Below are 72,089 nucleotides of genomic sequence, written 5' to 3'. Positions count from 1 at the left end.
TGGCTGAAGCAGCTCTGTTGGCCCCCCAGTGCTCCTGCAGACAGCCATCTGCTTCTCCAGCTATTTGGTTCTGCCTTCTCCTTTCACTTCCCTGGTACTAATATCCCACTTGCCAGGTCTCTCCATGTGCCCAGACAGTGCTGAGCCCTCACACGTGTTCATGTTAATCTCCACAGTCACCTCAGGAAATAGGAGTATTATCGTCATCTCCATTTTTACAGATATGGAAACTGAGGCACAGAAAACATAAACGCTTTGCCCATCATCACCCAGCATACCTGTGGTGAAGCCAGGATGAGACCAGGCCTATCCAATTCCAAAGCCTTCCACCTTTGTCCTGCCGAACACCTCTGCACCCAGGTCTCCCAAGACCGACCCCCAGGGCAGGTCAGGCTGTGGGAACAAACCCTCAGCACTTCCTTCCCAAGAAGCACACCTTCTAGCTTCTCTCCCTCTCCCTCCCGCCGCAAGGGCTTCTTGAGAAGTCGAGGCTCCCTGAGTTAGAAGCTCTTGACTGCCCAGGAAAGCACCGATGCATAGGTCCTAACTTAGACACTTCAAGCTCCCTGGCTACAGTGTGGCAGCGTCAGGCTCCCCAAATGTTGTTTACTAATAAATCCCTGAGAATTTATAATAAAGTTGATGGGGCCTAACTGATGGGCCCAGGACAAAAGGGAGCCAATTACCCAACACTCTCTGCTACGATCTTAAAACAGATGTTCGAGTGTGTAAAATTATGGCTTGTGGTTAGAAACTGCAGATACATTTCCAACCTTCCCTTTTATTGCCACTCATAAATGTTAAATGCGGCAAGCTCTACATCTGAAATTCAGTTGTTGCCATTTTGTCCCACGTTTCTGAAGCCAAGGCTACATTTTAGAGTTGATGTCCTCGTAATTTACTCAACTCCTGTGAACATGCAGAAAAGAACCTTGCACAACACACAGCAGAGGACAGACACGCAGCAGAGGCCAGGCCACCCGCAGCTCAGCCCTGACCACCCCAGTACCGGGAGGAGAGGTAGATGGGGTCGCCAGCCCCTGTCTTTCAGAATTTACAGGTCAAGCGATGCAAACCTGGACCAGCAGGCCAGGCCCCTCCCACCCCTCCAGAACCCAGGTCAGCCTAATTCTTGGCACGTATATACAGGCCAGGTAGGAAGGTGGGTTCATGAACATTTGGATGTGATTTGCATACAGGTTCTCTGGAACTTTCCCAGGACTCCCATAGTGGAGACTCCAGGAAGGCAGTCATGCAACCAGCTCTGCTCCCAAGCCTCCTCACACAACTGCCCATCAAGGAACTGGGGGGACACGGAGGTAGGGAGAACAGTGAAGAGTCTGGGAAGGTGGAGCTGGCCCCAACAATTCTCAACAGTTCCTTGGCATCCTTCCTCAAGCCCAGAGCCCTTCCTCTCAGGCCACCTGTTAGGTCTGCTCCAAGGGTGACCCTGGAAACCCTCAGTCAACACGGCCCTGCCTGAGCATGTGTGCCCTGGAAGTCCCCAAGAAATCCACAGGCAAAGGGGTCTGTAATGGTTTGTGTCCCCTTAAAAAATATATGTTGAAGTCCTAACCTCCAGCACCTCAGAATATCCCCTTATTTGGAAATAAGGTCTTTAGAGTTAATGAGGTCATTAGGGTGGGCCCTAATCTAGTCTGGTGTCCTTATAAAAAGGGGAAATTTGGACACAGGGACCTGCAGAGAAGGAAGACTATGTGAAGAGACACGGGGAGATGGCTCTCCATGAGCCGAGAAATGCCTGGGACTACCAGAAGCCAGGGGGGAGGTATGAAGACGATTCTCTCACAGCCCTGAGAAGGAACCAGCCCTGCTGGCCTCTTGATCTTAGACTTCCAGCCTTCAGAAATGTGAGAGAACAGACTTTTGCTGTTTAAGCCGCCCAGGCTTGAGTACTTTTTTACGACAGCCCTGGGAAACCAGTACACTCACTATCACTGGGCCATCTGGCACTGACCACACAGCTTTGCACTTGGCCCACTGCAGATTCAGGGCAGAGGCGCATCCACCCTAACATGAGGCTGCACCTCCAGGGCCCAGGAGGGGCCCTAACAAAGTGTCCACATGATTCCATGGTTTTGGTGAAGTGTAAACTGGGCCATTTTAACACAAATAGGACTGAAGAAAAGCGAAGTTTACTCACCGTCAGGTCTGTCTATGAAAGAAAAAGAAGGCCCAAGAAAACAGTATGAAGGGGACATCCCCACGGCCTCTACAGAAACCCTTTAACACACTGCCCAGCTTCTCCCCCAAAGGCACAGTGTGAAAGGGAGGTAGGATGTCAATCCACATTTTCACCAGGAGGAGAAAATGACCAATAATAGCACATGTAGGTCCACTAGAAACAAAGCGGGCGCTAAGTAGAAGACACACAGGGACTGACCTGAAAGAGCAGCATTCGTGTGTCCTTCCTTTTTTTTTTTTTTTTCCTGAGATGGAGTCTCGCTCTGCTGCCCAGGCTGGAGTGCAGTGGCATGACCCTGACTAACTATAACCTCCACCTCCCAGATTCAAGCAATTCTCATGTCCTAGCCTGCGAGCAGATGGGATACAGGTGCGCACCACAACTCCCAGCTAATTTTTGCATTTTTAGTAGAGATGGGGTTTCACCATATTGGCCAGGCTGTTCTCAAACTCCTGACCTCAAGTGATCCAACCACCACGGCCTCCCAAAGTACTGGGATTACAGGTGTGAGCCACCGCCCCCGGCCCCGTGTGTCCTTCCTAAGAACAGTAGCCCTACTATCAGGCCCTGACCCTGCTGGACTGTATCCTCTGCCATCAGGGATGGACCTATTCTTCTTTCCTATTTGCTTCAGAGAAAAGGTGAGGTCACGCATTGTCTGGGAGCTGCCTTGATCGCTGCTATTATAAATGGGGGCCAACCCTTCCAGGAACAGGTCAGCCCCAGAGCTATTTTACAATAGAATGTGAGACACGAGAGAGGCTGGTTGAACAAGGATAACAGCCAGCATGTCTTACAGTGAGCATCTGAGCCCCCTAGTCCTGCCCTCATCCCAAACCACCTGCATCCTCACAAAAGCCTCTCTTCCTGCAAACCCACCCAGTCCTTCCCCTTCACCCTCAACTCCCTGTCCCTTGAGGGCCAGGCATTGGAGGAGGAGGGCTGTGTCCTAGCTTTAAAACTCACCATGGCTGTCCAGGCATGGTGGCTCATGCCTGTAGTCCCAATTACTCAGAATGCTGAAGCAGGAAGATCACTTAGAGCCCAGGAGTTTGAGGCTGCATTGAGCTATGATCATGCCACTGTCCTCCAGCCTGGGCATAAGAGTGAGACCCTGCCTCCAAAACCAAACAAAAACTCACCATGGTTTACCAATACCCTAAGGAAAAAATCAAGGCCCTTTGTCTAGGTACAAATGAAGCCTTCATTTGTCTCAGTATGAAAGATACAAGTGTTCTGAGCTCCAGGAATTCCTTCCCCCAAATATTTCAGGCCTCCTTGAGATGTTGCTTACATGAATGACTTGGCTGCTGTGTCTGACAAGGGGTGCCAGGCATCAGCAGGTTCCACAGCCAGGCCCCAGAGCCGCAAGCAGCCCGCAAGCTGCGCTACACCTGCTCAACTCCCTGACCCATTCTCCTGACTATTCAAGCGTGCCACACTCAGGCAGCAGTGCCCCCCAGCAAGGGTGCCTGGGCCTAAGGCATTGTGACTTGGGGGCCAGCTCTCTCCATGCCCACACCCAGATGCCTTCAAGCTGCGGGAGTAGGGGTAAGGATGCCCTCCTCCCTCCTGTATCATGAGGCCAGATTCCTCCCTGCCAGGCACCCCTTGCCCTTTCCTAGAATCTGACTTTGCTTGTCATCACCCCATCTCTGATGGTGTCTATCATCTTGAATTTCACAAGGCCCCCTTTTCAAGAGCAGCATCCTCCCAACTCCCATATCAAGTAGTGACTGCAAAAAGGTGGGGGAACCTTTTATGTGACTTCACCCACTGACAGCATCTGTGCTGCAGGCCCTGGCTAGCATCTTGTCAGCCTTCTCTGTCTCCATTCTCTGCCCTGAGCTTTCCACTCCGACTCCTGGTCGCTCCTTGCACGTCTGTGGTCCAGCTGTCCCCTCTGCCTCCAGCTCCCTCACCAAACCCTCTCTCTACTCACTTATGCAGCTGACACACATTCATCCTTGACCGCCGCGCCGCTCCTGGCTACCTCCTCAGGCTGCTCCTTAGCTCCTTGTACTTCTCTTACTACTACCTTGCACACTGATTGTTAATTATTTACTTGCAGGCCCTGCTAGATTAAGAGCTGGCCACTCAGAGAATGGTGACGAAAGGGACCAAATAAGCCAAGAAACGAAGTCCAGGCTCCCCATTTGTCGTAACCGCTGGGTCCCCTTCAGTTGCCACAGCACTTGAGGCCAGAAAGTCCTCAGCTCCCAGGTGAAGTCCTCCACCAGCAGCCCATTCCTGGGGGTGGGTGCCATGACAGCCATGCCAGATTGTCAGGCGCCACTTATTCTGTAAACTCAAATTAACAGGAAGCAATTTCATTAACAGATAGTGCTGCTTGAGGAGTTAGCTCCAATTGAAGGCTTATTTTTAGTGCCCTTAAAAGCTGTGTGGAGCAAGCTGAAGCGCTGGATCTGATTTAATGGAAACTGACTGACATGCATGTTTCACCTGTGGACATGGGAGACCCCGAGGCCTTTCCCTTGGGCTGTGAGGGCCCCTCCAAGTTACAGAGCCATTCTCCACTTTGAGGACAGGGGTGGAGAGGGGCAGACAGAGGTGCAGCTTGGCTTGTGGGTGCCATTAGAGAAGGGACCTCAACCTGGCAAATGCCTCCTCCACCCTGGGGAAGCTTTCCACCTGGCCAGGAAAAAGACACATGTGAATAAAGAAGTCACAGACTTGCCAGCTACCCGGCGAGACCAGGGAGCCAGGAGCACCATGAAGATAAGCCAGTCGCCCGGAGAAGAACCACTCCGCATACTAGCACTGGCCACAACCAAGCTAGAGCCAAGTCACATAGCCCACAAGACACAATGTCCTGTGGTCAGAAACAGTTCCAGAGAAATACCAAACTTTCCTTGGCATTTCTTCAGAAACACTGTGCCTCTCCCTCTCCTCACCATTGTACTCAGCCTCGCTCTTTCCACTTCCTGCCCACAATCTCCATCACCTGCAGCTGTTTGTGATGTTAATCAGCAGTCCCAGTTATTTCTCCTTTAACCCGTCACTCAGACTCTCTATCCACAGAACAAAAGCAGCATACTCACCTGGGAGCTTGTTAGAAATGAAACTCCAGGACCCCACTGAAGACCTGTGGAATCTGAAACTTGGAGGGCGGGCCCAGTCGTCTGTGTAACAAGGTCCCCAGGGGATTCAGATGCACACTCAGCCGCTGCTTTACCTCAGAGGAGAGCCCGGGAGCTGGTCCACAGTGAGAGTCCTCCCACCCTTTCTCCTCCGCCTCTCCTGTGTTGTCTCTTCTGCCCATTTTCCGGATTGGGCATTATAGAAATCTGGAAAACAAGATGACCAAGACAGAACTTGTAGACGGTAATGAATGCCAAGAGGCAATCCTCTTCAAAGGAAGGGGGAACCCTCATACACCAAGAAATCTTGTCCTTTTTTTTTTTTTTTTTTTGAGACAGTCTTGCTTTGTCACCCAGGCTGGAGTACAGTGGTGCAATCACGGCTCACTGCAACCTCTGCTTCCCAGGTTCAAGCAATTCTCATGCCTCAGCCTCCCAAGTAGCTGGGATTACAGGCACCCGCCACCACACCAGGCTAATTTTTGTATTTTTAGTAGAGACGGGGTTTCACCATGTTGGCCAGGCTGATGTTGAACCCCTGACCTCAGGCAATCTGCCTGCCTCAGCCTCCCAAAGTGCTGGGATTACAGCATGAGCCACCACACCAGGCCTTGTCTCTTTTATGCCATGCATATTTGGCCTCTCCACCACAAGTTAGGCAAGGAAACAAAACTGGGCCTGAGGAGCCTCACACGGAACCCAGGTATTCTGAAGCTCTTCCTCACTTCTCTGCAACAGATGTCCAGGATTCAGAGGCAAATCGCTGCTTTCTCGGAGTCTCTATCCACAGCTACAGAACTCCACCTTGAACAGGGTTAGTGTGTTGTTCCTGCTCCTTGTTGAGGCTACTAATGGGATCACACGAGTCTGAGTCCATTGGAGTGGCTCAAGTCAAAAGGAACAGAGGGACCTCCGTTCCTCCATCCAGGTGGATTCATGTGTCACCCCAGGGACAGGAAGCAGCACTCCCTCCCCACCCAGGGACTATGACCAGGTCACACGGGAGGGCGGTACCTCTTTAGTTCTTAGGTTGACTTTCTACCTTGTTCCTCTGGAGCCTGGGCTCCTGGTGGGATAAGGACAAGAAAGGCCGGGAGGCTGCGGTAACTCGGACTGCTGATGTCTGGGTCAGCTACTCTGCACTTTAAAGGGCAAGTTACACACCTGTTGTGAGCAATACCTTTATTCTTCCTGTCTTCAGTGCCTTCCGCATCCATCATCTCACATGCCGGACAGGCCTGTTGTTACCCCCGTTTTACAGACGAAGGAACTGAGGCTCCTATAGGTTGTCTTTCTCAAAGCACAGTCCATGATAGGCATCTCCTGGGAACTTGTTAGAAACGGACTCTTCGCCAGGTGCGGTGGCTCACGCCTATAATCCCAGCACTGTGGGAGGCCAAGGCAGGTGGATCACGAGGTCAGGAATTCAAGACTAGCCGGGCCAAGATGATGAAACCCCATCTCTACTAAAACTACAAAAATTAGTCAGGTATGGTGGCAGGTGCCTGTAATCCCAGCTACTTGGTAGGCTGAGGCAGAAGAATTGCTTCAACCTGGGCAGCAGAGGTTGCAGTGAACACAGCTTGCGCCACTGCACTCCAGCCTGGGTGACAGAGTGAGACTCCATCTCAAAAAAAGAAAAAGGAAAAAAAAATGGACTCTTCAGCCCCACTCTGACCTGCTGAATCAGAATCTGCATTTTAACAAGATCCCTAGGTATACTGAGAAGCACCGGGCTGGGATCTACCCGAGGTCTGGGATCAGTCCAAGATTTTTTTTTTTTTTTGAGGCGGAGTCTCCCTCTGTCACCCAGGCTGGAGTGCAGTGGCCGGATCTCAGCTCACTGCAAGCTCCGCCTCCCAGGTTTACGCCATTCTCCTGCCTCAGCCTCCCGAGTAGCTGGGACTACAGGCGCCCGCCACCTCGCCCGGCTAGATTTTTGTATTTTTTAGTAGAGACGGGGTTTCACCGTGTTAGCCAGGATGGTCTCGATCTCCTGACCTTGTGATCCGCCCATCTCGGCCTCCCAAAGTGCTGGGATTACAGGCTTGAGCCACCGCGCCCGGCCAAGATTCTTCTTTTTAACAGTGATGCCATACTTTGGGTGGTAAGGACCTAAGAAGTCAGTAGCAAAAGGCCTACTTTCTTGCTTGAGCCCCTGCTTGCTAGCTTGAGGACTCTGTTAAACCATACTTATTTTGCTTGTAGCTACCTAGAGGAAGAGGTGGCTGGCTGTGTTCTCCAAACTTGTGGGACTCCTCAAGGAGTGAAGTCTGATCTACGCACGGAACCAGCCACCACGGCAAAAGAAGAGCGATGGCGCCCCCATGTGGCAACACAAGCACCGCAATTTCACACAAGACCAAATCAGAATTGGCCGGAGGGGAACATCAGATTCTTAGGGAGTGTGACTCCAACTAATGCTATACTCAGGGCGACTTTTTGGAAGGCAAAAGCCCCACAGTCTAGCCATACAACTTTCCAGAAGTGTAACACTCTTCAAAACAGTTGGCATCAAAATTCTTGGCTCTGCCATCCACCCATTCTGAGAGACTCTTTCCTCATCCCCAAAAATGGAAGTTCGGATAAGAGGACTTCAAGAGGAGTTTTACCATTTTTCCCCTCATTGAAAATAATAGAAAACAATAAAATACTGCATTTCCGCCTTCAAGTATTCACTGAGCGCCTTCTCCATTCCCTGTTTCATGCCAGGCTGCAGGTAGGCAGCCGTAACCCAGGCAGAGTCCCTCCTTCAGTTGTGGGATGTAGAAGACAAGGACAGGACCAGTCACAGAGGAAAGACCTTCACTCATGCTGGAGCCTCCTTTACCACCGCATGGGCCCTTTCAACTTTCCTAACCCACACAGCTCACTGGCTCCTCATGGTAACCTCACGGCAACCTCACATGGGTCCTACGAAGCCCCCCGCCAGCACTCCTGAAAGGTGCCCTATAATTGGAACCATCCTTTTGTGGAGTATATACTGACCCAGTTCATCCTCAGAAATGCTTTGCTGGGATTTACATCCTGGAAGCTGGGCCACTGACTGGTCTTCCAACACCATCTGTTTCCAGCTTTCTCTTCTGCAAGCATTAGCTGAGTCTAATTTAAATAATAGATATTTTAAAATACGTTTTAAAGTTCATGTAGAAAAAAAAAATGTGAGACCTCCAGTATGTGGTGAGTAAGGGTCTGCTTACTTGTGATAAGAAAAGCACTTGAAGTGCTTTCTGTCCCTCCACTGATCCAGAACTCCAAATCTAATAGTCCACCTGGCCCTTGAAGGATGTTAACCTAGACACACTAGTGAACAGGCCCGATAAAAACACAGCTTTCTGAATTCTTTTCTGTGTTGTTTGAAGCTGGCGAATGCCACTTAGGAAGTGAGAGTAAAGAGTCTCTCTACTCTCCCTGTTCTAATGACGTGTGCTGAAACTGGACGAATAAGGTCAGGATTAGCCTGGCACTTGTTCATGGATATTGAGCAAATCTGGAAAGCATTCTGTATTTTTTTCACATCCTCTGAGGTCTTTCCCTCCCTGATCCTCCAAAAATTTACACCCTCCTTTATCTTCCCAAATGTGCTGCTTATACCTCAACTTGGCCATGTTCCCCATTTGCCTCGTAGACTGATGCTTAAGACGTCACCTCTTTAGCTTCTACACTTCTTGCAGCATCTGCTCAAAATAGTTCACAAAAACAGTGGCATTCCAGGTTAGAGGGTCATGGCCCAGGGCTGCCCCAGCCAAAGCCAAGTACATCCAAGGAATGTATTGGCAATTCCAAGACTCCCAATAGTCTCAACTAAGTGGTGGGAACCATCCCCATTTACACACAGGACTGTGGGCACAGAACACTGCCCAACCTCCTTTCTCACAGACTGATGCCTCCTTTCAGAGAGGCCAAGCTTCTTGACCCTCACCTCAAGCCCCTTCAACCCACCCGGCTCCCACCCTCCTGAAGAATCTAACCCTGCTGGCCACTGCCACATCTCACATCTCTAGCTCCCTTCCTCCCAACATGCTTTATGCATCATAACTCCTCTCTGGCAGTTCCTTCTTTCAAAGCTTCTACTTCCTCTTCTTAACACATCCAAACACAAGTCTTCATCCCGTCAACCAGGAACACAACTCCAGCCCCAAAAGCTTCCATCCACACCCACCTGGAGCATCAATGTCTCAACCCCACCCAGGAAAACTTCTCAATCTAAACTCCCACCACACCTCCAATGACTCCTCAAGACTAGAAGCTCCACATGTACAATCATATCCTGTATTCTAGGTTTGAAACCTTGGAGCCATTCTTCTTAAAACACACTTCTAGTTTTCTTAACATTATAAAATTCCTAAATGCTTTTATTAGTGACAGGAGGTGGTGGGGGGTGGGGGCGTGTCTCCCCATGTTGCCCAGGCTGGTCTTGAACTCCTGGACTCAAGAAATCCTCCCAACTTGGCTGGGATTACAGGCATGAGCCACCATGCCTGGCCCTAAATGCTTATTGTAGAAATCTTTCAGGCCAGGCACGGTGGCTCACGCCTGTAATCCCAGCACTTTGGGAGGCTGAGGCGGGTGGATCACGAGGTCAGGAGATTGAGACCATCCTGGTTAACATGGTAAAACCCTGTCTCTACCAAAAATACAAAAAAATTAGCCAGGTGTGGTGGCGGGCGCCTATAGTCCCAGCTACTCAGGAGGCTGAGGCAGGAGAATGGCATGAACCTAGGAAGCGGAGCTTGCAGTGAGCCGAGATAGCGCCACTGCACTCCAGCCTGGGCGACAGAGCAAGACTCTGTCTCAAAAAAAAAAAAAAAGAAATCTACAATCACCCACAATCCCATCCTAAAAACCACTTCATCTGGGAAAATCATTCTGGCTTTTTTATTGCAAACCCATTTAATGTTATTTCCAAACATGAGAAGCTATGTAGTTTTATAACCTACATTCTTGTGTAAAAATGTAGGCCAGGCATGGTGGCTCACACCTGTAATCCCGGCACTTTGGGAGGTCAAGGCGGGCGGATCACAAGGTCAGGAGTTCAAGACCAGCCTGGCCAATACAATGAAACCCCGTCCCTACTAAAAATACAAAAATTAGCCATGCGCGGTGGCGCATGCCTGTAGTCCGTTACTCAGGAGGCTGAGGCAGAAGAATCACTTGAACCTGGGAGGCAGAGGCTGCAGTAAGCCAAGATCCCGCCACTGCACTCCAGCCTGGGCGACAAAGTGAGACTCCATCTAAAATAATAATAATAATATACACCTTTCTGTTAAAGCCACTTGAAATTATTGAAATAGATCAAGTGTACATATAAGTACACTATCAAAAGTCAGATCAAGAAAGAAGGATCACCAAGTCTCACATCATCTTGTCACTACTCCACAAAGAGTAACTACTATCCCAACTTCTAAAGCATGGTTTTGAGCTGGAACCATGCTTACATCTTCCCTCTTCCTGCAGGTACCAAAACCAGCCATTTTCCCCTTCATCTGGCTGTCCCCTCAAAGATGCACCAAGTCCCACTACCTCCAACATCCCCCAGACCCCCTGTGCCCCCGCAAAACAGCTCCCACTGCCCCACAACAGAACCCTGATCTCTCAGCCCCCCACCTTTTATGGAGACAGGGTATCACTTTATCACCCCAGCTGGAGTTGCAAGGGCGCAATCTTGGTTCACTGCAGCTTTGACCACCTGGGCTCAGGTGATCCTCCTACCTCAGCCCCCCAAGTAGCTGGAATCACAGGTGCACACCACCACACCCAGCTATCTCAGCTCTTTCTACCACATCTAACAATTCCCCTACACAAACCACTTAAATGTTCAAACCTACTAGAGACACATTTCTTAAGACACGTGGCTACAATAGGCCCTGTTGGTAGGCCCTGGCAGGTAAGCCGCTCCTACAGCCAGAGGACTAGGACTGTGTAAGGGGCATGACCCAGGGAACAAGACCCCGACCCCTCCTCATCTAGACCCATGCCTTCTCCAATTAAGGTCTTTTTCACTGGCTTCATGCCCTTTAAACACCCATCACCACCATATATATACACCAACACACATTCCACACAGCCACACCACATATCCAGTGGCCGCAACTGTTCTAGGACTCTGGGCCGTGCTGTTCTTTGGCCAGGTATCAGTCCTAGCACTTACCTTTATGCCATAACCCCCACCTTCTGCTAACAAAACCCTCAAAGTAAGGCCCAGTCACAGGAGCAAGACAAGGACTCCTAACACCAAAGGAACTGGGCCAAGACTCAACTGGAGTACAGAAAAATCAGCAACATTTTCTTACAAAGTAGGCAGTGCTTCAGCTGTCACTCTTCAGGCTGGAGGTCTTCAACAGATGCTAAGTGAAATTTAGCTCAGGGGGTTCCTACTCCTAGAGAACATTATTATTGAAAACACACACCTCGCCACGCCCACACACACACACCCACACACCCACACCCACACACACCCAGCAGCCTTCATTATGGAATTAAGGAAACCATTCAAGTGTAAGACAGGTTTACTTTATTAGTTTTTCCTAAACTTGTCTCATGTTTACTGAATGATTTTCTTAGTGTAAGAATGTGACCTGGAGCTTTAACAAATCAGTTTGGATAACGCAACCTGGATAAATGCTTGTCTCTACACAAGCCATCAATTACCACTCTCTGTCCTGGCCTCCATGAAAATCCAACTGGTCTTAACGTCTGTCTAAGCAGAGAGCAAGTAGACCACATCATCTTGTTTCAACTTCAAATTCACCCCATCCCAACACCCACACCCTTCCCCCACCACACACACACACACCAAAAAAAAAACAAAAACAATTTTTTTTTTTTTTTAAAGAAGAAATGGCCATTAAGGACTTGGCCAGTTGTACAAGGGTTGGTTTAATCCTGCAGCCAGCACTTTTAAAATAGCTATTGGCTTCACAGCAGGCCAGCTGGAACTCTTGAAGCATGACAGGTAGAGAACAGAGATGTGCTAAGAACAGGGCCTTGTTGCGGTGCCGCGAGGCTTCCATGCGTGCTTACACACCAGTGTAAGTATACTTTCCCCTTCCTCCTCCTAAGCAATTTTTCTCTGCAGCACTTGAGAGCCTGTAACACTCAAACTTTTCGATGTATCTAGAGATGGACAAACGCTTAATTCTAACTACGCAACATATCATCTTATTTCTAACAACATAGGCCAAAAGTAACAGAGAGGCACTCTGTTATACAGAATATCAATTTTTACAAAGATCCAAAACATTACCAACAAGTCTTTTAACAGTTTCTTAAAGCAGGTACCAATTCTGGCCTCAAACACAGGCTTCCCTTGGAGTTTCCAAAATGCCTCACTCCTGTCAACACTGCCCCAAAAAGCAGTCAGAGGAATGCTTTGGTATACCTGACACTGGCCACACAGTTAAGAATGAGGTGTTGTTATAACATCAGGCACCACACTTCTTTAACACTAATTTCAGACTCATCCAGTACAATCCAGTGTATCTTAGTTTTTTTCTATCATCTGTCAGCTGCTTAACATGTACAAATTGGCAGGTTCATGATAGATATTAACACAACACACAAGTGATTGTGAATGAGCTAAAAAGAACTTTTAACTCTTGTCCTAGGAGTTCAAGCTATACCTCAAAATTATACAGAACATCTCCCACCTGAATAAACAGGCCAGGATACAAATCTTTACACCAAAATTAACAAGGATTTAATTCCTCAGTTAAATTTACCATGGCTATCTCCAACAGTATATCTACCCAATTCTAATCTTCTGAAAATTATTTAGACCCTGATGACTGGGGTATTCGTGAACAAACTTTCAGAAAGAGCCTCCAGGTTTAAAGCCCTCAGTTAACAACTTACTCTAGGCAAGGGGGTCTATTTTCCCAAGAGAAGTACATAGCATTTATAATGGGAGCCCTTTTATTGGGAGATAGGGAACAGAACACAGGTGAGGGTGAAGGTGAAATATGAAGACGTTCAGAGCACACCTTTGTTCCTCTCCCGTGTTAATCCATGCTGTGCCATGCTCCAACCCTCACAAAGAGGGAGACCCCATCCCCACACCAGGCAGGGAGCCTTTAGAGCTATCTCCACAACAGATTTTTAAAGCATAATTAGAGCTCCTGCCATGTAAGTCATAATGAAAAGTCTGCTGGATAGCTAGAGCTGTAGCTATAGCTCAACTTTCCAAAACAAACTTATTCTTGTAGACACATGGTTAAACATAAAGGAGTGAAGCATTAGCTCAGTAAGACTAACTGGGCTTCTAAATAGTACCATTATGAAAAAGATACAATGCACTTAATTTCTGTATCTAACTATTTAGAAGTCAAAATGCTCCATACATTACCTATTTCCCCTCCCCGAAAATCCCCTAAAAACTGACTAAGAAATCTTCAGTATTCACTTGCTCTAGTTGATATTTAGAACAAAGTTGACAACTTAAAGCTTTATAATAGTCTGTTTTAATAGAAACAAGTGTTGGAATCAATCAATGTCCATCTCAGGAAGCTTCTTGTCTGACTCCGAAGGCACAGCTGTGTCTGTACCCTGCTCAGCAGCCTGGGGACCTGGGTTGTCTCCTTGTCCATCCACTGGTCCATTCTGCTCTGCATTTTTTTGTTCCTCTTTTGGAGGTTCCACTTTGGGTTTAGGCTTTGAAATTATAGGGCTACAAATACTTGTCAGCTCCTGGAATGGGTAAGAAAGAAAACCGTGGTTTCTTATAAAATTAACAAATTTTACAAGACATGCTAAACCCAAATCCACCCTCTCCCACCACCCAATCCTCAACCTAGAAGCTAAGACACTATAATAAAGTTCCCTCCTAAATGTCACTTGAGGACTATTAATAATAAGGCTGTCAAGAAAAGACTATTTAAAAAAGTCTTAAATTACCTTAATTTTAGCTTCAATCTCTTTTGACTTGACAACTGGATCCATGGTCAAACTCTGCTTGTTCTGCAGATTTAGCTTGTTATTCATCCACTCCATTGCCTCATTTGTGCTTTTTTCTACCTTCGTCATGTCAGCAGCATCCAAATGATCATACTGGTCCTCCTGCAACCAGGAGATAGTCAGACAAGTGCTAAAAGGGTGATACCCTCCCTCCCAGCAAATATTGTCTAGTTTCTGCCATTTTTCAAAAACTTATAATCTTTCAAAAAATAAAGCATATTTAGCCTCACAATCTGAACAGACATTATTCAAAAGAAACCTAATCCCAATTTTTTAATACACTCAGGATAGATTTAAATTTTAAAGGCCAAGAAAATTCATAAGGTATCAATTCAAAGGCTTCAACAAGATAAACAGCAGTACCTGATTTATACAAAATCTTATGAAGATAATTTCACAATGCAAAAAAATTACATTAGATATGACAGCTGAAGTTTCAGCATGCTAGTTTGGAACCAAAACTATAATTAATACTGTTTTTAAAAGAAGGCCTTTCATGTGAACCTGGGAGGTAGAGCTTGCAGTGAGCCAAGATCACGCCACTGCACTCTAGCTTGGGCAACAGAGCGAGACTCCGTCCCAGAAAAAAAAAAAGAAGGCCTTTCAGGCTGGGTGTGGTGGCTCACGCTTGTCATCTTAGCACTTTGGGAGGCTGAGGCAGGAGGATCACTTAAGCCCATAACTTCAAGACCTGGGCAACACGATGAGCCCGTCTCTACAAAAAATACAAAAATTAGCCAGGCATGAGGGCCACATGCCTGTAGTCCCAGCTACTCAGGAGGCTGAGGCAGGAAGGTCACTTGAGCTCAGGAGGCTGAGGATGCAGTGAGCTACGATCACACCACTGCACTTGAGCATGGGCAACAGACTGAGACCCTGTTTCATAAAAAAGAAGAAGAAAAAAAAAAAAAAAAGGGCAGGGCCTGATGGCTAATGCCTGTAATCGTAGCACTTTGGGAGGTTGAAGTGGGTGGATCATTTGAGCTCAGGAGTTCAAGACCAGCTTGGGTAACATGGTGAAATGACATCTCAAAAAAAAAAAAAAAAAAGACAACCCCAGTTGGGTGTGGTGGTACATGCCTACAGTCCCAACTACTGAGAAAGTAGCTGAGGCAAGAGAACTGCTTGAGCCAGAGAGGTTGAGGCTGCAGTGAGCCGAGATTTCACCACTGCACCCCAGCCTGGGTGACAAAGTGAGAACTTGTAAAAAAAAAAAAAAAAAAAAACCACAAAAGCTCAATTTATCACTCAAAGTTTCTTACACTAACAATATGTCAAGAACCTGGGGTATAATGGAGGGACTTTATACTCCAAAGTCTGAACTTTGGAGTCAGACTTCTGGCTAAATGACAGTTCTCCCAATTTAGTGACCCTGAATGTTGCTTAAGGAAAATGAGGCTTAAATAAGTTGGAATTTATCTATATATGTTGATACCACCCCCTACCTTATAAAGGTACTGTGTGCATAATTACTGGGCCTCAGGTGTTCTTAGAAAGACCAGGATAGAGCATGTTAAGTCAAACACTAATGAAAAGGAAACTGAACAACACTGTTCAATTCCAGATTCCACCTATTAAAGAGATATAGCAAATCCTATGGTTCTTATTAAGATGTTATAAAACATTCCACATTACGTTAATATACAAAATAAAAAGTGCTATTAAACAAGTTAATGAGAACAAGAGAAAAAAATGCTATGTAAATGCCTCAGAAGTTAACTTTAAAGGCCAGGAGCAGTGGCTCACGCCTATAATACCAGTCAGCACTTTGGGAGGCCAAGGCAGGTGGATCACTTGAGGTCAGGATTTCAAGACCAGCCTGGCCAACATGGCAAAACCCCATCTCTACTAAAAATACAAAAATGCGCTGGGCGTCATGACGCATGCCTGTAATCCCAGCTACTTGGGAAGCTGAGGCAGGAGAATCCGCTTAAACCCAGGAGATGGAGGTTGCAGTGAGCCGAGATTGTGCCACTGCAGTCCAGCCTGGGCAACAGAGCAAGACTCCGTCTCAAAAAAAAAGAAGTTAACTTCACTAAAATAAGAGTAGGAAAAAGAAAAAAAGTTACCTTGTTTTTGAAAGAGCTGATTATTTTCATATACTGTTGGATCTGTTTCCCTAGTTCTTCAAATAATTTTGGTCGTTCTTCAGATTCCTGGAACCGTATCTTAATAGGTTGACCTAGATTCTTAACAAAAGAATACACAAAGTCTTCATACGGCAGTTCGACGATCCAGAGTACTGATTCCACTAAGATTGGTGATAAAGTACATTTAATCTCCGTGTGCTACATATAAGAAGTTAAATATATTTCTCCAGGCCTTTGGAAGTATGAAGCTACTTCAGGAGGGGAATGAGACTATACCTCAGTACTGTTCTATGTGGAATCGCTTCAATTTGTCACCTGAGCCCTTATTCTCAAAACACAGCAGGGAGACCACCAAAAATTAGGTGCCGCCTAATATAGATACACAGTACTAAATATAAAGTATACTTGCCAAAAATAAAAAATGCTTTAATTTAAAATTTTAAACACCTGAATCTGATGGAGCCTCTAAATGTAACCATCAACTTGACAAATAATATTAAATACCACCATGGAGGTGAAAATCAGCAAAATCCAACTACAGGAAGATCCTACAGGACCAATGATCCAATTTCCTCATAAAATAAATAAGGAAAGGGTGGGGCAACACGGGGAAATGATGGAAGAAGAACTATAGACACAGTTATAAGCAACATCAATAAAATCTATGAGCCTTATATGGATACTAATTCAAACACAAAAATCATTTATGAAATAACTGGAACTTGAAAACTTAATACAACAGCGATATTAAGAAATGCTTGGTCAGGTTCCATGGCTCATGCCTGTAATCCCAGAACTTTGGGAGACCAAGGCAGGAGAATTGCTTGAGTCCAGGAGTTCCCATGCCAATCGGGGCAACACAGGGAGACCCTTTCACTACAAAAAAATTAAAACAGCCAGGCGTGATAGCACACAGCTGTAATCCTAGCTACTTGGGAGACTGAGGCAGAAGGACCGCTTGAGCATGAGGTCGAGGCTGCAGTGAGCCATGACCACACCACTGAACTCCAGCCTGAGTGACAGAGTGAGACTCAAAATGGCCCAGTTCCACAAGAAAGTAATCCAGAGCTAAAATTAAAGAGAAATGTGAAAAGTTCATTCTTGTGCATCTGCAACCTTTTCCAAACAAACGGCCTCAATTTTATGTAATTCTTTGCATTTTTAATCCTAATGTTAAAAGATGAGATGCTTTAAATACAAAACCAGATGCTGTGGCCAGGCGTGGTAGCTTCACACCTATAATTTCAGCACTTTGGGAGGCCAAGGCAAGCAGATCACTTGAAGTTAGGGGTTCGAGACAGCCTGGCCAACATGGTGAAACCCTGTCTCTACTAAAAATACAAAAATTAGCTTGGCATGGTGGCACATGCCTGTAATCCCAGCTACTCTGGAGGCTGAAGCCTAAGAATCCCTTGAATCCAGGAGATAGAGGCTGCAGTGAGCTGAGACTGCGCCACTGCACTCCAGCCTGGGTGACAGAGGAAGACTCTGTCTTATAAAAAAAAGAAAACCCACCAGATGCTTTGCTTTTACTGAGAATCCAAACTACATAAACAGAAACAGCTCTGCCCCAACTGCATTCCCTGTGCCTTTAGGGCAGGTACTAAGTCTTGCTAGTCTTTGTATCTCTTGACACCAAGAATGCACTCGACATCCAATTCAGTGAAGTATTATAAACCTAAACTCAATTTTCAGAAAAATCATTTTGTTATTACAAGGTTCTAAAAGTGAGAATGACAATGAGCCTAAGTCATAAAGGGTTTAGTTAATCAAACATCATTTTCAGTCTGTCTTCTTTACTTGAGAATTCCTCCCAAATCTAAGGTCCTCAGAGGAAGCTTCAACAAGGGTTCTGGATACCCCTACTCTCAAGAGTCACTTACTTTTAATTCAGCCAACTTATCGACATAAACTTGCTTTGGCTGGTCTTCTCCATCCTCATACAACCAATTTTCAGTATCTTCTAGTTTCAAAGTAAAACTGTTACGATCCTAATGATAAAGAAAATATTATAATTAGGTCATTCAAAAATTACATCCCAAATACAGTCAGAGGCATAGAATATAATGATGTATCTGGGATTTGCTTTAAAATACGGACGGCAGCCAGGTGCGGTGGCTCACACTTGTAATCCCAGCACTTTGGGAGGCTAAGGCACGTGGATCACCTGAGGTCAGGAGTTCGAGAACAGCCTGGCCAACATGGTGAAACCCTGTCTCCATTAAAAATACAAAAAAATTTACCTGGGGCATGATGGCGGACACCTGTAATTCCAACTACTAGAACGGCTGAAGCAGGGGAACGGCTTGAACTCAGGGGGCGGAGGTTGCAGTGACCAAGATGGGGCCACTTGCACTCCAGCCTGGGCGACAGAGCAATACTCCATTTCAAAAAAAATAAAATAAGATAAAATACAGGGGGAGGAAGGAGATGGGAGACATAGAAAACAAGGCTGGCAAATGTTGGTCCACTTGATAGGTATGGGGGGTTTTATTATATTATTCTCCCTGCCGTGGAGGACTTTGGATAAGTTAAAACATTTCAGAATTAAAAACTGCATTTAAAAGCAAGTGTGGCCGGGAACAGTGACTCATGCCTGTAATCCCAGCACTTTGGGAGACTGAGGCAGATAGATCATCTGAGGTAAGGACTAGCCTGGCCAACATGGTGAAACCCCGTCTCTACTAAAAATACAAAAATCAGCCAAGCATGGTGGAGCACGCCTGTAGTCCCAGCTACTAGGGAGGCTGAGGCAGGAGAATCACTTGAACCAGGGAGGCGGAAGTTACAGTGAGTCAACATCATGCCATTGTACTCCAGCCTGGGCAACAAGACCGAAACTCCATCTCAAAAAAATTAAAAAATAATAACAACTGAGTTAAGTACCCGTCAACCAATGAGTAAATAAAGCAAAAGTAGTAGGCTGGGCGCAATGGCTCATGCCGGTAATCCCAGCACTCTGGGAGGCCGAGGCAGGCAGATCACGAGGTGAGGAGATCAAGACCACCCTGGCTAACATGGTGAAACCCCATCTCTACTAAAAAAACACACAAAAAAAATTAGCCGGGCTCAGTGGTGGACGCTTTAGTCCCAGCTACTCGGGAGGCTGAGGCAGAAGAATGATGTGAACCCAAGAGGCAGAGCTTGCAGTGAGCCAAGATCGTGTCACCGCACTCCAGCCTAGGCAACAGAGCAAGACTCTGTCTCAAAAAAAAAAAAAAAAAAGAAAACATGGTATACACACCACGGAATACTACTGAGTCATAAAAAGGAGCAAAGTAATGTCTTTTGCAGCAAATGGATGGAGCTAGAGGCCATTATTCTAAGTGAAGTAACTTGGGAATGGAAAACCAAATACTGTTATGTTTTCACTTATAAGTAGGAGCTAAGCTATGGGTACCCAGGAGCATACACAGTAATATAATGGACTTTGGAGACTCAAAAGCGGGAGGACAGAAGTGGGGTGTGGGATAAAAAAACTACATCTTGGGTACAACGTACAGGACATGGATGACAGGTGCACCAAAATCTCAGAATTCACCACTATATAATTCATCCATGTAACCAAAAACGACCTGAACCCAAGAGCTATTGAAAAAAATTTTTTTTTAACAATAAACAGGAAAAAGTGAGCTTTAACAATTTAAAGAAAAATACAGGCCGGGCGCAGTGGCTCACGCCTGTAATCCCAACACTTTGGGAGGCCAAGGCAGGCGGATCACCTGAGGTCAGGAGTTAAGAGACCAGCCTGACCAACATGGAGAAACCCCATCTCTACTAAAAATACAAAATTAGCCAGGTGTGGTGGCGCATGCCTGTAATCCCAGCTACTCAGGAGGCTGAGGCAGGAGAATTGCTTGAAGCTGGGAGGCGGAGGCTGCGGTGAGCCAAGATCGTGCCATTGCACTCCAGTCTGGGCAACAAAAGCAAAACTCTGTCTCAAAAAAAAAAGAAAGAAAGAAAGAAAAGAAAAATAGCAGATAAATAATATTCGAATGTGTCAAAAGTGATTTGTGAACACGATGCACAAAGACCAAACTTTGCAAAACACTGTGCTAATAGACAAATATATAAAATTTTGCGCCCCCCCAAAAAAACTTTTTAATAATTCTATTATACACATATAGCTGCAGATTTCCCTTCTAACCCATTTAAAGATGTTCACAGAAGACACACAGTAGTTAGGCATATTGCGGCAGACTTACATCTTCACTCACAAACTTCTCATATTCACCACTAAGCTTGTCTCTCATTTCATATACATATTCCTCCACTGCATTCTTAGCATCATTCCGCTCCTTCTCCAGTTTATCCTGCATGATCATCTTACCCTGAGAATAAATATTATGTATAAATTAATTAGACATTAGGACAACCGAAATCATTTCCTCTTAAATACCAATATAATTATAAAAGTAGAGCCGGATGCGGTGGCTCACGCCTGTAATCCCAGCACTTTGGAGGCCAAGGCAGGCGGATCACGAGGTCAAGAGATCAAGACCATCCTGGCTAACATGGTGAAACCCCGTCTCTACTAAAAATACAAAAAATTAACCGGGCGTGGTGGTGGGCACCTGTAGTCCCAGCTACGCAGGAGGCTGAGGCAGGAGAATGGCGTGAACCCAGGAGGCGGAGCTTGCAGTGAGCAGAGATCACGCCACTGCACTCCAGCCTGCGCCACAGAGCCAGACTCCATCTCAAAAAAAAAAAAAAAAAAGTAGAGGCTTTCTTCCCCAAATCCTTTTAGTTCTGCAAGTCACATAACAAACGCAAGTGGGAAGACTAATCCTTGACAGACTTTGAATATCAAAAAGAGTTTTGTGGGTGGGATTAAAAAAAAGAACAATAGAAACATCAAGGTATAGACACCCAAAAGCAAAATTAAAGAATTTAAGACAAAGAGAACTTTAAAAACCTCTTGTTTTTAAAACATCTATTAAATGAAAAAACCTATTGTTTTCAATGTCACTAAGTGATATCCTCTGCTGTATTATTTATTATGAGACAACAAAAATCAAATTCATTCATGCAATATAAATGCTGAAGTTTCTATAAGACAAAACTATTCTAAGAGCCAGTGGAAACCTGGAAAGAAACCTCATAGACAAAAATTAATTCAATAAATGTGCTCACAAATCCCAAACCTTGCATCTCTCAATAAGAGTTACTATATTTACATACTGACTGGCAACAGAAAGGAATAAGCAAAATACTGCCACCATCAATGCTATATGATTTCTCCTACTGATCAACTTCCATGACTGCCAACCTCAAATATCCCAATCTCTAGTGAACAAATATACCCATGTATTCAAAAATGAACAATACCTCCCCTACACCAAAGACATTATATGTCAAAATTTTCACAACAGAGCTTCTAGCAATACAGACATATTAGTACCACCATAGAAGAACTGAAATAACATGGGATCTATTGCTTCAACTTGCCCTTAAAATACCATGCAAAAGTCTAAATTATTTTCTCGAGGTCCAAACAATCAAAAATGCATTAAGTCACTCAACGCAGAGTCTGAATACTATAGTAACATTAATTTGTTAGTAGTTCATTGTTCCAATAGACTTTAAATAACCACCTCATTTTCAATGTACAAGTTGAGCATCTCTCTGTCGATCTGCCATAATAGCTGATTCTCAATTGGCAGGTCCACAGTACTGGTCTTCACTTTTGCCTTCTTGGCTTGGGGTGGTTGGTCCATCTTTTTATCCTTTGATCCAGCTTGAGAGGTCTAAAACAATAGAAATCATTAAGAACAAACACACATACAGACTACCTTAAACTTCAAAATGGGTCATGTTTGAAAAGCTGTTTTTGCTTTTTTTACTTCGTTCTCTTTTGATGATGATCTAAGTAACTTAGGACTACCATAACATCTAGAAAATAAAAACTAAGTCAATACGATGAGGTATCTAGAGCAGTCAAATTCATAAAAATGGAATCAGAATAGTGGCTGTCAGGGGATGGGGAGGGGAATAATGGAAAGTTATTTAATGGGTATAGAGTTTCGGTTTTTCAAGATGAAGTTCTGAAGACTGGTTACACCACAATGTCTATATACTTAACACTACTGAACTGTACATTTAAAAGCAATTAAGATGGTAAATTTTACAAAATACCTCTCTCCTATAATCCCATATCAATATATAATCACTATTAAAAATTTTTCTCCTACTTTTAAACATATAGACATGCAAACGAAGTTCGTGGGGAGGAGGGTATGAAATTTTTACGGATCAGTAACATATTGGTAATTTGATTTCTATACTGTCTATAACTATTTACATTCTCACAAAGAGAAAACTCATTTCACTGCACCCTATCCACAAATGAGAATTCATCTCACTGTTATTATGACTTTCTTTTAACCTTTTTCAGACACTTCCAAGCCATACTTAATTATTTCCTCAAACTGCCTAGTAATATTTTATCCACTGTTCTTTTAGGATTGCAGTGTTTTTTTTCCCCACAAACAACTGACTCTTCTGGTTTGTTTGTTTGTTTGAGATGGAGTCTCGCTCTGTAGTCCAGGCTGGAGTGCAACAGCACGATCTCGGCTCACTGCAACCTCTGCCTCCCGGGTTCGAGAGATTCTCCTGCCTCAGCCTCCTGAATAGCTGAGATTACAGGCGCCCACCACTACGCCCAGCTAATTTTTGTATTTTTAGTAGAGATGGGGTTTCGCCATGTTGGCTAGGCTGGTCTCGAACTCCTGACCTTAAGTGATCCACCTGCCTCAGCCTCCCGAAGTGCTGGATTACAGGCGTAAGCTACAGCGACTCTTCTAAGTTTTTTCTAACTGTATTATTTGTCTATATGTAAGTTTTGACTGTCAAATATATCCATATCTTTTCCTTTGAGATTACTTATGTTGCTTTCATACTCTGAAAGCCCTTCCTCATCCACAGATTAGAAAAATATTCACTTCAAGCTTTTTCCTTTTCAACTTTGAACCTTAGAATTCATCTGGAATTCAATTTGTTCTATGATAAAGCAAAATTTTAATGTCATTTCCCACCTCCTATCAAACTAACTTCAGTCGGCTGCTGAAATTTATCTATCATTTCTATTTCATTTGCCTTTAGAAGCAATACTATGCAAAAGGCACTTTAGTTTCTGAGCCATCCCAAGAAAGCCTAGATAACTAATACCTCTAGAACCCCCCACAGCTCAAGGGCATTGGGGAAGGGGCTGTCATTTCTCCCTTCTCTTCACCCACCTTCCACAAACACATAGGAGAACAAGTCTCTGTCTCTGCCACTGCTGCCCCCATCCCACCCAACAACATAAAGGGTCTTCCATCTTGAAAAAGGCCTGACCCAACTAAAGAATCTGTAAGCACCATTTCCTTTCCATTTTCTTTTTTAATATTACTTGCACAGCTAAAGGAAAGCAATCAAATTTTGTTAATTGACATGAAAATATATAACAGACTTAAGCCACTTTAAGGTTCTGTCCAACTTTTTTAAATGCCACAATTAGAAATTTTTTAAAATCAGAACTTTTTAAAATTAGAAACTCCTAAGATGGCAAGATTATACACTGTAATTTTATAAATAACTTAAAAGATATTTTCAATGATAAAATTTAAACATGACAACTAAAAACTAAATAATACGTTGTAAAGGATTCATTCAAAAATGTTACTACTCTTTTTGAAATAAATACATTATTTACATTATTCACAAAATACATTTAATTATTCCATGATTTAAAATAACTTAAGATGCAGTCTTGGTCTGTCGCCCAGACTGGAGTACAGTGGCACAATCTCAGCTCACATAACCTCCATCTTCCAGGTTCAAGCAATTCTTATGCCTCAGCCTCCTGGATGGCTGGGGCTACAGGCATTTACCACCCCACCCGGATAAATTTTGTATTATTAGTAGAGATGGGGTTTCACCGTGTTGGCCATGCTGGTCTCAAACTCCTGACCCCAAGTGATCCACCCACCTCGGCCTCTCAAAGTGCTGGGATTACAAGCGTGAGCCACTTAACCAGGCCCCATGCCTTTTTATTAAAAGATGTTATTTTGGCTGGGCACAGTGGCTCGTGCCTGTAATCCCAGGGTGCCGAAGCGGGAGGATCACTTGAGGTCAGGAGTTCGAGACCAGCCTGGCCAACATGGAGAAACGCTGTCCCTACTAAAAATACAAAAATTATCCAGGCGTGATGGTGAGCCCTGTAGTCCCAGCTACCCGGGAGGCTGAGACGTAAGAATCATTTGAACATGGGAGGCAGGGGCTGTAGTGAGCCGAGATTACGCCACCGTACTCTAGCCTGGGCAACACAGCTAGAGTACATCTCAAAAAAATAAAAAAATTAAAAATTAAAAGGCATGGATTATTGATAATTTTGAAAAAATTTTCAGTTTCATTATTGTTTATCGGTAATGAATTAAATTATGGGTAGAATGACTTAGTATAAGCCATTCAGAAACCAGCATAAATAAATCACTAGCCTAGTAAAACTAGGCTTCCTGAGTGCTTTCTTCCCATGTATAAACCAGGAGAGAGTTTAAAGGCCATCTTGCAAATAGCACACTACAAATATCACTACAAAATCTTGCTAAAAAAATTGTTCAAATAAATTGAGTTTCTAAGTATAACTATCTTTCAAGACACTGCCCCTCAGTCAAAACCATGTACTTTAAAAAGCCTGCAGTGCATACTCTAAAACACAACTCAGCCGGGCGTGGTGGCTCACACCTGTAATACCAGCACTTTGAGAGGACAAGGCAGGTGGATCACCTGAGGTCAGGAGTTCAAGACCTGCCTAGCCAACACAGTAAAACCCTATCTCTACTAAAAAATACAAAAAAAAATTAGCTGCCATGGTGGTGTGCGTCTGTAATCCCAGCTACTCAGTAGGCTGAGGTAGGAGAATTACTTGAACCCGGGAGGTGGAGGTTGCAGCGAGCCGAGATCATGTCATTGCACTCCAGCCTGGGCAACAGAGTAAAAGTCTGCCTTTAAAAAAAAAAAAAACAAAAACCAAAAACATACAATTCATACCTCCATTTCTTCAGACTCTGCCTTATTTTCTGCTGGTGTCTGTTGCTGTTGTTCTTCAACATGTGGTTCCTCCTGGTCCACTTGCATCTTCTGAAAAACAGGTCAAATTAAATCTTGCAATTAGGAAGACTAAACAACCTTCATTACACATTGACAAAGTCACATGGTTATGAAATTTCTGCTGAATTACCAGCAATCAGAAGGCCTATGCTTAAATTCCAGGTAGGCCACATTACCTATAACACAGAAATTTTCCGCTCTGGATCTTAGTTAATACATCTGTACAATGAGGATAACACTTGCCCTGCCTTACCCTTACATAAAGAAGAATGACTGTGGAACTGCTTTGTACATCATTAAGTACTCACAGTTCACCATGTGGCATCATTTAATACAATCTACAAAATATAACCTGAAGAGAGCATAAGCTTCTCTAGGCTTCCTCAAAGGCATTTTCTCTCAAAAGTTCCAACTTTTTCAAATAGTTCCTAAGTCAGCCTCTCTTCATCCTCAAAAGTATGACCACTGCATGCGCTCGGGGAGGTGAACACGTTAAAATTACAAAGCCTAAGAACAATGATGAAAGAAGAGGTTTGTGGAGAGCCTGAACCAGTGGCTTCTCAATGCCTGCAACATATTAGAATGACCTGAGAGGCTTTTAAAACTACTGCTACCTGGGTCTCAGCCCAGACCAACTCCAGTAAAATCTGTGGGAATGAAACCCCAGCATTTGTAGTTTTGTTTTCCCAGAGGCAGGGTCACACTCTGTCACCCAGGCTGGAGTGCAGTGGTATAAACAGGACTCACTGCAGCCTCGACCTCCTAGGCTCACACAATCCTCCTGCCTCAGCCTCCCATGTAGGTGGGACCACAGGTGTGTGCCAGCACACCTGGTTAAATTTTACTTTTAGTAGAGATAAGAGTCTCACTTTGTTGCCCAGGCTGGCCTCAAACTTCTGGGCTCAAGCAGTCTTCCTGCCTCAGGCTCCCGAAGTGCTAGAATCATAGGGAATTTGTAGTTTTATAAAGCTTTGATTCTGATGCACAATAAAGACAACACCCAGTGCATAATTCCAACAAATGAGTGTACAATCTATTCTACTTTTGAAAATAATTAACTGAGACTCAGAGCATTCAATAACCAGAATCAAGAATAACTCAAGTTGAGAAGTATAAGATCTGAAAGGAGAAATCAACTGTGTTCCATTTCTATACAAATTCTGCATAAAAATCTACTGCTGGTCCACTTATATTGGGGAAAGGGCAAACATATAAATCCACTCTCACTCAGCAGCTCTGTCACAACGCTCCTCCCTTGCTACCAAGTCTACTTGCTATAATTTCTAGCCAAGTCACCTCTGGGCCATCACAAATGGTATACAATGTCTAGATTACCTCTTCCTCCTTTGCATTCTGATCTGTTTCCATTGGCTCCTCATTTTCCTCAGATTTGTGAACCTCCACTAAGGATGCACTGGACACACTGAAAATGCCATGGACATTTACTCGAACTTTGACTTTCACTTTTGAACTGGAGCCATCAGACTGAGGAGTGACTTTCTGAACTGAAAACTGAGCTAGGGACATATGAGAGACAAAAGAACACATAACCTAAGAGGATGAATTCAAGCATGAATATATGCCTACACTGTTACATTATGTCTGCTTTTCAATGATAGCTCAGTAACATGATGCTTAAAATAAGCAAAATGGGTCCCCTTAGAATCTTATTAAATCATCAGATTTCTTTCTTCTTTCAGTCTCTTATTATCCTGCCCCAATTAAGAACTCAAATATCTCCCAATTCTTTCCTTTCTTCCAATTTCTTTCTATTTATCTTTAAATGGTACTTTCAGATTAATTCCTAAAACATATTTGTCACATTCTCTACTGAAAAAACAAAACAGAAAAAAAAATGATTCCACACTGCTTGTCATTTCTCAGTAAATTGCCATTTCTAGATCCAGTTACTGTACAAGCGTTTTATTTACATTTTCTTCATTCCCAGACCTCTGAAAAGTATGAATTATCACTGTTATTCCTGGTTTTACAGATTTACAGATGGGGAAAACAGAATAGGTTAACTTTCCACAGCTTCTAAATGCCAGATACTCCTAATTCTTTACCCATATATTCTAGGTCTTTATAGTATAACTAATTTCTCTCTCTCTTCTCAACTAGTATTATTTCCAGAGTTTCTCAGAGTCTATAAATACTCTAGATAACACGGTTCTGAAACCTAGGATGCTTTGATATTGTATCACCATCTCCTAATGATTTTCTGTATACATCTTTTTTTTTTTTTTTTTGAGACGGAGTCTCGCTCTGTCGCCCAGGGTGGTGTGCAGTGGCATGATCTCGGCTCACTGCAAGCTCTGCCTCCCGGGTTCACACCATTCTCCTGCCTCAGACTCCCAAGTAGCTGGGACTACAGGCACCCACCGGCATGCCTGGCTAATTTTTTTTTGTATTTTTTTAGTAGACACCGGGTTTCACCGTGTTAGCCAGGATGCTCTCGATCTTCTGACCTTGTCATCTGCCAACCTAGGCCTCCCAAAGCACTGGGATTATAGGCATGAGCCACCACGCCTGGCGATTTTCTGTATACATCTTATAACTGTATGTTAGGGTCCAAATTGAATTTCGTTAATTCCTTACAGTATACAGCCCCACCTTATACACAAGTTGTAACCACAATGTGCGTTAACCAAGAAAAACTGCCAATACGATGGGAGATCCAATTAAATAATAGCCATTTGGCTGGTTCTAAACCTGTTAACAAGACTGGAAGAGGTTTTCTTTTGTAATCTAAAGCCTCTAAATTTCAGAATACCGTACTTGTTCTTTCTACTACGCCAACTCTCCAAGTAGATAAGCTCTTTTTTTTTTTTCAAATGGAGACAGGGTCCCACTACATTGCCCACTACGTGATCTCGAACTCCTCGGCTCAAGTGATCCTCCCACCTTAGCCTTCCAAAGTATTGGGATTACAGCTGTGAGCCACTGTGCCTTTTTTTTCTTTAAATTCCCAACTCTTACCTATAGCAGGATCTGGATAAGGCAAATCCTGAGGAGAGCTGTAGTAGGCCTCAAGAGTGAAAGGTTCCTTTCTATAAAATGTAAGGACTTTAGAGAAAGGAGCAGCATGATTTTTGGAAAAGACTTCACAGTCACTGAATGGAGGAAAAAGACAAAAACACAAATTCAGGATATTCCTAACACTTTTACCCATGTGTTCTACGTTTGTAATTATTGTATAGTGTTAGTTTCTCTCTCTTTTCAAATGGCATTATTTCCAGATTATAAGAGTTCCCAAGAATCTTTATATATAAAGTCAGTAAAAAAAGGAAATACGTCAATCTGCACACAAAAGGCACCAAGGATTTCAGCAGAATCAAGTGTGATAAACTAAATAAGGACACAAATTTATTCTGACTAAAATAAATGATCACTTTCCTTCATGCACTATGATAAAATGTTACGGATTTATGTAAACTGAAATGAAGAGCAACATATTACTCAGATCTAATAGTCAACTTTAGGTATATAAATGATTAATAAACATGATACCTTGACCCTTCTTCAGCTGGAGAATTCCATCTCAGAGATATTGGATATGGTACTACATCAGTGATAGAAAATTCTCTGACTTTGAAAGCAGGCGATAAGATGGCGCACTAGAATAATTTTCAAAAATTCCATTTAACAAGTATAGACATTATAAACTGAATAATATCACTAAACCTACAAATGACTTCAGAAATCAATGGTCTTTTTAAAATATTTACATTAGTAATTTAATGGTGTCTGAACAGTTTCACAAACTTCTATCATGTCAATCCCCTATATAATCTAGCTATTCCTTACTATTCCTTATTTTTCTATTAACCCCAACCCTTATTTAATTGATGTACACTATTTCATACAGACATAGGTAACAGGCCAAATTCTAGTCATACTTCAGGCTCAGAGTTACCTATGTTTCTAGTCAATTAATTCATCTTATGTGCTAAAGAGTACAATTACTTTTAGGAACATCACCTCTATTTTAAAACAAAGGTTTTGGAATCTCAACACCTTGAAATCACCCTGAGCTAACCCCAGGTTATTAGATACATAAACCACTGCCATCTTGTTACCATGATTTATAAACGGTTACCTATAAAAGAAAGAATATTCACCTGCAATGCACAGCCTCGAGTGACAGCTTCATCAGCATTTAATGTTGTACTAAGTTCTTTACCAAAAAATTTGCTGATCTTCTCTTTTACCGCAGGGATTCGTGTAGCACCACCAACTATCTCCACTGCATAAATATCTTCTTTCTTTAACTCTATTTTTAAAGAATTAGACAGATTTTTTTAATTAAACGAAAGAACAGTAACATCTTACCACGATGAAACAACTCAGATGTGTAACAAAACTCCTCCACTCCCTCACCCACCTCCACAACACACATATACTCATGCCCACACTCACAGAGGCATGTGGCATCTGGAAACAAGTAGGTGTTTTAATTCTTAAAATAATGGGGGAAGGGTAGCTAGTGGGATTTAGGAAGTGAGGGCCAGGAATACTCAAATGTAATGCAGTGTACAGGTACTGAATTTCTCACACAATATCACACAAAGAAGTGTTAAAACATCAACAGACCAAACAAATATGTTAGCCGTCAGGAAAATAAGAGGGCCTCAAAGCACTGAGTTACTCTGACTTGACATTAAAGGAAAAAAAAAGGAGAATCACATCCAGCTACTCCAGTGTTCTAATCCAACGCATAAACACAGTCCACATTAAAACACAGATAGAGGCCAGGCATGGTGGCTCATGCTTGTAATCCCAGTACTTTAGGAGGCCGAAGCGGGCAGATCACCTGAGGTCAGGAGTTCAAAACCAGCCTGGCCAATGTGGTAAAACCCCATCTCCACTAAAAATACAAAAATAAGCCAGACGTGGTGGCGCACGCCTGTAATCCCAGCTACTCAGCAGGCTGAGGGCAGGAAAATTGCCTTAACCCAGGAGGCAGAGGTTGCAGTGAGCTGAGATTGCACCACTGCACTCCAGCCTGGATGACAGAGCAAGACTCCCATGTCAAAAAATAAAAATAAAATACAATAAAAAATAAAATACGGGTAGAGTTTCTTCGTATCAGAAAGAAAGAAGGTGTGTATCAATGATCTGCTGTTGCTCATAAAATATTTCTTAATAACACCTGATTTCCTTGTCACATTTTATCTAATAACCATTGATAATTTCTTGAGAAGGGCTATTTAAAGAAATGGCCTTTCCCAATGTGGAAATAAGCCTATCTGCCATCATCACTAATTAAAAAGGAAGGCCTGTGCCAAGCTGACAGTATATCTCAACACTCTGAAATAGCAATCAACGCAACAGTGAAGTGCAGGTAAATGGTTTGTCAAAGATTTTAGGAAAATTAGTATATACTCCTAAATCAGTCACCTTTTACCCTGAGACAAAATTAAAGCATTAAGTAAGTATGTGGTTACCCCTTTGCTGCAGCTCTCATCCAGCTAGGGAAGAATTCACTGACAGAAAAGTTTACAAGACTACCGTATCAGCATCGCAAAAGACAATTTTTACCACCATTAAATAATTGTGAGGCTTATATCTAACTTTCAGTCTGAATTCAGTGTCTTGGCGAAACTTTTATTAGATTTCCCTAGACGTTTCAAAAGATTACTTTGGGCAGGGGGAAGATACAGATTTTTTAAAAGCTTAATATAGGCCGGGCGCGGTGGCTCAAGCCTGTAATCCCAGCACTTTGGGAGGCCGAGACGGGCGGATCACGAGGTCAGGAGATCGAGACCATCCTGGCTAACACGGTGAAACCCCGTCTCTACTAAAAAATACAAAAAACTAGCTGGGCGCAGTGGCGGGCGCCTGTAGTCCCAGCTACTCGGGAGGCTGAGGCAGGAGAATGGCGCGAACCCGGGAGGCGGAGCTTGCAGTGAGCTGAGATCCGGCCACTGCACTCCAGCCTGGGCGGCAGAGCGAGACTCCGTCTCAAAAAAAAAAAAAAAAAAAAGCTTAATATATACTATTGAATTAGTTCACACAATAAAAATTTGTATCGCTGCTTGCAAAGCTAAGATAATAAATAACAATTTCCAAAGAGTCTGAGATACGCAAACAAATTCAGTCACAAAAATACTTACTGGTTTGTTCCAAAACACTACGAAGTGGTGGCTCCACTCTAGCTAAGAGATCATTGCACATCTCCAGAAATTTGCCTCTATTAAAAAACATAAAACAAAAACAAAAAAAAACACAGTATATTAAATCACATTCCACTTGTATGTGGAATAGATGGCTATAACAAAAAACAGTTAACAAGTGCTGGCAAAATGTGGAGACACTGGATCCCTCATACATTCCCAGGTAATAGAAAATGAAAATGGTGCAGCCACTTGGGAAAAGTGTTTGGCAGTTCCTCAAGATGTTAGAGAGTTAGCATACGATTCAGCAATTCCATTCTAGGTATACAGCCAAAAGAACAGAAAACACATGTTCACACACCAAACTGGTATATCAATGTTCACAAGCAGCCGAAACAACCCAGATGCCTATCAACTGTATGAAGCAATACAAATGAATGAATACAATAAGAGGAACTGATACATATTACAACACATGAAAACACTATGCTGGGTTAAAGAAGTCAAACAAGAACACAAATTTATGTGAAATATTCAGAATAGGTATATCCAGAGAAAGGAGACGAGTGGCTACCAATGACTAAAGGGAAGAAGAAGAGATGGGAAGGACAGCTAATGAGTACAGGGTTTTTCTTTTCTTTTTTTTTTTTTTTTGAGACAGGGTCTCACTCTATTGCCCAGACTGGAGTGCAGTGGCACAATCTTGGCTCACTCTCACTGCAACCTCAGTGAGCTCCCAGGCTCAGGTGATTTTCCCACCTTAGCCTCCCAAGTAGCTGAGTCTACAGGCATGCACAACCATGTCTCTTTCTTTTATATTAATATACATTTTTAGGTGTTTTAGGTTTACAGAGAAACGAACATGACAAGAATCTCCATATATCTCCTCCTCAGCCCCAGCCCAGTTCCTCTATTAACATCTTGCATTAGTAAGATACATTTGTTACAATTAATGAGTCAATGGTGATAAATATGATAGTTTCTATTAGTGTTTTGTGAGTTTTAACAATGTGTAAGTATTCACCACTTCAGTAACATACAGAACAATTTCACTGCCCTAAAACTCCCCTGTGCTCCAACTATTCATCCCTCCCTGCTCCAAACTCCAGGTAACTAACTGTTTTATTGTCTGCCTAGTCTTTTTTTTTTTTTTTTGGTGAGTAGGGGTTGGGGTTTTTTTCAGATGGAGTTTCAATCTTGTTGCCCAGGATGGAGTGCAGTGGTGCAATCCCAGCTCACTGCAACCTCCACCTCTCGGGTTCAAGCAATTCTCCTGCCTCAGCCCCCTCAGTAGCTGGGATTTCAGGCATGCACCACCACACCCGGCTTTTTTTTCTTTTTTTTTTTTTTTTAGTAGAAATGGGAGTTCACCATATTGGTGAGGGTGGTCTTGAACCCCTGACCTCAAGTGATTCACCCGCCTCAGCCTCCCAAAGTGCTGGGATTACGGGCATGAGCCATCGCACCCGGTCGTCTGCATAGTTTTGCCTTTTCTAAAATGTCATATAGTTGGAATCCAACAGCATATGCAGATTTTTCAAATTGGCTTCTTTTACTTGGCAATATGCATTTAAGGTTCCTCCATGTCTTTTCACAGCCTGATTGCTCACTCATTTAGGGTTTAAGATGTAATGAAAATGTTCTAAAATTTAGTTGTGATGATGGCCGCTGAGCTCTATGAAAACACACACACACACAAAAAATTCTTTTTTTTTAAATCACTGAATTACACATGTTAAAAAGGTGACTTCTAGTTGGGTGCAGTGGCTCACGCCTGTAGTCCCAACACATCAGGAAGCTAAGGCTTGAGCTCAACCAGGAGTACAAGACCAGCCTGGACAACACAGCAAAACCCCATCTCTATAAAACATACAAGAAATTAGCCGGGCATGGTGGCGCACACCTGTAGTGTCAGCTATCCAGGAAGCTGAGGCAGGAGGATCACCCGGACGAGGCTACAGTGAGCCATGATCAAGCCATGGCGCTACGGTGAGCCATGATCAAGCCATGGCACTCCAGCCTGGGCAACAAGGATCCTTTCTCCAAAAAAAGGGGAAAAGGAGGTGACTTTATTAAATTACATCTCAACAAAAAATAGTAGGCTGGGCGCGGTGGCTCACGCCTGTAATCTCAGCCCTTTGGGAGGCCAAGGCAGGTAGATCACCTCAGGTCGGGAGTTTGAGACCAGCCTGACCAACATGGAGAAACCCCGTCTCTACTAAAAATACAAAATTAGCCGGGCACGGTGGCGCATGCCTGTAATCCCAGGTACTTGGGAGACTGAGGCAGGAGAATCGCTTGAACCTGGAAGGCAGAGGTTGCAGTGAGCCAAGATCACGACATTGCACTCCAGCCTTGGCAAAAAGAGTGAAACTCCGTCTCAAAAAAAAAAAAAGAATAGTAAAGTATAGAATACACCCACCAGAGCATGCAAAACTTAAGGACTGCTAACATCAATATTGGTGAGATGTGTAGCAACCAGAGCTCTTACACGTTAGAAGTTTAAACTGTTTTACTTCTAATAGAAAAAAAAGCTGAAGAGTCACTGTCCATCAATAACAACAAAGCTACAATGGCATAGTAGTTAGCAATACAGAACAAATGGCACGTGGAACAAACAAATGAATCTCAATTTTATGCTGACTAAAAAAATGCCTCACACAAAAAACTACATACTACATGATGCCACTTACAAGAAGTTACAGAATTGGCCGGGCGCAGTGGCTCACGCCTGTAATCCCAGCACTTTGGGAGGCCGAGGCGGGCGGATCACAAGGTCAGGAGATCGAGACCATGGTGAAACCCCGTCTCTACTAAAAATACAAAAAATGAGCCGGGCGCGCTGGCGGGCGCCTGTAGTTCCAGCTACTCGGGAGGCTGAGGCAGGAGAATGGCGTGAACCCAGGAGGCGGAGCTTGCAGTGAGCCAGGATCGCGCCACTGCACTCCAGCTTGGGCGACAGAGCGAGACTCCGTCTCAAAAAAAAAAAAAAAAAAAAAAAAAGAAGTTACAGAATTGGCAAACTTAATCTACAGACTGAAAAATACAAAAAGCACATCAGTGGTTACAGAAGCCTGAGGAAACATTCCAACATAATGGTCTATTTCATAATAAAGGCATTAGTTACAAAGATATGTGTATGTTGAAACTCAGCATATAAGCACTTAAAACTTGAGTGTGTCATTATATAAAAATATATCCAAAAACAACGAATTCTGGTCAATATGCAAACTTTAGTATTTGAGGAGAAGTCTACATTTATAATGTCCGCAATTTAAGTTTCTGGAAGAAGTACACAGATGCAATTTACTTTGAGATATGTTAAAAACAAAATTGAGGCCAGGCCACGCAGTGGCTCACACCTGTAATCCCAGCACGTCGGGAGGCTGAGGTGGGCGGATCACCTGAGGCTGGGAGTTCGAGACCAGCCTAACCAACATGGAGAAACCCCATCTTTACAAAAAATGCAAAATTAGCTGGGCGTGGTGGTGCATGCCTGTAATCCCAGCTACTTGGGAAGCTGAGGCAGGAGAATCGCTTGAACCCGGGAGGCGGAGGTTGCAGTGAGCTGAAACCGTACCATTGCACTCCAGCCTGGGCAACAACAACAAAACTCCATCTCAAAAAATAATAATAATAATTAAAAATTGATGGCTTTATAGGATACATGAACAAACATGTAATAAAACAAGTACAGTAAATGTTAGCAGTAGAACCTAAGTGGTGACATAAGGACATTCACTGTAAAATTCTTCCAACTTTGTTTCATGTCTGAAAATATCTGAAATCAAAATTGTGAAAAGCAAAGGAAAAGACTGTAAGAAGACAGCAACAGCAGTAGAGGTTTTTGTTGTTGTTGTTGTTTCGTTTTGTTTTTTTGAGACGGAGTCTCACTCTGTCACCCAGGCTGGAGTGCAGTGGCACGACCTCAGCTCACTGCTACCTCCACCTCCCAGGTTCAAGCGATTCTCCCACCTCAGGTTCCCGAGTAGCTGAGACTACAGGTGCACACCACCAAGCTCGGGTAATTTTTGTGTTTTGGGGGGTTTTTTGGTTTTGGTTTTGGTTTTTTTTTTTTTGGTATTTTTTTGAGACAGAGTCTTCCTCTGTCACCCAGGCTGGAGCAGAGAGGCACTATCTCGGCTCATTGCAGCCTCCGCCACCTGGATTCAAGTAATTCTCCTGCCTCAGCCTCCCGAGTAGCTGGGATTACAGGTGCCCACCACCACACCCAGCTAATTTTTGTATTTTTAGAAGAGATGGGGTTTCACCATGTTGGCCAGGCTGGTCTCAAACTCCTGACCTCAGGTGATCCACCCACCTCGGTATACCAAAGTGCTGGGATTACAGGCGTGAGCCGCCGCGCCTGGACGGTAGAGGTTTTCTGATAGTTTCTTTTTAAAAAGTTTAATTGCAATACAATTTACATGCTATAGAATTACCCATTTAAAGTATGTAATTCCCATCCGGGTGAGGTGGCTCACACCTGTAATCAGGTGAAGGGTGGCTACGCTCAGGAATTTGAGACCAGCCTGAGCAATATGGCAAAATCCTGCCTCTACAAAAAACACAAAAATTAGCCAGGCATGTCGGTGAACACCTATACTCCCATCTACTTGGAGGGCTGAGGTGGGAGGATCTCTAGAACCTGAGAGATTGAGGCTGCAGTGAGCTAAGATGGTACCACTGCACTACACGTTGCATGACAAAGTGAGAACTTGCCTCAAAAAGAAATAAATAAAATCAAAAAGATAAAAATAAAGATGTAATTATTGACTTTTGGGCATGAGGTTTTGGTACAAAAATATTCTTAAAGTATACAATTCAGTGACTTCATATATACAACATTGTGCAATCATTGCCACAATCAATTTTGAAACATTTTCAGTCTAAAAAAGAACATTTTCATCCCCCTTAACTGTTACTTTCCTCAACTCCCATAGCCCTAGGTAACCACTAAATCTACTTTCTGTCTATAGATTTGCCAATTCTGGGCATTTCATATAAATGGAATCATACAAAATGTGGCCTTTTGTGACTTCTTTCATTAGCACGAACTTTTCAATGTTCATCCATGTTTTAGTATGTATTTGTATTACATTTTTTTCAATTGCCAAAAACATCCCATTGTATGGACAGAGCATGTTTTCTTTACCCACTTCATCAGTTGATGAACATTTGGGTTGTTTCCACTTTTTGGCTATTATGAGTAGTGCAATGAACATTCACATATGAGTTTTTCTGTGGACATGTGTTTCCATTTCTCTTGAATATGTATCTAGAAATACAATTGCTGAATAATGTGATAATTTGATGCGGATTTTTTTGGTTTTGTTTTTGAGAGGGTTTCCCTCTGTCGCCCAGGTTGGAGTGCAGTGGCATAATCATGGCTCACTACAGCCTCCATCTCCTGGGATTAAACAATCCTACAACAAAATTAGGTAACGACATATGCCCACAAACCTCAAAATACATATAGGCAGAGACAAACCACCCACAGTACCAGCTCTGTGCAAAATAAACAGAAGGAAACAAAAGGGTATATAATTGGCCTGAAAACTCCAGAATAACCTAACTCAGAGGGCCAAACTGAAAACAGAAGCTGAAATCAGCAGGGGTTGGCATGTTTCAAAACAAGTATAAAAGGCCCTAAAACGAGGTATTCAGGGACCACAGCAAACTGAGCCCAACCTAAAGTTACCTTCAAAGAAAAAAGAACTACACTGAAGAAAAACTACTGATTAAAAAATCCAAACTAAGCAGGACAACACAGTAAACATACAAGAAGATAAGAGGGAGGGAAAACATCTCAGAAAGTTAAGCCACATTTTTAAAACATTTCACAAAAACAAAAGAGGAACTCACACTTATAAACCCTGCACTTTGAGAGGCAGAGGCGGGTGGATGACTTGAGGTCAGGAGTTCGAGACCAGCCTGGCCAACATGACGAAACCCCATCTCTACTAAAAATACAAAAATTAGCTGGGTGTGGTGGCGAACACTTGTAATTCCAGCTACTCAGGAGGCTGAAGCATAAGAATCATTTGAACCCAGGAGGCAGAGGATGAAGCAAGCCGAGATCATACCACTACACTCCAGCCTGGGTGACCTACTGAGACTCTGTCTCCAAAAAAAAAAAGGAACAGGCAAATCTATAGAGACAGGAAACATACTGGTAATTGCCTAGGGTACGGAGGGAAATGGAGAGTAAATGCTAATGGGTACAAGGTTTCTTTTTGGGGTGATAAAAACATTCTAGAATTAAACAGTGGTCACAGTTGCACAACCTTGGAATTGTACACTTTAAAATAGTAAGGTTTTATGGAATGTGAATTATATCTCAATGAAAGTGATACAGGAAATGAAAGAACAAATCAGAATCAGAAAAACCTAGTAAGACAGGCAAGGAAGATGCAACATAATTATGTAGGAATTCCCAAAAAAGAAAACCACAACACTACAACAGATAATATAATTCAAGAAAACTTAAGAAAATTTAATTAAACTTAGATTTGTAATGTCAAACTATGTAACAAAAAGGCACACTACGTACCTGGAAAAAAACTGATGCAAAATAATCAACATCAAAACATACTGTAGTAAAATTATTGAGCTTTCTCTTTTTTTCTTTTTGAGACAGGGTCTCACTCTCATTATCCTGGCTGGAGTGCAATGTGGTATGATCATGGTTCGCTGCAGCCTCAACTTACTGAGCTCAGGTCATCCTCCCACCTCCGCCTCCCAAGTAGCCAGGACTACAAGCGAATGCCACCACATCAGGCTATTTTTTTGTATTTTTAGTAGAGATGAGGTTTTGCCATGTTGCCCAAGCTGGCCTCAAACTCCTGAGCTCAAGCCATCCACCTGCCTCAACGTCCCAAAGTGCTAGGATTACAGGTGTGCGCCACCACACCCAAATGGACTTTCAAGAAAAAAAAAAAATCAAAAACATTTGGGCATCTAAGCAAAAAGAACAAGTGACAAATATCTAAAAACTATGCTGTCACACTTTGACAGCAATGTTATACACCAAAAGAAAATAGATTGTTACTGGCTGAACGCGGTGGCTCACACCTGTAATTCCAACACTTTGGGAGGCTGAGGCGGGCGGATCACAAGGTCAGGAGATCGAGACCATCCTGGCTAACACGGTGAAACCCCATCTCACTAAAAATACAAAAAATTAGCCGGGCCTGGTGGCAGGCGCCTGTAGTCCCAGCTACTCGGGAAGCTGAGGCAGGAGAACGGCGTGAACCCGGGAGGCAGAGCTTGCAGTGAGCCGAGATCGTGCCACTGCACTCCAGCCTGGGTGACAGTGCAACTCTGTCTCAAAAAAAAAGAAAAAAAAAAATAGATTGTTTCTGCATTTAAGACACTCAACAAGATAAGAAAAGCTAAGAAGGTTCTATCCAACTACAGTGACTTTTAAGTATAAACATGGCAAATTGTCATCAACATGCAAGAACTTAAGGAACGCTATTCACATGTGCTATCCCTTAGGAATCTGCAGGAGAATGCACTTCCAACATCAAAACAATGAATTAACACAAAGCTACTAGTAATCTACTAAAATAATCCAAAAAATTGAAAATAAGTGCTGACAAAGATGTGGAGAAACTGAAACCCAGTACAGCGCTGGTGGGGTAATCACTGAGAAATACAGTTTGGAGATTCCTCAAAAAGTTAAACATAGAACTGCTGTATAAGCCAGCAATTCCACTCCTAGGTATATATGCAAAAGACCCGAAAACACGTACTTGTTCAAAAATGTCCACAGCACTATTCACAATAGCTAAAAAGTAGAAACCCAAATGTTCATCAGCAAACGAATGGATGAATAAACTGTGGTATTATCCATACAAGAAAATAACATCTGCCCAAAAAAAAAAAAAAAAAATTAAGTACTGATACAGAATGTGGATGAACCTCAAAAACATTACACTGAGAAGTTAGAACAAAAGAAGTCAGACACATATTACATGACTCCGCTTATATAAAAAATACAGAATATATAAATCCACAGAAACAGAAAACAGGCTGTTGATCACCAGGGACCAGAGGTAAGGGAAAACAAGAAATAATCACCTACTGGGTATGAAGTTTTATTCTGGGGTGACGAAAATGTTTTTCCATTACACAGAGGTGGCCACTGCACAACCCTGTAAATGTACTAAATTCCAGTGAATTGTTTACTTTAAAATGCTTTATTTTATGGTACGTGAATTTCACCTCAAGTTTTTTTTAAGTGAAGAAACCATTAATTAAAAGAAATATGCTGTCAAAAAATCCGGTTTCATCAATTTAAACAAAGGTGAATGTTAAAGACTAAAAGGCACGGTTATCTCACACCTGTAACCCCAGCACTTTGGGAGGCTGAGGCAGGCAGATCACTTGAGTCCAGGAGTTCAAGACCAGCCTGGGCGACATGGTGAAACCCTGTCTCTACAAAAAATACAAAAATTAGCCAGGCGTGGTGGCATGTGCCTGTAGTCCCAGCTACTCAGGAGGCTGAGGCACGAGGATCATTTGAGCCCAGGAAACAGAGGGTGCAGTGAGCCAAGATCACACCACTACACTCCAGCCTAGGTGACAGAGTAAGATCCTGTCTCAAAAAAGCAACAACAATCACACTAAATGAAGATTATAATGTAGAATATATAAGAGCTATGTATTCTGATGATGTAGATACAGTAGAACTTTTTGGGTTTTTTTTTTTTTTGAAGACAGCGTCTCACTTTGTTGCCCAAACTAGAGTACAATGGCACGATCTCAGCTCACTGCAACCTCTGTCTCCCAAGTTCAAGCGATTCTCCTGCCTCAGCCTCCCAAGTAGCTGGGATTACAGGCGCCCGCCATCACACCCAGCTAGTTTCTGTATTTTTAGTAAAGACAGAGTTTCACCATGTTGGCTAGGCTGGTCTCAAACTCCTGACCTCAAGTGATCCACCTGCCTCCCAAAGTGCTGGGATTACAGGAGTGAGCCACCACGCCCCACCACAGTACAACTATTTTTATTTTTATTTTTTTTGAGACAGAGTCTCGCTCTGTTACCCAGGCTGGAGTGCAGTGGTGTGATCTCAGCTCACTGCAAGCTACACCTCCCGGGTTCACACCATTCTGCCTCCGCCTCCCCAGCAGTTGGGACTACAGGCGCCCGCCACCACACCCAGCTAATGTTTTGTATTTTTAGTAGAGACGGGGTTTCACCATGTTAGCCAGGATGGTCTCAATCTCCTGACCTCGTGATCCACCCGCCTCTGCCTCCCAAAGTGCTGGGATTACAGGTGTGAGCCACCATGCCCGGCCACAACTATTTTTAAAAAACAGCACACAGGCAAATTCAGTTTTTAAAAAATTTGAACTACTTAATAAGTATCTACTTAGCTCTTACAAACGTGTAACATTTCACTAACAATTTCTGAAACATATTGGCTTACCTCCAGACTTCATGGAACACACATACACACACACAAGACTGCTGCTTAACAAAAACGAAAGCCATCTCTTGCAAGTAGGGGGAGAGGTGACTAAAAATTTGGATACAAGGCAACAATAAACACCATTTCAATTTTTTTACGGATAGCTCAGGCACACGTCTCCAAATACACCACCAGTCTTGCCTAAATTCTACCAGTAGAGTTCACAGTCAAAAGAACATCTTACTCCCATCATCCAAGCAACCGAACCAGGCAACAGTAACACTCCGGGTGTTTCTGAGGATAACCCCGAAATGTCAATTACCCAGAATTCTTGCAGCACTATACAAAAAGAGCTGTCACCCTCAAGTGAACCCAATCTTTCAAAAAGAAAAATTTCAGGCTGGGCACAGTGGCTCACACAGGTAATCCTCACACTTTGGTAGGCTGAGGCGGGTGGATCACCTGAGGTCAGGAGTTTGAGACCAGCCTGGCCACCATGGCAAAACTCCGTCCCTACTAAAAATACAAAAAGCAGCTGGGCGTGGTGGCAGGCACCTATAACCCCAACTACTCGGGAGGCTGAGGCAGGAGAATCGCTTGAACCCGGGGGCAGAAGTTAGAGTGAGCCGAAGTCGTGCCACTTCACTCCAGCCTGGGCAAAAGAGCAAAAACTCTCTCTCAAAAAAAAAAGAACAATTTCTTAATCACTGGGTAAATTCTTTTCAATTTAATTCTGCATTATAGCCCTTTGACCTGATTTTATGGAAATTTCATGTATGACAAATGCATATGTAAAGAACTACCAACATGTTGGAATATCCAATTAATCAAAACAAAAACATTAGTCTACATTATTAGAATAACCAGACCCAACTTTTCATAGAAAGCAGGTTCCTGAATGGTTTCTAATTTTTAAAACAGAACCAAAATTATCATATAACCCCCATGAAAATTTTAATAACAATTAGTCAATTTAAGGTTAACGTATGTGGAGAAAACTCACTGAATATTTTAACATCAAAATAGTAATATACTTACCTATTCATAGTTCCAGATACATCAACATCATTCATAAAACATTCAATGCTCAAAGGGAGATCTGAAGCATTTGCACTCATCAATTTCTTGAGTTTCTCACACTCCTGAGAGAGTCGTAATAATGCACGGATTTTGGACTTAATGTCTAGCTTGTATTTCTTCCCAAATTCTTCACAGAAGTGATTTACTAACACTTCATCAAATTTTCTACCTCCCAATGTTGGGTCAAATGCAGTGGCCAGAACCTCAGGGAAAAAATGAGAATTAATCTAACAATGAACCAATCAATTCTGAAACAGATGGATATATATTTACCTGGTAAGTTGCTTATTTTAAAAAAAAAAAAAGAGGGAGGGTTACATTAAGGTTAAAACAAGGCAATGTATATATCAGTTAATCCTTATTACGACCACACTGTAAAAATAGGTACTATAATCCCCAATTTACAGATAATGCTACAGACCTAGACAGATGAGATAAACTGCAGTTCACAAAGCTACTAAGTGGTAGAAGTGGAATTCAAAGCCAAATCTCCTTAATTCCAAAGTCCATGCCCTCCCCACTACACCAGTCTGACTCCCAATAGCAGTTACATGTCCAAGGTAAAATATACTAACGTATCATGTACATACTTCTAGTCTACTCACTATCACAAAACTGAGTAATACCAAAGGCTCAACTCTCTGCAGTTTACTACCAAAGGATTTGTTACAGCCTTAGCTCACAGCAATGTGTTTCTATTTAACATGGAAGTCTAATTAGCCTGGGTTACCCGTTTTCAAATCTCTAACAGATTAGAAGCAAACTAGATCTAATTAGATTCAGTAATAGAAGTTAGGCTAAATAAGTGATGACATCCTTATGAAGGAATAAAACCAGTAAAAACAAACTCTTCAAAGAATGCTAAACGTCATGGGGGAAATTTTCTTAGTATGTTAAACTGAAAAAAAAAAAAGACAGGACACAGAGCTAAATATAGTGACTCCAATTGTTTTTTTAGAAAACTAGAAATAAAAAAAACAAGAATGGTAAGATTGTAAGTAACTTTTTTTTTATTTTTTTTTTTTTTTTTTTTTTTTTTTTTTTTTTTTTTTTGAGACAGGGTCTCACTCTGTTGCCCAGGCTGGAGTGCAGTGGCACAATCTCAGCTTACTGTAGTCTGAACCATCCAGGCTCAAGCAATCCTCCCACCTCAGCATCCCAAGTAGCTAGGACTACAGGCACACATCACCATATCCAGCTAATTTCTGTATTTTCTTTGCAGAGACAGGGTTTCGCCATGTTGCCCAGGCTCTTCTCAAATTCTGGGCTCAAGCAATCCCCTGACCTCAGCCTCCAGAGTAGCTGGGACTACAGGCACACCACCACACCCAGCTAACTTTTGTAGAGACAGGGTTTCACCATGTTGCCCAGACTTTTCTTTACACATAAGTGTTTTCCAATTTGGGGAGATTTTTGTAATGATTATTTTTGTAATTTAAAAGTAATCAAAAGGATTGGAAAACTGACAGGTAACAGGTGACACTGAAGGACAATTTAGAAAAACAGAAGCAGATGGCTACTAATACACATCACTCAGATCCAAAGCCAGGCTAAATTATGACCAGAGTCTTCTGTTTAAAAAGATGAAAGCATAGCATAGATCTTAGAAATTCTATTAGTGATTAAAGTTTAAACACTGAGAATTACATTTGGCCCACCACTTATAGCTGTAAAAAAGCAAAATCACAAATCTCTCATTTCTCAATTATCTAAAAGATTCGCTTTCCTTTTATTTAAAAACAAAACCACCTAAAAACAATATAAACCAGAATATAAAGTGGAAATGTCTATTTTTCAAAGAAACAAGATCATAACAAATAAAGTCTCAAAATGCCTCTAAAATTACCAAATATTTAGTTTGGGGTAATCCCTCTCCACCAATCTCCAATGGATACAAGGGGTTCAATTTAGACTTCAGCACCAAGTATTTTAATATGCATTTCAAATAATTAAAGCAAACACTTGAGAAATCCTTGGTTATTCACCAAATTCTAGATAAACTCATCTAGACAGACAGAGAATTTTATACCTTACTGTGGAACTAGCATAAACCAGCAAACTCAACTGTGACAGAGATCACCCTCTGGCCCCCCTTGCCTTCCATACTTCTGTGTGTACAAAACCGCTTACACTTTAGGCTTTCTAGAAATCTATAATTTCCAGTCCAGTTTGTTTTGGAATCCAAAAGAAACCCCTTTTCCAGAACACTCAAAACCTCAAGAGGACAGAGCACCTGTACCACCCTCTCAATCCCCAGTGTAAAATTCACCAAGGAACTACATGTTAAAAAATCCTCCTGCTGGGCATGGTGGCTCATGCCTGTAACTCCAGCACTTTGGGAGGTGGATCACTTCAGCCAAGGCAGGTGGATCACCTCAGGTCAGGAGTTCAAGACCAGCCTGACCAACATGGAGAAACCCCGTCTCTACTAAAAATACAAAATTAGCCAGGCGTGGTGGCACATGCCTGTAATCCCAGCTACTCGGAAGGCTGAGGCAGGAGAACCGCTTTAACCCGGGAGGTGGAGGTTGCAGTGAGCCAAGATCACGCCATTGCACTCCAGCCTGAGCAACAAGAGCAAAACTCTGTCTCAAAAAAAAACAAAAAGAAAGAAAAAAAATCCTCCGAATAACCCTGTAAGGTATGCATTATTTTTCCCATATTGTAAAATGAGAAAAAATAGTTGTCTCTCAAAATTTCATAATTACCATATAGTAACACAGTCTTCTGGGGAAAAGAAAAACATGCTTACTTTCAGTTTTCCTCTATTAAATGCACATACAGAAACTTGATAAGCAGAGTGGCCCATGTCTACAAAAACTACATTTCTTGGTTTCTCTTCTAAGGCAGGAAGATCTTGCTTATAGATTCCATATGCAAGAGCAACTACAGAAGAAAAAACACAAAAATTAAACGTAACAACATCTAAGTAAATAAGATTCATTTAAGCAGGAAAAAAGAGGTTTTATGTATAACGAACGCAACTACATGTGTTATGTTTTAGAAATCAAATTCTTTATAAGCACTATATAATTTATTCAAGAAAAAGATTATCTTCCAAGAGTTAAATACTGACATTCACTTAGACTTCCTTATAGCTGCCAATGGACTCTAGCACAATTTTCCCCAAGCCATTTCCCCCATTTTCCAAATATATTTTCCTGGATTTCTTCTACCCCTATGCTATGTTTAACATCCCCACATGTTCTATCCATGAGATGCTGCTTAATGTTCCACTCCTCTGACTCTACCAGTCCACAAGTCTAAGAGAAGACCAATCTTTAACCGAAAGCACTGTTCCACACGCTAAGCGTGCTCCTTCCCCAAAAAGCATGTGGTTAAATACCAAAATGCATGCTATAAGGGTACACAAAAAGTATTGGTCAGATTAATTCTTCACAAGTGACACAGTGTCCAAAAACACCATGACACAGGTGGTAAGCAAGAGTAGCAATGCTGAAAGCAAAATAAAGAGCAAGAAACCCTAGAGTTTTAAAATTTCACAATCTTCAATATTAACCAAGTCAAAAAATTAATCAATGGTCCTCCTTACCTGCAGTGGTTTCATTCATTAATCGCAAGCAATTAAGACCAGCAATCTGTGTTGCATCCATCACTGATCGTCTTTCTGCATCAGTATAGAAACAAGGAACCTACAAAAAAAAAAAAAAAAAATGAATGTTTACTATATTATAGATTCTAATTTTAGTTAGTAAATTCCAAGAATACCATCAAATACCTACAACAATTTATTCTGTATATGATCAAGAAAATATTTCAAACTCGTAGGGAAAAGTTAGCGTATTTAGTGTTAGCGTTAGGATACACAATAGCCATACCATTACCTTACATACACAGATTACATGGCAGACCAAAATACCAACAGCTAAAGTAGTGACTACAGAGAAGAGTTAATATAGAGGCCAGAAACTGCTATCCTTAGAAAACGCCTGCTTGCATGTTGGTCCTTGCCTGGCATCCAGGATCTTGATTCACAAACAGTTCACTAAATCAACAGAAAAAATTTCCCTAAATGATTAAGAGTGGCTCACTGTACCTAAACTGTTTATACAAAAATGTAGCTTGTGCTGACTACCGGCTTTCCTTCTGGGAATCTCGAATTTTGGTTCATGCTAGGTATAGGGTACCAATGTGACTGACCCCCGATAAAAACCCTGGACTAGCCACGCACGGTGGCTCTTGCTTGTAATCCCAGCACTTTGGGAGGCCGGGGTGGGTGGATTACCTCATGTCAGGAGTTTGAGACTAGCCTGGCCAACATGGTGAAACCCCATCTCTACAAAAAATACAAAAAAAAAAAAAAAAAAAACCACTAGCTGGGTGTGGTGGCACATGCCTGTAATCCCAGCTACTCTAGAGGCTGAGGCTTGAACCTGGGAGGTGGAAGCTGCAGTGAGCCAAGATCATGCCACTGCACTCCAAGCTGGGAAACAAGAGCGAAACTCAGTCTCAAAAAAAAAAAAAAAAAAAACCCTGGACCAGGCTCAGGCAGAACTCCTGTGGTAGAGGACATTTCACCCATATTGTTACAACCTGTTGCTGGAGTTAAGCACATGCTGACTCTGGGAAGCTTGTGCCTGGTTTCCTCCAGATTCTGCCTCATGTGCCTTTTCCCTTTGTTGATTTTGCTTTGTATCCCTTCACTATAATAAATCTTAGCATGAGAATAGCCATATGCGGCCGGGCGCAGTGGCTCATGCCTGTAATCCCAGCACTTTGGGAAGCCTGTAATCCCAGCACTTTGGGAGGCCAAGGCGGGCGGTTCACAAGGTCAGGAGATCGAGATCATCCTGGCTAACATGATGAAACCTCACCTCTACTAAAAATACAAAAAAATTAGCCGGGCATGGTGGTGGGTGCCTGTAGTCCCAGCTACTTGGGAGGCTGAGGCGTGAACCTGGGAGGCAGAGCATGCAGTAAGCCGAGATCACGCCACTGCCCTCCAGCCTGGGTGACAGAGCAAGACTCCGTCTCAAAAAAAAAAAAAAACACAAAACACAAACCAAAAAACGAGAATAGCTATATGCTAGGGCCTGTGAACCCTCCTAAGCAAATTACCAAAACTCAAGTGTGATCTTCAGGCCCCGCCCAAACATGACTCTTACCCAAAACCAGAAAAGACACTTAGGCATTCCAATATTTTACATATATTTTACTCCCACATAGAGTGTAATGCAGGAGCAAAGCTAGGGGCACTAGATGGAGGAATGGAAACAAATCTGGGAGACCAATGGAGAGGCGAGGAAAGGTAGGAAACATCTAAGAAATACAGCATCTGGTGTATCAGCCACTGGGGAATCAAGGTCACTGAATCTGAGTTTTTTAAAGGAACACAGCATTTTTATTCTTCTATAAAGAATAAAGCCCATTCCCAGAATGGTGTACACAACTATAATCCAATTCTTTCTGACAAATGTCAATTCTACTTTACAATAACCAAGGACCAAGGAATCCGTCAGGCAACAGACTCTGGGGTGAAAAAGCCACCTAACAGTCCATGCTTTGCCAATCAATGCACCAACATTAAGACAAAAGAGGCCACAAAACTAAAGTATCAGGTAACAATTGCAGAATGAGGAGATTCGGTGGCAAAGCCAACGTAACCATACATATTTCAACAGTCCCTAAGGATTCCGCCATACTAAAGCACAAAGCTACAGCAGCCAGGCTTTCATCTTAACAGAGATATGCAAAAGATAAAGTCAATTGCTGCCATGTCTTTCTGTTTTTTGGATAATTTTTTTGAGACAGGGTCTCACTCTATTGTACAGGCGAGAATGCGGTGGTGTGATCACAGCTCACTGCAGCCTCAAACTCCTGGGCTCGAATGAGCCTCCCAAGTAGCTGGGACTACAGATATGCGCCACCATGCCTTTTTTTTTTTTTTTTTTTTTTTGTAAAGACAGGGATCTCATCATGTTGCCCAGGATTGTCTCCAACGATCCTCCTGCCCTCGCCTCCCACAGTGCTGGGATTAAACCACCAAGCACAGCCCTTGCCTTTGTCTTTAATGCTAGATACCAACAGCAAATACAAATAGAGAACAAGTGCCATTTACAATTGGGGGTATTCAACTAATTCAACAAATGAGTGACTACCCTGTGCTATGCTAGGCACTATGCTAGGTGGTGAAAAAAATCCAGGAAGAAGTGGGCAGGCTGAGATGAATGTACCTTGAAGAACAGAAGAGATTTAAATAGGCAGAATAACAAAGGAGGCCTGAGCAAAAGCTAAGCAGCAGAAGAGAGTAAGAAAATGAAGACTAGTTTCATAATTTTTTTTTTCTTTGAGACAGAGTTTCGCTCTTGTCACCCAGGCCGAAGTGCAATGGCACCATCTCGGTTCACTGCAACCTCAGCTTCCCAGGTTCAAGCAATTCTCCTGCCTCAGCCTCCCAAGTAGCTGGGATTACAGGTGCCCACCACCACACCCAGCTAATTTTTGTATTTTTAGTAGACATAGGGTTTCACCATGTTGGCCAGGCTGGTCTCAAACTCCTGACCTCAGGTGATCCACCCACCTCGGCCTCCCAAAGTGCTGGGATTACAAGCGTGAGCCACTGCGCCCAGCCTGACAAATTTTTTAAATAACCATTACAACCTGAGACAAAAAACTTTACTTGAAATTAGCAGCTTTCTTCTCTCTGCTTCTTCATGCAAATTCCCAATAATGTATAGGGATCAAACTCACCGAAACAACACAGTCAACTACAGGCTTCTTAAGCACACTTTCGGCTGTCTCCTTCAGTTTAGACAAAAGCATAGCAGTCACTTGCTCAGTGGTAAAATTTCGCTCTTCCTCCATATATGTCACCTGCAAGAAAACAACAAAAACAACAAACAGGCTTAGACTTATTGTATTTACTTCTTCATGTCCTAGTCCTAAAAGCTAAAATGAATAATGCCTCCCATTATCAACACAACATTATCTCAAGAGGGGGTTGAAAAAAAGCTAGTTTTGCAAGTTATACCTTGAAGGTCACTTTTAGTTTTTTTTTTTTTGGAGGCAGGGTCTCTCTCTGTCACTCTCTCTCTCTCTCTGGAGTGCAGTGGCATGATCACAGCTCACTGGAGACTTAACTTCCCGGGTTTAAGCAATCCTCCTGCCTCAGCCTCCCAAGTAGCAGGGAGCAAAAGCGCACATCATCACACCTAGCTAATTTTTTTTTTTTTTTCCTTGTAGAGACAGGGTTCTTGCTTTGTTGCCGATGCTGGTCTCAAAACTCCTGGCTTCAAGCAATCCTCCTGCCTCGGCCTCCCCAAGTGCTGGAATTACAGGCATGAGCCACCACACCTAGACTATTTTAGCTTTCAACCAAACACGATACTTGGAGATGAAGGACCACAATGTAAAACGACAAATCTTAAGAAAAGTTCCTTTGCAAAGGCAAATCAGTGTAGCTCACCATAACCCACACTGTCCCTCCATAAAGAGGCTGCTGGTAGAAACTATTTTACTATCTGACATACTATGTATATTTTAATGTGTTTACTGTTTATTATCCATCTCCACAATTAGGATTCAATCTAATATGAGGACATGCATTTGTCTGACTGTTCACTGCCATAGCTCCAGCACCTAGAACAAGACCTGGCACAATAAATACTGGTTGAATTAAATAATAAAAGATAGGCTGGGTGCAGTGGCTTACACCTGTAGTCCCAGCATTTTGGGAGGCTGAGGCGGGCAAATCACTTGAGGTCAGGAGTTCAAGACCAGCCTGGCCAACATGGTGAAACCCCCTCTCTACTAAAAACACAAAAAATTAGCTGGGTGTGATGATCCATGCCTGTAATCCCAGCTACCAGGGAGACTGAAGCATGAGAATAGCTTGATCCCAGGAGGCGGAGACTGCAGTAAACCTAGATCTTGCCACTGCATTCCAGCCTAGGCGACACAGCGAGATTGTCTCAAAAAATAAAATAAAATAAGTAACAATAATGAATGAACAAAGCTTCAAGATAAAGCCCTATTCCAGATAAAAGTCTGCAACTTTGGTAACAGTTATGAATTTTAAATGTTGAAAGACTGCCTAAAATAATCCCATCCCATCCCACATGCCCATATTCCCCAATTACAATCCAGAATAGAACATGTTGCTCTCTTCTTTTAGCTGCTGCCCTAACTCAGCTTGCGTGCCACCTTCTCACTCCCCAACCCAACCACAGTTTATTCTGGTTTAGAATTGAACAGCTCTTACTATACTGCATGATAAAGATAGGGAAATATCCCTCCTGGTGCCCTTTCTAAATTATCTCTTTCTTCCCTGCTATTTGCCTAATTCTGAGGTCAATTCCTCCACTTTTAGACTTGCATCTACTTGTTTCCCAAATCTTCTTCCTAGTCTTTTTCTTCTTTGGTTCTTGCAATGCTTATGACTAAATCTGCCAATACTTATCCTATTTCTTTTGTAACTAGTAAGTACTGCCCATTCCTTCACCTCCCTTTTTAACCCCTTTCTCTTTCCTGTGCTTCAGCTTCATCTTTTACTATCCCATTCAAACTGTCCTTAATTACCACAGATATTTTAAGTAAACCCAGTCATCATTCTTTAGTTTTCAGAATTTTTCACTTCTAAATACAACTAAATTAACGGCTACACTGCAACAGCAGACTACCTTCTTCTCATGGTTCTCAACATCTCCTGGCTTTCCAGCCTGTTCTCCTGATTCTTGGTCTCCAAAACCAAATATCGCCATAAACTCACCTGCCTGGAAAGCCAATCACGCCCCTACTCCCCTCTTGTGGATTCCTCTTACTACCTCTGAGTACAAGAAAGGCAAATGTGTCCACCCTATCCATCTCCCAGCCTCTTACCTCTTTTCTGTGATCAGTTCACTGCATACTTCACAGAGACTCCACTAGATGTACCAGAGATAAAGACCAAACTCACTTTTCCCCAGAAGAACATCTCTTTCTAAATTAAGTCCTATATCCAAGAGTATGTCCATCTATTTGCTAGTGACTTAAAACTGTGATTCCTGCCGGGCGCAGGGCTCACACCTGTAATCCCAACATTTTGGGAGGCCGAGGTCGGCAAATCACAAGGTCAGGAGTTCGAGACTAACCTGGCCAACACGGTGAAACCCCATCTCTACTAAAGATGCGAAAAATTACCCAAGTGTGGTGGCACGCGCCTATAATCCCAGCTATTTGGTAGGCTGAGGCAGGAGAAACACTTGAACCCAGGAGGCAGAGGGATTACACGCCTGTAATCCCAGCTACTTGGTAGGCTGAGGCAGAAGAATCACTTGAACCCAGGAGGCGTGAGCCAGGATCACGCCATTGCCCACCAGCCTGGGTGACAGAGCGAGAGTCCATCTCAAACAAAAAAAAAAAACTGTGATTCCTTTGCCTACTCTTCCAGAAGTCATTCCCAAAAATCACGCTAAAAAGGCCACTGCGCATCAGTGAGCAAAACAAGCAGCAATGGCAGTATTAACTTCAAATCATCACTATCCAGGCATCCAACCCATATTAAGAGCACCACCCACGGCTCCCAACCAAAATCCAGATCATTCAAAAAATGTCAAATAGTCTTCACCAGAAAAACACTTTTCCTAAGCATCTGTAATCATTTTCACTACAATCTGACATCAGAAAGGTACAGATAGATATTGAACTGATAAAATATAATACTGCATTTTAATTATAAGGCATTAACTTGACAACCTTACCTTTATACCTGTTAATCCTGTGGGCAACTGCACAATATCATATGCAAGGTTAGATTTTTCTGCCTCCACAAATGGATCAGAGAATGCTCGGCCATGGAATCTTTTAAATCCTTGGACTGTGTTCTTGGCATTCGAAATTACCTAAGAGAAAGAATATCAAAGAGTGGAAAAACTACTAATAATTTTTTTTTTTTTATTTCAACAGCCTCATATTAAATTAGCAACATTTTAACTTTATACAGTCTCCTTGGTTTCAGTTTCTTCAGACACTAAACTTTTCTAAATGGTGCCCACTAGCATGTGAAGTGAGGGATGAGGGATTTGCATGGGTCTCAGAGCGGCAGGGCTAAAAACAGAGCCCTGCTCTTCCTATATCCCATGAAGTCAGGTCATTACACTTGTGTAAGTATTTTCTGTTCCTAAACTTCTAGTAAATATTTACATAAAATAACTTGTAGCTTTTAAAAGTTGCCCATAGTTTATGGTTGAAAGTTTCCAGGAACCAACTCAGCAATACATAAATTGATTCAGAAATTCTAGTTAAGGCAGGGTGTCGTGGCTCACGCCTGTAATCCCAGCACTTTGAAAGAGGCCAGGGCCTCATTTGAGGTCAGGAGTACGAGACCAGCCTGACCAATATGGTGAAACACTGTCTCTACTAAAAATACAAAAAATTAGCCGGGCATAGTGGTGTGCACCTGTAATCCCAGCTATTCAGGAGGCTGAGGCATGAGAATCACTTGAACCTAGGAGGTGGAGGTTGTGCTGAGCTGAGACAGGGCCACTGCACTCTCAAAAAAAAAAAAAAGAAAGAAAGAAAGAAGTTCCAGTGAAACAAATTTCTCATAAAAGAAAAAAATATACTAAGTACACAAAAATGAACACAAAAGGATATTGGGAGACTATTATTTGTAACAGCAGATGCCTAGAAACAACCTAAATGGTTAGTAACAGGGAAATGCTTAAATAAATTATAGTATATTCATACAATGAAATATATAATACGTAAAAGTTTTCAGAAGGTGGTAAGACAAATGTCTATATGATTTTCGAATAATGGTTGAACAAGTGATTTTCAAATTCCTTACACTTTTTTATCTATGTTTTCTAATTCCTCTAGAATAAGCTATCACAATTTATGAAGGGAAAATGCTGACAAAAACATTCAAAAAATTCCAGAATGACCATGACCTTCTGCTTCAGATTTACAGGCTCCTCCTCCCAATGTAGAAGATGTAAAAAGCTCCTGTATCCCCTAGATGAAAGGGAACACACAGAAGTCCTTTTTTTGAGACGGAGTCTCGCTCTGTCGCCCAGGCTGGGGTGCAGTGGCCGGATCTCAGCTCACTGCAAGCTCCGCCTCCCGGGTTCACGCCATTCTCCGGCCTCAGCCTCCCGAGTAGCTGGGACTACAGGCGCCCGCCACCTCGCCCGGCTAGTTTTTTGTATTTCTTAATAGAGACGGGGTTTCACCGTGTTAGCCAGGATGGTCTCGATCTCCTGACCTCGTGATCCGCCCGTCTCGGCCTCCCAAAGTGCTGGGATTACAGGCTTGAGCCACCGCGCCCGGCCTTCAGAAGTCCTTTTGTGAAACAGATGAGGCCTCCCAAATCATGTCTTCCTTGAGTAAGCTGCCAAACAGAAACTCTGTAACACAATAACTGTATCAACCTAGAACTGGGCAGCCAGTTTAGTATAGTAACTGTTTCTCAATCATGAAAAGCAAGTTTAAAAAACAGGAGCCATCCACTCAAATTTCAGAAGGAAAGAGATCTCAAAATGGTTCAATATTGTCTACCTGCTATCTCCTAAAGAATCTCTAACACTGTGAAAATGAACTATAAAACATCCAACTTAATTAAAACCAATTGGCCAAGTACCACTTTTTTTTTTTTTTTTTTTTTTGAGACGGAGTCTCGCTCTGTCACCCAGGCTGGAGTGCAGTGGCCGGATCTCAGCTCACTGCAAGCTCCGCCTCCCGGGTTCACGCCATTCTCCTGCCTCAGCCTCCCGAGTAGCTGGGACTACAGGCGCCCGCCGCCACGCCCGGCTAAGTTTTTTTGTATTTTTAGTAGAGACGGGGTTTCACCGTGTTAGCCAGGATGGTCTCGATCTCCTGACCTCGTGATCCGCCCGTCTCGGCCTCCCAAAGTGCTGGGATTACAGGCTTGAGCCACCGCGCCCGGCCCCAAGTACCACTTTTTTAGGCTAATAAATTTTAAGCCCTGCCCCATTCAAAAACAGATTCACCCTATAGGGTTGCTCCAGGTTGAACCATAAGAAAGTCAAACATGCAACTCTTTAATTTTACAGATATCTCAGACACTTAGAATACAGAACTCTTGGGGTTCTGCTGCTCTGGTTATTCAGAAATCAGCAACTACATCAGGTTCCTGGTTTACAGAGTAAACTAATGGCAAGTCCTTTGATGTATTTATAGAGATATGCTTTCCTTCCTTGAGAAACTTGATTAATAAGATCAACACTTACCTTATATATGAGTAAGATGAAAGGCCCAACAAGACAGATTTAAGGAGCATGTAAAATATCAAGGAACAAGCAAGCCTTGCTTAACAAGATCTGGACAAAATACACCCTGGCAGTTTGCATTAAACAGATTATACTGCTAATGCTATTTTAAGGCTATGTGCTTCTCACTGACGCAGTGGTCCCTGGGTATCTGCAGGGGATTGATTCCAGGGCACCCCTTGAATTAGACCAAAATCCACAGATGTTCAAGTCCCTATACAAAATGACACAGTATTGGCCTATAACCTACGCACATCCTCCTGTATACTTGAAATTGTCTCTAGATTACTTATAACACATAATACAATGTAAATGCTATGTAAATAGTTGTTACACTGGATTGTTTTTATTTGTATTTTTTATTATTGCAGTGTTATATTTTTTCCCAAAAATATTTTTGATCCACAGTTGTTTGAATCTACAGATGCAGAACCCATGGAATTCTGAGGGCTGACTGTCCATGAGAACAGAGAACAGGTGTGTATGTCAGTTCTATACCCAGGGTCTACCAGTGCTAGGTACATAATGGGCATTCAACTACTTGCTGAACACATGGATGAACAGAAGAAATAAGTCAGTTTAGGAAAAAAAATGAAACTTTACCTGACTTTTAGCTGCTGCTCCAATTGAACGATTCTTAGGACCAAAAGAAATGCAAGCCCTGGAAGACAAAACATACACTTTAAGAACTAAATCTTACTGCAATGATAAATCCAAAAGCATAGCAGGCAAGATCTGAGTGTCAGCTAAAATGTCATATATTTTAATGGTACAAATCTACGATTTTGACCTTTCTATTGAGTAAATCTATCCATGGAACGGGTTGCCTCTTACAACTGAGTTCTGTCATTTACATGCTGGAGCACAGGTCTGATGTGATAACTACCTGTAAGAGAGGTGGACTAGACAGTCTCTACCATTCTCTAATTATTTTTCAAGTCTCTTGTTCAAAATCCCAGTATAAAATAATGTACCCTCATATCAATGTATCAATTAACATTTTTAAGACAGCTCATAACTTCACCAAGAATATAGTCTACAAACCCTGAAAACAACTCTCGCCCTATTAAATAAGTAAAAAAGTAATTTTTCCAAAACTAGTTTCCAGGCACTCAATTTTATTATTTTTTTAAGAGTCTCACTCTGTCGCCCAGGCAGGACTGCAGTGGCCCTATCTCAGCTCACTGCAACCTCCACCTCCCAGGTTCAAGTGATTTTCTTGCCGCAGCCCCCCGAGTAGCTGGGATTACAGGCATGCACCATCACGCTCAGCTAATTTTTCTATTTTTAGTAGAGACGGAGTTTCGCCACGTTGGTCAGACTACTCTCGAACTCCTGACCTCAGATGATTCACCCATCTTGGACTCCCAAAATGCTGACATTTAGGCGTGAGCCACTGTACCTGGCCAGGACTCAGACTTTCCGACAAGGAACTTCATCCCCACTTTTTTTTTTTTTTTTTTGAGACGGAGTCTCGCTGTGTCGCCCAGGCTGGAGTGCAGTGGCGCGATCTCGGCTCACTGCAAGCTCCGCCTCCCGGGTTCACGCCATTCTCCCGCCTCAGCCTCCGAGTAGCTGGGACTACAGGCGCCCGCCACCTCGCCCGGCTAGTTTTTTGTATTTTTAGTAGAGACGGGGTTTCACCATGTTAGCCAGGATGGTCTCGATCTCCTGACCTCGTGATCCACCCGCCTCGGCCTCCCAAAGTGCTGGGATTACAGGCTTGAGCCACCGCGCCCGGCCCATCCCCACTTTTGAACATTCTTCTAAATCACCAATTCATACAATATCTCCTGATTTAATCTATTTACTGCTTCTTTTAGCAAGGCGAAACTGAAACCTGCTTGAAGGTTAAAAGAAAAAACGCCGTGCTTATGCTCAAAAAGCGCAGTGGCTCACGCCTGTAATCTCAGCACTTTGGGAGGCCAGGGCAGGCAGATCACGAGGTCAGGAGATCGAGACCATCCTGGCCAACATGGTGAAATCACATCTCTACTAAAAATACAAAAATTAGCTGGGCATGGTGGCACGTGCCTGTAATCCCACCTACTCAGGAGGCTGAGGCAGGAGAATTACTTGAACCAAGGAGTCGGATGTTGCAGTGAGCCAAGATCGCACCACTGCACTCCAGCCTGGTGACACAGCGAGACTCTGTCTTAAAAAAAAAAAGGCATTAATAAGTAAATTTTGGCCGGGTGCGGTGGGTCACACCTGTAATCCCAGCACTTTGAGGGGCCGAGGCAGGTGGGTCACCTGAGGTCAGGAGTTTGAGACCAGCCAGGCCAACACGGTGAAACCCTGTCTCTACTAAAAATACAAAAATTAGCTGGGCGTGGTGGCATGTGCCTGTAATCCCACCTACTCAGGAGTCTAAGGCAGGAGAATTGCTTGAACCGGGGAGTTGGGGGTTGCAGTGAGCCGAGACCACGCCACTGCACTCCAGCCTGGCAACAGAGCGAGACTCTGTCTCAAAAACAAAACAAACAAAAAAAGGCGTTAGTAAGTATAAGTCAATTTTGGCCAGGTGTGGTGGTTCATGCCTGTAATCCCAGCACTTTGGGGGGGCCGAGGAGGGCAGATCACCTGAGGTCAGGAGTTCGAGACCAGCCAGGTCAACATGGTCTGTCTCTACTAAAAATACAAAAAAATTAGCTGGGCGTGGTGGTGGGTGCCTATAATCCCAGCTACTCGGGAGGCTGAGGCAGGAGAATCACTTGAACCTGGGAGGCAGAGGTTGCAGTGAGCCAAGATCGCGCCACTGCACTCCAGCCTGGGCAACAAGAGCAACACTCCATCTCAAAAACAAAACAAAACAAAAAAGCAGGCCGGGCGCGGTGGCTCAAGCCTGTAATCCCAGCACTTTGGGAGGCCGAGACGGGTGGATCACGAGTTCAGGAGATCAACACCATCCTGGCTAACCCGGTGAAACCCCGTCTCTACTAAGAAATACAAAAAACTAGCCGGGCGAGGTGGCGGGCGCCTGTAGTCCCAGCTACTCGGGAGGCTGAGGCCGGAGAATGGCGTGAACCCGGGAGGCGGAGCTTGCAGTGAGCTGAGATCCAGCCACTGCACTCTAGCCTGGGCTACAGAGCGAGACTCCGTCTCAAAAAAAAAAAAAAAAAAAAAAAAAAAAGCATTAATTTGGCTGGGCGCAGTGGCTCAAGCCTGTAATCCCAAGATTTTGGGAGGCCAAGACAGGTGGATCACTTGAGTCCAGGAATTCAAGACCAACCTGGGCAACACGGTGAAACTCTGTCTCTATTAAAAAAAAAACAAAAAAAAAAACAAAAAAAAACACACAAGGCTGGGCACGGCAGCTCACTCCTGTAATCCTAGCACTTTGGGAAGCCAAGGCAGGCGGATCATGAGGTCAGGAGATCAAGACCATTCTGGCTAACACAGTGAAACCCCGTCTCTACTAAAAATACAAAAAAATTAGCTGGGCATGGTGGCAGGCACCTGTAGTCCCAGCTACTCGGGAGGCTGAGGCAGGAGAAGGGCGTGAGCCCAGGAAACGGAGCTTGCAGTGAGCCCAGATCTTGCCACTGCACTCCAGCCTGGGCGACACAGCGAGACTCCACCTCAAAAAAAAAAAAAAAAAAAAAAACTTAGCTGGGCATGGTGGTGAGCACCTGTAGTCCCAGCTATGGCGGAGTCACAGGGTGGGGGTGGCTGAGGCAGGAGGATCACCTGAACCCAGGAGGCTGAGGCTGCAGCAATCTGTGATCATGCTATCGCACTCCAGCCTGGGAGACAGAGCGAGCAAGACCATAGTAAATAAATTTATCCAGGGTCATGCAATCTGAAAGCAATGAAGTCAGGACTGTAGGTGATGTCTAAAGCTTTGACTCTTATCCTCGCTGAACTCCTGATTCTTCCAAGTCAACAGAGTAAATAACAGCTCTGGAACCATACTGCCTTGGTCCAAATCTGACTAAATTAGATGACCTATTAATTTGGCAGAAACATAAACTTAAGAGCCCTGTGGAAACTGGTAGAATGCTGGGCCTCCCTGGGCTTCAGTGGTCCTTTACAACCAATGGCGAAGAACCCCTGTGAGCCAATCTCCCAGGGCAGCTACAGGAAGCCACACCTTCTATTAAATGACAGGAAGAACAAACATGGTATACCCTAGGACCTCATCAGAATTCCTCCAAATCCTAAGCTTTTGGGCCTAGAAAGTGCTGCGAGTAGCCCCTCAAAAGCAAAGGTGTCAAGCTCTGCCTTTCTGCAACTATGTCACCAATCACTAAAACAAATAAAATCTGTTTTAGACACTAGATGCAAATAAACAAAATCCTCAGTACCAAGTAAATGTCACTCCTCTCAAAGCCTATATTGCCCCTTAGGAAATTGCCCAAGGCAATCTTACCCACTTCCTCCACCTCAAAAAGGCTGCCTAGCATAAGCCTAACAATTGGCACACCTCCATCTTTCTAAATACCACCAGATCTAAATTTCTAAGGTATATCCCACCATAACCCCAATCACAACATAATGAAAGAGCAATGTTACTCATCTTCCATTGTTTCCTGCAGCCCTTTTTCAAACCTTTATCTCCTCAAAACAATTACATTTCCCAACTTTCCTGCAAATCCTGCTGTAGGGTTAATTTCCTATTCTACATCAGTAACTCTGAAACCGTCTTGCTTCCTATTACCTTCCTAACAAAACCAACTACCAACAAACAAAAATCTATATTCCTTAATATGGAACCTAAGGCTTCTCCCAACCCAATCCCTTTTCCAGCTGTATTTCATCCACACAATCAACCCAAGTTGAATAAAGTATCCCAATCTTCCTGCTTTTCTTATGTCACTTTTTACATCTGAAATGCCCAGTACCTTCATGTATTCTCTAGAAATGGCATCTATTTTGTCTGTAAAGCCTTCTCACCCCACCCCGACCCCCAAATAAAAAGTAATAATTTGCCGGGCGCGGTGGCTCAAGCCTGTAATCCCAGCACTTAAGGAGGCCGAGGCGGGTGAATCACAAGGTCAGGAGATCGAGACCATTCTGGCTAACACGGTGAAACCCCGTCTCTACTAAAAATACAAAAAATTAGTCGGGCGTGGTTACGGGCGCCTGCAGTCCCAGCTACTCAGGAGGCTGAGGCAGAAGAATGGTGTGAACTCAGGAGATGGAGCTTGCAGTGAACGGGGATCACGTCACTGCACTCCAACCTGGGTGACAGAGCGAGACTCCGACTCAAAATAAAAAAAAAGAAAACATGCATGCATTGCATGTGAATGTACTGTTGTTTAATGAAGCTTTTCAGTTGTGTGTGCGTGTACCAGGTCTTAATGAAAAATGTAAAATCCGAAGTCTTCTGTTACAGATACATGCTGTCTAATGAAGCAGCCATTAGCCACATGTGGCTATTTAAATTTAAATTATTTAAAACTAAATAAAATTTAAAACTCAGTTCTTACAGTCAAGGTTGCAGTGAGCTATAATCATGCCACTGCACTCCAGTCAGAGAGACAGAGTGAGACCCTGTCCCAAAAAAAAAAAAAAAAAAAAATACTGTTTCACCTACTGGAACTGAAACCCAGTCAGCTACCTTTAAAATTATCTATTGATGTGGGATTTAAAAAAAAAAAAAAAAAAAGTACTACTTCCATTAAAAAAGGACAACTGAAAACAGAGTATGATCAATTTGCTGAATTGGGTCAATATGTAAAACAGCGCCAGGCGTGCTGGCTCACGCCTGTAATCCCAGCACTTTGAGAGGCCAAGGCAGGCAGATCATCTGAGGTCAGGAGTTTGAGACCAGCCTGGACAACATGGTGAAACCCGTCTCCACTAAAAATACAAAAATTAGCCAGGCATGGTGACGCGTGCCTGTAATCCCAGCTACTCAGGGGGCTGAGGCAGGAGAATCACTTGAACCCAGGAGGCAGAGGTTGCAGTGAGCCGAGATTGTGCCACTGCATTCCAGCCTGGGTGACAGAGTGAACTCCATCGCAAAAAAAAAAAAGTAAAACAGCACAAATTGAAGGATTTTGAAAACTAAAAGCTTACATAAACCTAATATTTAAATGAGATGAATACTCAAAAATAATAACTTGAATATTAGCGCTAGCACTAGAACCTAATTCAATGCTTTTTAGTACAAGTTTACCGTAGAAAATTAGAAAAGTATGAAGAAAAAAAATAAAAACTATATATACTTCCACGACCCTCCCCCCACCACAGAGGGCCACTATTAACATTTAGGTAAATACTCCTATGTAATCCTAATAAATCTAGTAAGTCCTTAAAAAAAAAAAAGTAAAACTGATATACCACTATCAGTTTGCTTCTCCTCAATAAATGCTCTGAAAAGTCTTCAATGGCTGAATTATTCCTTGAGGATTTTGACGTGGAATAAGCATGACAAGAACATTCAAAGGAAATACATCTACTACTTTCCAGTCAACAAGAACTTTCAAATTTTGCACAGTCTACATCCCTGATCCCTATCCATAGCAGGAATCCTCTCTCATCCAAGCAGGTCAAGCTTCCTTGTTTCATAGTTCTCATTACAGAGCCTTCTGTGCCAGGTGGTGTGCTAAGCAGCCTACACTTGATAATCCTAAATTCTCTGAGAAATGGGATTCGTATAGAGGAAGAGCTGATTCAAGTCAAGTCAATGTGCCCAGAAACGTATTAGAGTCTATAATTCAAAATTAGGACCGTCAGACTCCAAACCCCATGTATACACACATTTTGGGTTTTTTTCTGGTTTTGAGACAGGGTCTCACTCCGTCACCCAGGCTGGAATGTAGAGGCTCCATATCTGCTCACTGCAACCTCCACCTCCCAGGTTCAAGCAATCCTCCTACCTCAGCCTCCCGAGAACCTGGGACTATAGGTGTGCACCACCATGCGTAGCTAATTTTTTTTTTTTTTTTTTGAGACGAAGTCTCACTCTTGTCACCCAGGCTGGAGTGCAATGGTGTAATCTCGGCTCACTGCACCTCTGCCTCCCGGGTTCAAGTGATTCTCCTGCCTCAGCCTCCCAAATAGCTGGGATTACAGGCACCTGCCACCACACCCAGCTAATTTTTGTAGTTTTAGAGACACGGTTTTCCCACGTTGGCCAGGCTGGTCTCAAACTCCTGATGTCAAGTGATCCACCTGCCTCGACCTCCCAAAGTGCTGGGATTACAGGCATGAGCCACCGTACCCAGCCTCTTTTTTTATTATTATTGTATTATTGAGACGGAGTCTCGCTCTGTCACCCAGGCTAGACTGCAGTGGCATCATCTCGGCTCACTGCAACCTCTGCCTCCTGGATTCAAGCAATTCTCCTGCCTCAGCCTCCTGAGGAGCTGGAACTATAGGCCCGCGCCACCACGCCCAGCTCATTTTTGTATCTTTAGTAGAGGCAGTGTTTCACCATGTTGGCCAGGCTGGTTTCAAACTCCTGACCTCAGGGGATCCACCCACCTCAGCCTCCGAAAGTGCTGGGATTACCGGCGTGAGGCACGCCTGGCCAATTTTTGTACTTTTTGTAGAGATGGGGTTTCGCCATGTTGTCCAGTATGGTCCCGAACTCTGGAGCTCAAGTGATCCCCCTACCTCAGTCGGCATCCCAAAGTGCTGAGATTACAGGTGTAAGCTACCACACCCGGCCCTGTTTTGTTTTGTTTTTGTTTTTGGGGTTTTGAGATTGAGTTTCACTCTTGTTGGCCAGGCTGGAGTGCAATGACGTGACCTCAGCTCACTGCAACCTCCACCCCCCGAATTCAAGCAATTCTCGTGCCTCAGCCTCGAGTGGCTGGGATTATAGGCACGCACCACCACACCCAGCTGATTTTGTATTTTTTAGTAGAGATGAGGTTTCACCGCGTTGTCCAGGCTGGTCTCAAACTCCTGACTTCAGGTGACCCGTCCACCTCAGCCTCTTAAAGTGCTGAGATTACAGGCATGAGCCACCGTGCCCAGCCCCGTTATGTTTTTTGTTTTTTTTTGTTTTTTTTTTTTTTTGAGACTGAGTCTGGCTCTGTCGCCCAGGCTGGAGTGCAGTGGCCGGATCTCAGCTCACTGCAAGCTCCGCCTCCCAGGTTTACGCCATTCTCCTGCCTCAGCCTCCCAAGTAGCTGGGACCACAGGCGCCCGCCACTTCGCCCGGCTAGTTTTTTGTATTTTTTAGTAGAGGCGGGGTTTCACCGCGTTAGCCAGGATGGTCTCAATCTCCTGACCTCGTGATCCACCCGTCTCAGCCTCCCAAAGTGCTGGGATTACAGGCTTGAGCCACCGCGCCCGGCCCGTTATGTTTTTTAAGAGACGATTCTCACTCTGTCGCCCAGTCTTGGAGTGTAGTACTCGATCACGGCTCACTGCAGCCTTGATCACTGACCTCAAGTGATCCTCCCACCTCATCCTCCCAAGTAGCTGGCATACCACCACAGCCTGTTAATTTTTTAAATTTTTTGTATTTAAAAAATTAAATACAGGGTCCAGGCTGGTCTCAAACTCCTCAAGTAATTCTCCTGCCTCGGCCTCCCAAAGTGCTGGGATAACAGGCATGAGCCACCACCGCCAGCCTTAATTCATTCCTACTTCTATACGTCACTCAAACTATCTGAATCCTTTATTCCATGTATTATCTAATCCTATTTGTTCAAGTCTCACTCCAGTCTTTCCTCATCACTTTAGCCTCCACTGCTTACATCTCCTTTGAACATATTTTAGGTCTGTATCACAGAGCCTTGTCCATAACTGGACTCTTTCTATTTACTGCTGCTGATGTTATTCATATTTTAACTACATTGATTACAACTAGACAGCAGGAATCTCTATCTTACACTTCCTCTATACTACACACAATGCCAAGTCGATGCTGCTTAACTCCTAAGAAGTACTCATACATTTGCTGTTTGACTGATATTGCTTTTCCTCCATTCCAAATTGCAGGGAGTTAATTCAAATCAAGTTTAAGATCTCTCTGTTCAGGCCGGGCGCGGTGGCTCAAGCCTGTAATCCCAGCACTTTGGGAGGCCGAGGCGGGCGGATCACGAGGTCAGGAGATCGAGACCATCCTGGCTAACATGGTGAAACCCCGTCTCTACTAAAAATACAAAAAACTAGCCGGGCGTGGTGGCGGGCGCCTGTAGTCCCAGCTACTCGGAGGCTGAGGCAGGAGAATGGCCTGAACCTGGGAGGCGGAGCTTGCAGTGAGCCGAGATCGCACCACTGCACTCCAGCCTGGGTGACACAGCGCGAGACTCCGTCTCAAAAAAAAAAAAAAAAAGATCTCTCTGTTCTAATCTTTAAGTCCTAGAAATTACATCCTTTTTCAGCCAGAGAATATCACTGTTTTCCCTTTCTTAAAAGAGACTATTGACCAAATATTTATGCACATTCTGAGAGGATATTATGAACAGCTGCAATTGGCACAGATCCTTTAAAAGGTATAGTTTCGATTTTATAGTGTATGTATAGCTGGGCGCGGTGGCATGCATCTATAGTCCCAGCTATTTGGGAGGCTGAGGCACCAGAACTGCTTGAGCCTGAGACGCGGAGGTTGCAGTGAGCCAATATTGCACCAGTGCACTCCAGCCTGAGCAACAGAGTGGGACACTGTCTCAAAAGAAAAAAAAAAAAGTATGCAGAACTACTCTCAGGATATTACGACAGCTGTTGCTCTAATTCACTTTCTTCAACAATTGGAGAAAATGAGCTTTTCAGAGAAACCGCAATAATTAGACGATCAAATACAACTAATAGGCTAAACTGGAATGGAAACAGAGACATTAATCAGAGTACTCTCTGGTTACTGCATTAGCCATGGACTACAAAGTACCAAAAAGGGCTGATACCAAACAGACCAAACAACTCATACTTTTGAGATTTGCAGTTCCTAAAAACACAGCAAATTCCTCAGTAATTAACCTTTGCACTTTAAAAGTACACAGTTGCAGAACCCAAAAGGTAAACTTCCATAGATTTCATCTTACTGACCTAATCTCATAAAAAATTAATAAAAAATATAATATGTAATAGTATCATTAGCAAATACTTTGGTAGTATTTACTGAACCCCAGGCACTATTCTGAGCACTATGGCAAGAAAAAGGTATGAGTTACAGTTTTAACTCATTATAATTCTCATAATCTCCAATGAAGTAGAGAAATCACATCTGTTCCTACTGCAAATTAATCCCTTATATTTGTGTAAAGAATTCTGGCAATATTACTGAAACTTTAAGTATATACAGTATATCCCTTACCCTAGCAACTTCACCTCTGGAAATCTACACAACAAAAATAAAAGCATTAACATTGTAACATAAATATGTAAGGCTACTTATTGAAGAACTATTGGTAACAGCAAAAAATTAGAAATAACCTGTTTGAATAAAACATGTTAGAGCCATAATATAGAATTTTACAGGCCGGGCATGGTGGCTCACGCCTGTATTCCCAGCACTTTGGGAGGTCAAGGCGGGCGGATCACTCGAGGCCAGGAGTTCGAGACCAGCCTGGCCAACATGGCGAAACTACGTCTCTCTAAAAATACAAAAATTAGCCACGTGTACGTGCATCATCACAACATTGCACTCCAACCTAGGTGACAAAGCGAGACTCTGTCTCAAAAAATAAATACTGGATCACTTCCCACCGCACCTAGATAAAAATCCTTATTATTATTTACAAGGCTCTGCCTAATTCCTCAGATTCATCTCACAGCATTCTCTCAAGCAGCTGCAAGAGTCATGGCTGCTTTTCAATATATCAAGCATGCAGCTCTTGCTGCTCAGGTCTTTCCCACTTGCTGTTCCTTCTGCCTGCAACAATACTTCCTCAAACCTACTGTGACCTCCAAGGTAAAATCCTACTCATCCTCAGGTCTCAAATGGTATTTCTTTCAAAGCACCTCCTATCCAACTTATTTTTGAGACAGAGTCTCGCTCTGTCACCCAGGTTGGAGTGCAGTGCATGATCTCGGCTCACTGCAACCTCTGCCTACCAGGTTCAAGCGATTCTCCTGCCTCACCCTTCAGAGTACCTGGGACCAAAGGTGCCGGCCACCACACCTGGCTAATTTTTGTATTTTTAGTAGAGACAGGGTTCCACCATGTTGGCCAAGCTGGTTGCGAACTCCTGACCTCAAGCGATCCTCCTACCTCAGCCTCCCAGAGTGCTGGGATTATAGTCATAAGCTATCGTGCCAGATCCTTCCATCCAATTTAAATTAGACCAGCTTATTCTATACTCTCACTGTATTCTGTACTTTTCCACCTTGCCCTTTACCACATTAATTACTATATATTTTTGTTTAGCATTTGGTTTAATCCACCAGCCATGTCCATAATAACATGATCTTATTTGTTCACGACAGTACCTCCAGTCCTTAGAAAAATGGCTACCACATCAGAGGCACTCAACATCTGATAAAATGAAGGAAGCCTAAATTGGGTGGAAAATCAAGGGTCTCTTCTGGATGAGACTCCACTGGCTCCTCAAAAACCTAATCCAGATTGTTACACCGACAATCTGAAAACGAGGTACTTCCACCATAGCAAACCCTCTAAGACTTACATCTCATTTCCACTCTCACATTAAAACAAACCCACAACATGCAGTCTTTTTGTATGTATGAGCTCCGAATCCCTTCCTCCATAACCGCTACCAAAAAAATAAATCAACCTTCCTGCTACCATTTTCTATTTAGCCCAAGACTCCAACACAGAGTAATCAAAGTGAATCAAAGTCATACAGTTCAGAAATTACTTGAAATGTATGGCATGCCTGTATGTCAATGAAAACTAGGAAAGAAAATATAAAGAAAACATGTAAGGAAAATTAAAGTATTTAAATGGAATTTTCTTATCACAATTTCATGGTGTATGGGGTCATACATCAATGTCTTTGAGGCAAATTTTTTATTTGAAACAACTCAGTTTCAAATACAATTCATGGTATAATTGTTGCAGCTACTGTCTTTCTAAAAGAAAAACAGAAGCACGGGATAATAATCTAAAAGAAAGGATAGGAACACTGTTCTTCCCAATACTTGGGATTCTCTTCCTGTGCCTCCTTTGGAGCTAAAGTGTGTTCAATCACAGGGCAGGAAAGGACCAAGCCACTAAATACATTAACTCAGCGCTTTAGCCTTTTCAGTTCCTTGGGGGAGACATTTTACAGACCCAAGAAAACATGGATCCAAAGATATTCTCAAATAAATACTAAATTGCTTAAAAACAAACTTTAATGCTTAAAAAAAGAGCACGATACACTTCCCTGGAGATGCAAGTTAGACTACCTATTGTTAAAAAGTACAAATAGGGAAAATAGACTGCTAAAGGGCACAGGGCTTTTGGGGGGAGTGATGAAAATGTTCTAAAATTGATTACAGTAATGGTTGCATTGTTTTGTGACTACACTAAAAATGATCACTTCAACTGGGTAAATTGTATAGTATATGAATTAAACCTTAATAAAACTGTGCCGGGTGCAGTGGCTCACTCCTGTAATCCCAGCACTTTGGAAGGCCAAGCTAGGCGGATCACTTGAGATCAAGAGTTCAAGCCCACTCTGGCCAACATGGTGAAACTCCGTCTCTACTAAAAAAGACAAAAACTAGCCAGGCGTGGTGGCACACACCTGTAATCCCAGCTACTTGGGACGCTGAGGCAGGACAATCGCTTGAACCCAGGAGGCAGAGGCTGCAGTGAGCCGAGATTACACCACTGCACTCCAGCGTAGGGAGCAGCGAGACTCCTTTTCAAAAAAAAAAAAAGAAAAGAAGCCTTAATAGAGCTGCTAACAAGACTAAACTCAGCAAAGGGCCGGCAAACTACAGTTTTGGTTTCTGGGATGAGTTTTCAGGGGAAGCACCTGGGTTAGGAGGTGGGGAGGGTGCAGAAATTTGACAATCAGAAGGGAAATGTGAGACTTCTGAACAATCTAGTTTGGCTGAAACCTGCTGAAGAAATGTGACAAAAATTCAGGGTGAAAATAATGGACCTTAAAATTGAGTCCCTGGGGCCGGGCACCGTGGCTCACGCCTATAATCCTAGCAGTTTGGGAGGCCGAGGCGGGAGGATCACTTGAGGTCAGGAGTTCAAGACCAGCCTGGGCAACTCAACGAAACCCCGTCTCTACTAAAAATACAAAATTTAGCCGGGCTTGGTGGCACGAGCCTGTAATCCCAGCTCCTCAGGAGGCTGAGGGAGGAGAATCGCATGAACCCCAGAGGCCGAGGTTGTAGTGAGCCGAGATCATGCCACTGCAGTCCAGCCTGGGCGACAGAGCGAGACTCCACCTCAATCAATCAATCAGTAACAACTGAGCCCCTGAACAGGGCGCGGCAGTTCATGCCTGTAATCCCAGCACTCCGGAAGGCCGAGGCTGGAGGGCTGGTTGAGTCCAGGAATTCGAGACCAGCCTGAGTGAACATAGTGAAACCCCATTTCTACTAAAAATGCAGAAAATTAGCCTAGCATGGTGGCACAGGCCTGCAATGCCAGCTACTCAGGAGGCTGAGGTGCGAGAATCACCTGAGCCAGGAGCCAGGGAGGTCGAGGCTGCAGTGAACCAAGATCGCACCACTGCCCTCCAGCCTGTAGCCAGAATAAGACCCTGCCTCAAAAAAAAAAAAAAAAAAAAAAAGAATTGAGACCCTGAATGGAAAATACAGAACTTCTTACAAGGTTTTGTCTAAGAACATGACAATGGATTAAAATGTATCTACATGTATTCGAAAGGCAGACTCTTTTACTGTAACCAATGAATGACCTGAGTGACTCACCATTTTTTAGAGCTATGTCTGTGCTGGTCCCAAAACTTACTATGGGTTCTAGAAGTCAACGAGGGCCCTTGAGCCACTAACAATAGTGGCCAACACGCTGGTTAGAATGCATTATCAGGAAAGTGCAACCCTATTGAGGGGTTAACGCGCACAAAACAGAGGATGACCCAATATAGTACAATACCCCGAAATAATGTGGAAAACAAAAGCGACTGTAAAGTTATCGTAAGAGCACCGGTTTTATTAAATTCCTATCCGTGCCACCCCAATCTCAAGATCCCGAGTCCATCCGGAATCCGAGCCTGAGGCTGCTCCAGCTCGCTCTCTTCCGGGCGCTGCCCCGCCCCCACTCACGTGGGACGCTGACCGCTCCACGGTCTCGAGGCTGGCAAGCCCCAGAACCCATTCAATTCAACTATTATTAAGCGCCTGCTGTGTGCAAAGTTCTGAGCTCTCTGTTGGACTCACAAGACTCAGTACGACCTGGGCCTGGTCTCTGCCCTCCAGAAAAGGACCGCGATCCGTTTATATCCTACGCCTGCAGTCCTTCCAGTTCCTATCCGTGCCCTCCGCTGGTCCGCGTACCGGCCAGAAGCCTTCCTCAGGCCGGCTGGTCACCGGGGAAAAGGCCTCGCGCTTAGCACACACCCACGCTCATAGTGGGTCGCGGCCCCTAGTGTCCTAGTACCCAGTGGGGGTCCCTGACCCACCGGGACCTCGGCTTGGAACGGAGGAGACTCCTCGGCCCGCGTTCCCCAAGCAGCGAGGGTCCCAGACTGGAACAAGCATTAGCTCCTCACCCCAGTGCACGCGGCCGGCCCGGCCCACACTTACGGCGTGCAGCGGTCGCTATACTCATTAGCGATAGTCTCGATGCCGCCGGCGCGGGCCACAGCGACGTAGCAGCTCTGGAAGCCCAGGTCTATGCCCACCACCGACATGGCGCTGGCTACTGCTCGGGCTCGGGCCCGGGTCCGGCCACCGAGACAGGACACGGACCCCGGCGGGGCTAGCGCGTGGAAAGCAGGCCTCTTGGGCCGAGGCTACTGAGGGGCGTGCGGCGTCCACGCGAGCGCCTAGGTCCTTCCAGTGGGGACTGCAACCGAGACCGCTGCTCAGGCCGGCTCCGGCTCAGTGGCCGCAGAGGAGGCGCCGGTAGCGGGGGCGGAGAAGATCTCGAAAGATCTCGTTGCGACGAGAGCTGAGCCGAGGCACGAGAACTACGAAGGAACGGAATGTTCTCGCGATATCCCGGCTCAAGCGCTTTTCCCCTTCAGGTCCCGCCCCCAGTACGTATGAATACGTCACGTCCTGGCTCGAGAACCTGGGAAAGGACTGGGTGGCTAAAAAATGGATGGGAGGTGCAATTGGCCAACCGAGCCTGCGCGTGGAACCCGCGGCGCTGCACAGCTGCATGGAAATGTGGAGCACCTCCCTTTCCCGTAGAAAGTAGGCGAGCCGACTTGAGGGACTATACTGAGGAAGCGCTGCGGCCTACTTCCGCCGTTTTTTTACTCTCAAAGACACTTCCGGTAGTGGGGTGTCTTGCGTTCCACCTTGTCGGGCGCCTGGAATGAGACGCGAGCTGTTCTGCAGATCCCACAGGGTGCTTTCTGTTCTTATCCCCGGTAGGGGAGAAGGCCGCCGTTGGAACGCGGCCCTTATGTCCTGTTCTGTCAAGAGTCTAAGATCACACCCTCACCAGCGGAGGGAAGGAGCCCACTCCTAGCCACACCACCTTGTTTTCTTTCGCTCAGCCTTGTCGCGCCGTTCTCTAAGCCACTCGTGTCCTTAGATCAGATTGAGGGGCCCGCAGGATTTAAGCCTTTAATCCCCAGCACATTCCAAGCACCTACCCTGTGGTAGGCCCTAACCTGGGTGCAAGGAACATAGGCAAGTGATACGCTGCCTGGCCTGAAAGGTCCGCTCAGACCTTTATATGAAGCTAATAAATCTTAAGCTTCAGGACCCTTCGCTTGCATGGCCTCCTGGGAGAACAGGCAGTTGCTGAGAGTTGTGGAGAAGTTCCTCATAAGAGGAGTGTGGTGAGGGAGGGGACTGGGTAGCGGTAATCCCAGGAGGGGTTTAGATTGTAACTAGTTCAGGTTCGGTCCATCTTTCCTCTTCGGTTTTACAGTGGCTTCCGTGGGATCGACAATTTCTTGTTCATAGAGTTTCGGGTGTTTTTCTCCAGTCCTGTTACTGTAGACTGTAGAAAGCATGGGCCCCAGGGATTAGGAAGCAAATGTATGTAAGCATTTCTAATAAGTTACCCAGAGAGATCTAAGAAGGAGGATCTGAATCTCCAAGTCTCTAGTAATGTGTTGGGATTTGTCATTTTAATTATTTGTTTTGTTTAGGGCCCCCCAGTGGTATATAAGTTTCACCTCTACAAAACCAGGATCATCCCCATCATGAGGGTGGCTAAACAAGTAAAGGTGACCCCAGTACAGAAGGGCAAGTGCTATATGCACAGAATGGTGGAGACTAGGACAACTTCCCAGAAAAGGAAAAGGCTGTGTTCAAGTTTGAAAAACTAGCAATAGAGACCATAGTTTAAGGACTAAAAAGAAGTTCTCTGTTGCTGGAGGGTACACCATGAGTTGAAGGTCTCAAGGCTAGAGTACCTGCCCTTCAGCCATTTTAAAAGTGAATGAGCAAAGAAGAAATTACATTGTCCTGGTATGCCCTTCCCTTTAAATACCTGCATTTCCTGCCACCTCAGGAGGTACTTCACTTTATAGGAGCAACCCCAAACCCGGGTTGATTACCATTAAAACTTGCAAATGGCCACACATTTCTCACATTTTGCCTAATTAAAACCTGTTTTTGCGTCAAAGACAAGTACCAGGTGCTACCTGTAAAAGGGTACTGGGAGTAAAAAGAGTGGAGGCAGCAAGGAGCAGCCTTTGGAAAAACGAGAGCAGGGACATATTTGTACGTTGTATACCCGTGTTCATAGTAGCTTATTCACAGCAGCTAAAAGGAGGAAACAACCCACATGTCCATTGACAGATTAATTAGTTTTCTAAATTTAGTGTATACACGCAACAGTACATTATACAGCCTTGAAAAGACAAAGGAATGAAAGTCTGATAAATGCTACAGCATTAATGAACCTTGAAAATATGCTAAGTGAAAAGTCAAATCAAAAATATCAATATTTTTTTAAAATTTTTTTAATTTTATATTCAGAATTTAATATGATTCCACTTGTATCAGGCACCTACAATAGACAACTACATAAAGAGAGAAAAGCGGTTTCACGAGTAGAGTGAAATGGAGAGTTTAAGGGATACAGAGTTTCAGTTTGGGAAGATGAGAAAGTTCTGGAGATAGATGCTGGTGGTAGTTGCATAACAATGTGCATGATCAGTGACACTGATTTGTACATTTAAAAATTATGAAAATGGTAAATTTTATGTATATTTTAATCATAATTTTTTAAAGTTTTTTAAGTTAGGTTGACCTTGACCTTCCTTCCTCTGTCTGTTTTTCTCCTACCTAGGGGCAGTATCAGTAATACCAAGGACACTGTTGACCTTAATTATGACACAGTCCTGTCTCCATCTGTTTATCTCAATTGTTAATCACTGAGCAAACAGCCCGAGCTGCCTATGCTAAATTGTCCAGTGGACCTAAAGATCACTGTGTTACTGCCTGTTTCTGCCTTCCGTCTATTGGAAGACCTCCCTAGGTCTTAGCTAAATTGATGAAAAGTACACCCATATGTTATTGTGTTCCAACTTCATACCTCAACTACCTTGTTTGCCTTGGTTCTGCTTTCAGTTTAAAATACCACCAGCCCTATCAATCTTTTTAATGATTTGTCCTTCTCAAAATAAAACATAACTACCATCAGTCACAGAGAGTACTCATCCTGCTATAAATAGTTTCCTGGATCATCAAACTTATAGCTCAAGAGATTATTCTGGGATATTTAAATAAATGAAGTCAGGAAAAGGTTATTTTAGAATCCTGAGGAATCTAAAGTGGCAAGTTTCCAAGAATCACAATTGTGAACCAACAAAGTGTCCAGAATATTTAATGTTGGCGACACTGTGA

The 72,089-nt window shown here is 43.5% G+C and overlaps 1 protein-coding gene across 4 annotated transcripts; it reads right to left on the bottom strand.

Annotated features, from left to right (window-relative positions):
- Positions 1 to 11,798: 11,798 nt before the first annotated feature.
- On the bottom strand, positions 11,799 to 69,979 carry HSPA4 (heat shock protein family A (Hsp70) member 4). 4 transcript variants are annotated; one of them, XR_003119798.1, is made up of 19 exons: positions 68,859 to 69,979; positions 54,885 to 54,942; positions 51,753 to 51,893; positions 48,766 to 48,888; positions 45,608 to 45,707; positions 44,807 to 44,940; positions 42,013 to 42,257; positions 31,556 to 31,632; positions 29,561 to 29,712; positions 28,950 to 29,056; positions 28,419 to 28,552; positions 26,775 to 26,956; positions 25,380 to 25,469; positions 21,944 to 22,096; positions 20,555 to 20,680; positions 18,229 to 18,340; positions 16,329 to 16,448; positions 14,200 to 14,361; positions 11,799 to 13,992 (listed from the first exon to the last, which is right to left on the bottom strand). XR_003119798.1 is itself a non-coding variant. In XM_025387418.1 (19 exons), the coding sequence occupies exons 1-19, from the start codon at positions 68,963 to 68,965 to the stop codon at positions 13,789 to 13,791; spliced, it is 2,520 nt and encodes an 839-aa protein (XP_025243203.1). In that variant the 5' UTR covers positions 68,966 to 69,979; the 3' UTR covers positions 11,799 to 13,788. The 4 variants fall into 4 exon arrangements, 3 of the variants coding, with proteins under 3 accessions (XP_025243203.1, XP_025243202.1, XP_025243204.1); XM_025387418.1 differs by having other exon boundaries at positions 14,200 to 14,358; positions 18,233 to 18,340; XM_025387417.1 differs by having other exon boundaries at positions 18,233 to 18,340; positions 68,859 to 69,243.
- Positions 69,980 to 72,089: the final 2,110 nt, after the last annotated feature.

Source organism: Theropithecus gelada, chromosome 6 (assembly GCF_003255815.1).
Source record: "Theropithecus gelada isolate Dixy chromosome 6, Tgel_1.0, whole genome shotgun sequence".
Lineage (NCBI taxonomy): Eukaryota > Metazoa > Chordata > Mammalia > Primates > Cercopithecidae > Theropithecus > Theropithecus gelada.
This window is presented reverse-complemented; position numbering and strand designations above follow the sequence as displayed.

Bases quoted from the DNA above. Each gene is read 5' to 3' on its own strand.
- HSPA4 (XM_025387417.1), bottom strand. From the start codon at position 68,965: ATGTCGGTGGTGGGCATAGACCTGGGCTTCCAGAGCTGCTACGTCGCT. The intron at 31,633-42,012 runs GTAAGTATATTA...GTTTTTTAATAG, and splicing joins GTATCTGGAACTATGAATAG to AGGCAAATTTCTGGAGATGT. The intron at 18,341-20,554 runs GTAAGTCTGCCG...CTTTATCATTAG, and splicing joins AGAAGTTTGTGAGTGAAGAT to GATCGTAACAGTTTTACTTT.